Below are 72,089 nucleotides of genomic sequence, written 5' to 3'. Positions count from 1 at the left end.
AGAGAGGTGAACCTGAATTATCACAGTCAATTTTGAAGAAAAAAAAAATGGCTTATCGCGAATTTTACTCCTACTGATGTTATATAAAATGTTATATAAATAATATGACACAGCAAGCACTTCTGATTTATTTCTGTCAAGTTCAGTTTTAAACTATACAAACACACAATACTTCCACAGACTTTAAACTGCAAAAAGCAAATCCTTGTCTGAGGATTGGCCAGTAATGTTTTAAAGGAAAGGTTAAGGAAATATACATTTTATGCATTTTCAACACAATCTCGTGGTTAGGATTGCACAATTAATAAAAAACTAATCTGGATTACAAGTACGGGTGACAAAATAACATAATCGCCAAAAGCCACAATTACTGCTGTCCATTTGTGGTCATTTCTGTGCATTTAGGCAGTATGTTTGGGCACGAATTATAGTGGTGAACCAGAGATTTTTAAATTGACAAGTTGACATTTTTCCTCAGATTTTTTCCTTAACTTCCTAATTATTTGTAATTTACATATACATATACATTATTTAGTTTTTGATGTTTAAAATTTACCATGCAGCTGCTTCGCAGAAAAGTATTAAACATTTCAAAACCTCAATGTAAAATCTTTTCACCGACAATAATACCTGCAATTACAATTTCAGGTGAATAATCAGCAATTATGATTTTCGTCATAATCGTGCATACCTACTCATGGTAATTCCTAACTATGTTACAAGGTGGCTAATTAAGAATTCGTACAATCTCGTTGTACTTTTTAGCACAATCTGCTTTCGCCCCAGTGACGTTAGGTCTAGGTTTGGGGCTTCATTCTTGCTTTTCCAAATAACATACAATTCGTAATATTTAAGGCAGTCTGGTTATGGACTTAATAATCCCTGTTGCTAAAACACCTGGAATAAACAGCTGCTTGAAAAGTTACATGAGTAATATTTAAATAGGGTGATTTCCTTTTGAAAACATCCCATATACATCACTTAAATATTCCATTATCCAACTTCAGTTGTAAATGTTTCACCAACATGATTTCATATTTCAGCACAAATGACTGAAACTCACACTTCTGTTCATCTCTCCCAATCTGTCCTTCCCATCAGCTCTGTGTTTCTACTTTATGATCCATTTTATAATGAGCAGTTCATTTTGTGGTTTCAGACGGAAAAACTGGCCTGACTAATAGGAAATGAATGAAGCTGTCAGTGTCAGATATCACTGCTCACCAACCCACTGAGTCACAGGCAAGAACGCATCTTGCACTTACAACAACCAAACTTCACATATTGATATGGCACCCAATTCCCTTTTCCTGGCAGTTACCAGGGTCCAGTGTGCAGAGCTCTCATTCCCTCATAAAGCAATAGCTGTCCACCATTTTTGAGATAATTCAACACGGTAATAATGTTAAGTAAAACAAAAATGCAATGGTTACCAATATGTGGCACAAATTCATTTGCTAATACTGCCAAGATTGATGTTTTACACTTCAGCTTATAGTTGGGTGTTAATTGATTTTTTCTCATTTATTTGAAAATTAGAAATATTGGGTCTCATTCACTAATAATTGCGTATGTTTTTCATATTTTTACACGCACTTGAACTTCTCAAGAAAACTTTCTGCATACACGTGCGTGCGCACATGAATTTGTTCTTATAGTTGTTCTTACAGTAGTGAATTTGGAGGGTCCTTCATGAGCAGATGTGTGCACAAGGTTGGCAATTTGCATAAAACATGCCCATATCAGCTCCATATAAGGGATTTCCGCAGAACAGCTGGTCCACAGTAAATTTTAAGTCAGTTTGTCACCGAAGCAAGAGAGCTAGAAAAGAAATTCATGAACATATTTATTATATTCTGTTTTGCTTTGGATTTTTGATTTGTGAGGTTTTGCTGTCTCAAGCCAGTGATTTGTGTCCAGTAACAAGAAGTATTGGATGCGATAACAAAGACCTGTATTAATAAGACATTTAATTAATATGACAGAGACGCCCATCTCTATCTAAAATAAAACGGATAGGAGATCAAGTGATTGACGTTTGGGTTTTGCATTACATTTACATAATGTTTACATTAGGCATTAAGCAGACACTTTCATATAGGAGCGGTATCCCTAGTATAAAAGGCTATAATATGTATAATAACTAGTAAAAAATAATAATAAAATGTCTACAAGAATAACTTATACGGCATTTGGTCATTAAGAAGTCCTTATCAATCTAAAATCACTATGAGTCGGAGTCGTTTATAATGTGCGTTTAAAAAAGCAACACTCGTTAAATAAAAATCATTCAAAATATTCTTTATTATCATAAAAATACCTGAAACAATTTGAAGAACAGCGATATTAATATTCCTGTAGACATTTCCTGGAATAGCGTTTGTAATGCTACTTCTTCTGTGGCACAAAGGGAGTTTCTGCATGAGAGCACTAAATTCATTTAAATTCATTCAGTGAGAAAACGCGCATTTGCATGGTTAATCGTTAAACCCCCGCATAAATAATATAGAACATATGATAATATTAAACACAATAATGTACATTTTATATATCAACATTATTATATACATTATATAACTATAGCCCATTATTTTATTATTACGTACATGTGATATTTGTTGTTTTTGAATTTTTTCGTACCTTTTGAAGAAATTTTGATACTAAAGTTTTTTTTAATCATGTTTGTTCGTGAAAACGTTTGTACGCATATCTCACACACAAATTTGTGCATACGCATGCTTACTGAATGAAAGTAGGTATTATAATAATACCGCCCTTTAATCCGCACTATCCAACCACAGCACTGCCATTTAGTGCAGAGAGAAAGAGAAAAAAATTATTGACAGCACACTTGAGTTTCAATTTCAACATACCACCATTATGGTGATCAGTGTTTGCTTTTCATTAGCTCATTTGCATTTAAAAGGACACACCCAAAACACACCTAGATTTTAACATGCTATTATAAATTATCTGTGGGGTATTTTGAGCTAAAACTTCACATACGTACTCTAGGGACACCAAAGATTTATTTGACATCTTAAAAAAATCTTGTGAAATGCCCCCTTTAAATTTTCATGCAAAGCATTAACTATTCAGCTGACATTTCCATAAAATTTGAATGCATGATAAAGCGAATTTTTGTCTTCTTCACCTCATAAGTTACACCAGTGGTTCCCAAACTTTTTCAGCGTGCGGCCCCCCTCCGGTACAGTGCATTTTTTCGTGGCCCCCCGAAAGAAAAATTATTACAAAAACAGTTTTAAAATGTGATATTTTAATTAAGCAAAACATATAAAATTATACCTAGTAGTGCTGTTGGTTAGTTGGCTTATTTTTTTTTTAGTTTTAATTACACAGAATTCATGATAAATGAATATATTTTATAAAATGTCATAAAACTGGGGCCCCCCGGCACCATCTCGCGGCCCCCCTGGGGGCCCCGGCCCCCAGTTTGAAAACCACTGAGTTACACAAACCGCAACACAGTTTGGGTACATGACATCTGATTTGCATTTGTCACACCAAGTTACTATACATCCTTCCTAAAGCAACTTTAGTATCCAGTACAGATTTGACTGCACATCTGCATATTTATTCAATACGCTATGCAATAAAAACCACATCCTTGCAAAGATGCAATTCACACAGTGGTAGTCAACCACTCAAATTGACCCATAAGTGTGACTAACACAAACCTGACAGCTGCAAACACATTTTTACAAATAAACCACCAATTTATGAATGGACTTTATATTATGCAATACCCACGCGTTCGGTGCCATATACACATTTAAACACACAGAGAGAGAGAGAGAGAGAGAGAGAGAGAGAGAGAGAGAGAGAGAGAGAGAGAGAGAGAGAGAGAGAGAGAGAGAGAGAGAGAGAGAGAAAGAGAGAGCTGAGATTTATGTGGTGTTGCAAGCAAGGCCCTGTCCAGTTGTGGCCCTCACAGCTAAGCGCTAACGCCTTAGCACTCTGCTAACGCATATCGCCTGTAGACTATGAGGTAAAATTAACAAAAAAATGCAATAAATATACGCCATTCACATAAAAAATAAAGGAAAGATCACGAATGCACAAAGACAAACCACCGCTACGCTAAAACTGAGCTGGTGTATTTAATACACATCAAAGTCCCCGTTAAAAGCAGACCTGTGGACTAGTTATATGTGAATGAGTGAGTTTAACGGCGGCGGAACTCATACCGAGAAGAAGCAGCTTTAGTTCCCGCCTCGCGTCGCGCTTATCCCGGCGAAGCTGCTTATCGATCTCCGCGTTGATTCGTTTCGACTCCTTGGCCTCTTCGCTCAGACAGCAGGCCATCATTGACTCCAAAGTCATCCCCGCTGCTTTTCTGAGCACAGCCCGGCCTCGTCGGGGGCTTCAAAAATCCCGAGAAAAATAATAGAATATCACTCGGTTCGTTGACAAAAAAGAGGGGTTACACGAAAAGATCCCCCTAATCCTCCTCCTCTGAGTAAAAATATTAAGGAGGACAAAAATGAGAGGAAGGTAAGGAGACGATCTGAGGGGGGCTCGAGTGGGGGAGGGGGCCGGGGGCCTCGCGGCGCGCTACTTTCGGTTGCGTCGCGGTGGGCGCGAGCCTCTACCCCGCGTACGGACCGCGACAAATCACGGAGCTGGGAGAAAAAGAAAAACAGAGGGGGGCGGACGAGGATGAGGAAGGGAGTATAGCGTCGGTGAGGAGGAGGTCCGGCAAATGATTGAAAAATCCAGGGCAAACTATCCTCGGGTGCGTGCGCGACACTCCCACAGCGGCACCGCGGCAGCTCACCACCAACACGGGTCCCGGTGAAAACGGGACAGGTCGCGCAGTCGCGACATCCACTTTTCCTCGTCTATCCGTTTCCAACAGAGACAGAATGATTCCTCCTCAGCGAAGGAGGAATCGCAGTCCGATCGGTGTCTCGCGATGAAACGTCACTGCTTTACGACGAATAACGCGTTGGAAAAATAGTTCATGTTCAAATATTTTCCCGTAGTTGATGACTGCCCCCAGTCACAAAAACGTAAAATAATTCTGAGGGGAGGAAAAGGGCCGTTGCCTTTAAAAATGGATCATAGCACTTTTGATAGCTTCTCCTCATACATCATCAGAGCTGCGTGAACGCACACAAACCTGATGTCAATAATTCCACACGGCTGGGATGATTGACAGGGAGAACGTGCTCGAGCGGGAAAGGAGAGGCGGGAACTGTGCGTGCACGCGCTCTGGAGGAGGATAACAGGAACTGTCAAGTTTGGTGGACTGCACGAGTCAGGCGTTCACAAAACCCTCACTGCCGGGGTGTGTCGCTTGTTTTCTGCAGGAAAACTGTGGACAGAAGTTGCATTTTTAATTTCAATTTTAAAGTGCCTTTTTGACATGGATGTGTGTAACTAAAATTTTTGGTAATGCATTATACATAAAATAAGAAACAATAACAGTATAAGAGGATAAAATGCATATAACATGGGAACATGGGTCTATAACGAGGGTGCTGAGGTCCGTGGTGGTATTGCCTGCATGGGGTCCTCCAAATATATATATTTGGGAAAAAAAAGAAATTAGGCATCCAACAAAAATGCATTATAGGCTAATAACAGAAATGATAAAAACTGAAATTAAGGTTCCCATATAAAAGTATCTATAACTTGATTAAAATTGTTAATCAGGGTTCCCATTTGAAATATATTCAGTAAATTTAAAATGATATGTAGTATGTTGAGTAAGTATGAAAAAATAATAAAAAAATGACATGTTTAAGTGCTATAATTGGGTCCCCAGTGCTTGTATTAACCTAGAAAATGAGATGAAAAACATACTAGTAACTCAGTTTTGGTAAACCATTCTTTACAAGCATGTGCAAATATAGGTAATTGAAATGTGGCTCCTATTGTGATGTCAAAAGGGGATCTTATTATAATAATACTGCCATTTAGTGCAGAGAGAGAGTGAGAGAGAGAGAGAGAGAGAGAGAGAGAGAGAGAAAATTATTATTTTAACATGCAATAATAAATTATCTATATAGTATATTGAGCTAAAACTTCACATATGTACTCTGGGGACGCCAAAGATTTATTTGACATGTTTAAAAAGTCTTGTGAAATGTCCCTTTTAATATTTTTATAACATAACTGTCTTAACAAAGTTTGTAAATTCATAATTTGATTTGATATATGTACTTGGAGACCCTGCTCCTCCTCTCTATCCATTAAGGGGTCCTTGGTCTGAAAATGGTCGAAGACATCTGACCTATAATATATAATAATATAACAAAATATAAAAACTTTTAAGATTTTAAACAAGTGCAGATGGAAAAAAACACTGTGGTGTTTGATGGATGCAGAAGTTTGTTTCTAAGGGTGCGATTCATCCGATCATGAAGAGCTGCAAAACTTTGGCATGAGGTTGGAGGTTTTGTCAGTTTCTCTTTCACCTTCTTATATTTATCACAGTGAAGGAGAAAGTTACATATACATTTATTATAACTAATATAAGTTTCTTATAATATACTGACAGATAAAAGTAAATGCATAACGATTAATCAATTAATCTATATCAGAATAAGATTTTTTTATTACATCATATATATGTGTGAACTGTGTATAAAACTTTGTATAGATAAATGCACACACATGCATGTATATATTTAGGAAATGTTGTGTATATACATTTATATATATATTCTTAAAATTATACATGCATGTGTGCATATTTTTATATACATTATTATTAGTTCACACACACATATATGATGTAAACAAAAACTTTTATTCTGCTACACTGAAAAAAATTATTCATTCAATTTACTCAATTTTTGTAAGGTAAGTGCTTGCAATCAATTTATTTAAGCTACATTTAAACAAAAGTTTTTTTTTTTACTTTACTAATCTTTTTTGATTAAATGTAGCTTTAATAAATTGATTGCAACCACTACCTTAAAAAAATGGAGTAAATTGAATGAATATTTTTTTCAGTGTATTAATCGCGATTTATCGTTATGTATCCCTAGTAGGGGACCAATACCTGATCAAATGAATCTATTATTTATAATATTTATATATATATATATTTAAAAAAATCTTTAAATAGAATTTGAAAATAATTGATATAACAGTTTAAATATAAACATAACTTCAGATTAGTGTGATTTTTATTTAACAAGTTATGGTCTGGTGATAACTGTACTGTAATTCATCAATCACAACTGTGAAACTCTGCCTACATCTAGTGGACAAATCATGCACTACATATTCCTCGTGTCTTGGCCTAATGTAACATACTTTTGTCAGCCGAACTCCCATTGTCCTAAATTATTTCCTACCCTGAGATTTAAAGTAGTATTTTACATAGTTATTGTTATTAGTGTATATATAGGTCCGTTTTTTTACCTCCATCTGGTAATTGACACATTAAAGGGATAGTTCACCCAAAAATGAAAATTCTGTCATCATTTACTCAATCTCATGTTGTTATAAACCTGTATTAATTTCGTTGTTCTGATGAACACAAAGGAAGATATTTTAAGAAATGTTTGTAACAATACGATTCATGGACCCCATTTAGTTCCATAGTATTCTTTTTTCCTACCATGGAAGTGAATGGGGTCCACATATGATTTGGTTACAAACATTTCTCAAAATATCTTCCTTTGTGCTCATCAGAACAAAGAAAATTATATTATATTATGTTATTTTTGGGTGAACTATCCCTTTAAATATATCTGATGTATTGTAGTTTTGTTTAATTGGCATGCATATTAAATAAATATTATTTTTGTTCGTGTTTTTTTTTTTAATGATTTGTTTATTTTATGATCCAATTGTAATAAATTAGTTATTCATCATCTCACGAACCCCCTGCAGTTCCCTGATAAACCACCATATGAAGAGATCACATACAGTGCTGTATTGTAATCCAAATAAAATGCTTATGCTTAATTGATAGTTGTAATATGCCTAATTTATCATACAGATTATAAATAAACAGAGAACCAAATGTAACAACTTTATTAGTTCTTTGTATTCATTTATAAATAAAACACATATGTAGACATTAAAAACCACACAACTATTTTTAAAAGGCCATTATTGCTTTCTTAAGGTAAATGTACTTCTGGTAAACACATTTATACAAATGAAAAATGTAATTGAAAACAACAACAAAAAGTTGTGTAATCATTTTGTGTCTATTCTGACCAATTATATTGACCATGATAAGCATTTTAATATCAGGAAAGCATCTATATATTTAAAAGGTGAAATTTGCTGAGAAATAAACTTTGCAACTGTATGAACTGGAAGACTGAGATTCATTTGAAATGGATATGTTTAACATGATAATGAAGGTAAATGAGTCCGGCATACATGGGAAAAGGTCCTGATGACTTTTCTTAAATAAAATATGCAATATAGTCTGAATAAATAATAGTTGCTGTATGCAGAAAGTGAGGAACAATTAAATATTAAATAGGCAATCTTCATCTTAAATGAAGTTTAATAGTTTGGGTTATGATCAGGGGCGTTGCTAGACATAAAGCTCTACTGGGGCACAGGCCCCCAATTTTTTTTTTACTTTTTCTTGAAAGCCTGCGGTGTGCAAGATACAATTTCCTTTGCTTAACCCACTATTCCAACATTGCAACAAGTACTGGGAAAGACAAACATCTATTTAAAAAAATTTAAGTATCATCTTCATATATACATATATACAACATAATTAACATATCTTAAGGCATAAAATGTTTGGAAATAATGACTGGAGAGAAAAAAATGTTATGCACATTTGCATTTTACATAACAATGATTAATAACTTCTTTTTTTATTTTTAAGAATATTTTCATTTTATGACTACTAAAAAATCTATCTTAGTTACTGCTAACTGATTATGTAATGACCTAGAGCTAGTGAACTAAATATTAATTTCATATCTGAAAATACAGAACAGTATAACACAGTTTTTGTATGTGAACAATGCAATTTTATAGACTATTGACAGAGGTTTTCCTGAAATTTTCCCTCTAATGTTTAAGCCCTGACAGGGTAGGATGTTATGTGTCTTTACGCCCTTAAATTCATCAACTCTCATTTTTCCTTCCCTTTTCCTGCTTTGCACAAAACATTTCTGATGTCCAACACATGCGTCAATGAGATTTTCATTATTATTTAGAAACTTACTTTAGTCTCGCCATGTTTTCATAAACCAACTCAATCGCGTGTACTTTGTATGCGGCTGCGCACGGCAAAACAGTCGCGTGCACGCCTCAATTCATGTCCGCGTCCGCGCACCCATTCAAGGGCCGGGTATACTTTTTTTCCGCGTCCGCGTCCGGCTCGCGCGCGCACGCGTCCGCGCGGCTTTCCGGGTATAGTCCCCGCGGCTACACGCGGATGGCCGCGTTCGACACTATACGCAATACGAATGATTTCTTATTCAAATTATTAGTCTAACAGGCTGTCAGGGCAGCACTGATTTGGTGACATTTAGAGTACATTAAAACATTAGGATAGGTGAAGAAAAGTAACTGATCCACCATTGCAAACACAGTTTAGAACAAACAACAAGACAACAAAGAACAGGAATCAAACAAACATGCTCCACAGCTTTCTGTTCTTGGAAGAAGTAAAAGTTAAAGAAGAAAAACGATAGTGTGTGTGCAAATGCTGTCTATTTCCTTTGTATAATTGTTTATAGTGGAGTGTCCTGTCTAAATATTTTCACGCGCATGCGCTGTCGTACGCGGACTGTACGCGCACTGTCCGCGCGGTCTCAAATTTTGGGCTGCACGCGGACGGTCCGCGCGGCCGTCCGCGCACCCTCCTGATGACGAAAATGACGAAAATGACGTCATGCGGACGGCGCGCATACGCGGACGTCCCGAGTATACTTTCGGCTTCATGTCCGTGCGCGGACGCGGACATGAATTGAGGCGTGCACGCGTCAGTGCGACTGTTGCGTCGCTTTTTCAAACGTGAATTGGGTAACTACATTGCATATAGATCCGTTTTGCCGCGATTGTCTTTGAATAAACTAGTTAACTGCTAAAATGTAAAATTGAGATTTACACAGGGGCACAAAAGATTTACACTGGGGCACGTGCCCCAGTAAAAGGGGTCTAGCGACGCCCCTGGTTATGATTGTGTGTTTACATAATGCATGAGCAGCACTAAAGGAGATCATTGGCTTAGTTAACAACACTAATAATTTTCAATGTTATACAAATCCATAATAGGAATAGTATTTTGGAAACAGTTTACAAGAAGGTTGTGATTGTTAACAATTAGTTACTGCATTAGATAACATGAACTATCAACAAACATCTAGCTTTTGTTTATCTTAGTTTGTTAATTTTGGCATTCACTATAAAATCAAGTGTTAACATTAGTTAATGCACCACAAACTAACATGAAGAACTGAATTGACATTATGTCAGGTTTCATAGTCTGTTCCCCATTCTGTCATCCACATTACGTACTAAATTTCCCATAATCCTCCCTCACCAGAACTGTGTTTGTAGTTATCCTCACCTGTCATCATTACCATTCTCATCTTCATTTGTCTGTTTCATCCTTGGTTGTCTGTTTGCGTCATTATAATTTTAGATTTTGTAATTGTGCCGTCATTCCTGTCATTATATTATCAATTATACGTTAATGTTTCGTGATAGTTTATTCATACTCAGTTCATTCTTCTCTTCCTCCAAACACATATCATGACACATTTACTATCATTATCAATAATTAAAAAACTACAGAATATTGTTTATTGATTGTTCATGTTAGTTAATGCATTTACTAATGTTTACTACTAGATCCTTATTGTAAAGTGTAAGCTGTATTTTAAAGGCAGTCTATTGTAAAGTGGAATAATATTGGATATTATCAGCACAGGCTTTAAACAGTAGAGGGCAGTGAAAGTTTGTTATGTGGTCAATATTGTTGTACTGAAGTTATACGTTTCTTCAAACAAAAGATGGCACTGCTTCACTACAAATGCTGTTTGTTGTCTCACGCTCTTAAAAATAAAGGTGCTTCACAATGACATATACATCTTTGTTTTTTTTTTTTTTTGCTGAAAGAACCTTTAACATCTGAACCTCTCTGTTTATACAGTTAATGAAAGACTCGAAAGTTTTCTCATAGGCCTATTTAAGTCTCAATAATTTAATATGTTACATACACATCTCACATTGTTGGATGCTTCTCCATTGTGCAACAGTAAACAATTTCTTAGTGAACTGAATGTAGCATCATATATGCTTGACACAATGGCTTCCATAATGCTACTCTTAAAAATAAAGTTGCTACAAAAGTCTATGCATACTAGAAACTTCCAGGCATGTGTGCTGAGGCAAGTTAGAGGTAAAATCTAGGTGTGTCCCAAATCACACATTTATGCACTGTCGTATGCCATTTTTTTGTTTAAATAGTGTAACACAAATAAAGTGTACTTTAAGTACCCAGATGATGCACTGATTCAACGAAAATGTGCAATGTTGGACACTTCATGCACTCAATGGTTGTGGCTTTGCTTTTTGTTACTGAAGAAAAGAGGGGCCATCAGATACCATGAGAGAAAAAAGTTTAACTGCGGAAACGATTACACCTGTTTACACTTGGCATTAACATGTGTTTTCGTCGATCGGATCACAAGTGGACGAGAGAGACACATTACGTTTACACCTGGTATTTAAATCCGTCTCTTTTGTCCACTTTCGACCGCATCTGTCCTGAATACTGTGAGGGGGTGGTCTGTGAGACGGTGGGCGAGTCTCTCTGCTGTCATTCAAACGCGAGCGGGAGTAATTATGAGTTTATATGGACGCAAACTATTATGTCGGAGCCCGCTGCTTGTTTAGCAAGTATACATGCTGCACAGTGTTTTTTACGTTTATTTGTTGGAGCTTTCTCTGAATTTTCAGCGCAATTGATGAAATAGGATCGCGCAACTTTCACGCTTTCAAAACGAAACTACGGAGAACACTCGCAGTAGTTTTATCAATGAAAGGCTAAAAATAGCGCTGTTCACCGTATGTTCACGGCAGAAGTAAAAAAAAGACGTAAAATTGGTGTTTAATACCTCAGATTAGATAAATGGGCGGAGAGAAGGCGGTCGCGTGTGGCTGTTCGAACACATTCAACCACATTGCGTTCCGCAGCTCCAAAGCGATCCGATCGAAAGTGGTTTCGACTACCTCTGAATGTGGTTGAAAGTGGTCGAAAGTGGACGCGTTCAAAACGTTTTGAACACCGTTTACACCTGGCATTAACGTCGTCCACTTGTGATCCGATCGACGAAAACGCATGTTAATGCCAAGTGAAAACAGCCTCTCAGTCTGGCGCTTACTAAAGTCACGTTGAACAAAAAAAATAAAAATGTGTTTGACTTCATTTGCCCTTGTCTGGGAGACTGCTTATAAAAACCATTAAAGGTGCTGTATAATGTAAAACTGTATCTATGCATAGATTAATAATAAGAGTTGTGTACATGGTAATAACATATTGTGAGCCTCAAACACGATTGTTTCCAATTTATTCATTTTATAAAGAAATAAATTTTAAAGCATTTATATTCACATCGCATTGGAAGAAAGACTTTGTATGTTACAAACCACATAACAGGTTTAACAATATTAAAATGAAATATATTTTAAAATTTTATATTATACACAATATACTTATACTTTATACATTTTATACAAACATTTATAATTTGAAAAAAAAGGAAAATATATATTTTTGCCGTATGGGTTGTAAAATTAGAAATGTATTTGTTGCCCTAAAAATACATTTTGAAATATGTTAATATATGAAGGTTAAAAATAAATATATTTTCAAATGAAAAAATATCTGTAATTTAGCTTGCTTTCTTCGGAGCCCCTAAGGGGACATGGACATTTTTTTTCATAAAGTTTAATTTTGCATGCGCACGTGAAACTATTGCATTTCGTTTTGCGTGCGTACGTGAAACTTTCCCGGGCACGTGAAACTTTCGCATAAGCACGTAAAACTATCACGTGCGCACGATACTAAAATGTAAAAAAAAATCTGCACATGGGCACGTGAAAGTTTCACTTGAGCACGCAAAAGTTTCACGTGAGCACGCAAAAGTTTCACGTGATTACATGAAACTAAACTTGACATTTTGTTTACTCCAATGTCACCATAGGGGCTTGGTAGCTTTCTACAAAATGAATTTAGCATATAAAAATATTTTGGCCAAAGAAATTAATATTATTAGCATATACCTTCTATGTAGATATGTAGAACAATTCATCATATTATTTCAATGCATTTTTTGGCAGCTTTAAGTTTTTCATTTGGGACGATAGCCTACTACTCTTCTAAAATTCATACACTAGATGGGTGAGTATACATACATGCATATAGTATATCATTTGTAGGACACCAGCCCTCCAAGACATCTATGGCATCACCTTTATTATTAAGACTTTGATTAGTTTATCTGTGCATCTTGCAGCAACACTGTCCTTTTTTGTACTCTCATTGCTTCAGATGTGGGCATGTCAATGACCGCAAACATGGAAAAAAATAAAAAGGCTGTGAATAACAAGTATGGGCTCCGACAGCACGACAAAAGAAACTGTTTCACGGTTGCAACCACCAGCAGCTCATTAGAAGACACATGGCAAAACTGTCCCTATGCAGTACTGTTCTGTGCAATGGCGAGACCTTAGAGACGTCCTTCTGACTCTGGTAGAAGGTTTTTGACTACCCATTCCTTTGATGGTCAGTCTGCAAAGCACTTAATGAGACTTGTAAATGTACTACTACTTATTAACTGGATATATAACAAAAACATCTCATTCTTTGATAAATCCTTAAAAGAATTCTACAGTTATTGACTGTTGCCTATTTCTAGATATCACCAACTACATCCAAACTGAGAAAATCAGGTTGACAACTGGAAATGAAAGCAATACTGATTTTTGTTTTGATGTGGGCTCACCCTGGATTTATGTGCTTTAAACTGGATCTAAGCCGGGAGCGTGGAGATCACTTTATACCCAACAGAGCTTAGGCAAGCCTCTGTTTCCCATAGCAACCATATATGTGGAATTCTGCGCAGCATCCACAGGGAAAGCTGAAGTTTCATGTGGCATCTGACTGGCAAGCGGGTGGTTGGCGATCTTAGCAGTTTGCGACCAGCAGAAGAACGCACCGCATGCCAAGGATTAGCATCTCTCAAATGATACAGTCAATAACCAGAATTTTATCTCCTCTTTACTCCCATGTTGTTCCCAGCACATGATATTATATTTTGTCCTGCAGTATAAAGTCCGTTAAACTCTTAAAAATAAAGGTGCTGGAAAGGTTCTTCACATCAATACGCCTTTTTCAGTCTGCCGCCACTGATTTCAGACCGAGGCTAGAATAGACATGGCTATTGTTTTGTACCGGGATGCTGTAAATACATACTTTTACAAATTTTCACAGGACAAGGAACCCCAGAAATATTTTAACCAAAGCGACTTAACCCAATAAAAAGTGAAAGTTGGATCTACTTTAAAAATTTCAACAAACACATACACTCACCTAAAGGATTATTAGGAACACCTGATCAATTTCTCATTAATGCAATTATCTAATCAACCAATCACATGGCAGTTGCTTCAATGCATTTAGGGGTGTGGTCCTGGTCAAGACAATCTCCTGAACTCCAAACTGAATGTCAGAATGGGAAAGAAAGGTGATTTAAGCAATTTTGAGCGTGGCATGGTTGTTGGTGCCAGACGGGCTGCTCTGAGTATTTCACAATCCGCTCAGTTACTGGGATTTTCACGCACAACCATTTCTAGGGTTTACAAAGAATGATGTGAAAAGGGAAAAACATCCAGTATGTGGCAGTCCTGTAGGTGAAAATGTCTTGTTGATGCTAGAGGTCAGAGGAGAATGGGCCGACTGATTCAAGCTGATAGAAGAGCAACTTTGACTGAAATAACCACTCGTTACAACCGAGGTATGCAGCAAAGCATTTGTGAAGCCACAACACGCACAACCTTGAGGCGGATGGGCTACAACAGCAGAAGACCCCACCGGGTACCACTCATCTCCAATACAAATAGGAAAAAGAGGCTACAATTTGCACAAGCTTAACAAAATTGGACAGTTGTAGACTGGAAAAATGTAGCCTGATCTGATGAGTCTCGATTTCTGTTGAGACATTCAGATGGTAGAGTCAGAATTTGGCGTAAACAGAATGAGATCATGGATCCATCATGCCTTGTTACCACTGTGCAGTCTGGTGGTGGTGGTGTAATGGTGTGGGGGATGTTTTCTTGGCACACTTTAGACCCCTTAGTGCCAATTGTGCATCATTTAAATGCCACAACCTACCTGAGCATTGTTTCTGACCATGTCCATCCCTTTATGACCACCATGTACCAATCCTCTGATGGCTACTTCCAGCAGGATAATGCACCATGTCACAAAGCTTGAATCATTTCAAATTGGTTTCTTGAACATGAGTTCACTGTACTAAAATTGCCCCACAGTCACCAGATCTCAACCCAAATGAGCATCTTTGGGATGATAAAAAACATACAATATGAGGTTGAGTAAATCAAGCTTTTTTCTTTTTTCAGTTGCATAAAGTTAGGTATTTCCAATCTTTTTGATGCTGTCATTACCTGCTGTGCTCATTGTCAATCCCACAATTCCCTGTGCAACCCTGCCACTCAGCTCCGCACTGTCACCTTCAATTAACTTTTTATCCTTTTTGTTTTGCAATGAAACAGTTTTAAGTACGAACCTGACAGCATGTTTTTTGACAAGTTCCCTACTAGCGGAGGGAAGCGGGTAGCCCAGGTCCTGTGGTGAATGTAAACAGTTGGATATCTCATGGTGTCTTGACTTTTTCAATCCCAAGTCATTAATTTAAACCTCATTTCCATTAACATCTCAATCACAGATTGAAACTAACCAAGAGACCCTTTGCAATTAATGTGCACAGATCCAATTATGAGAGCAATTAATTGCCAAGGAGAAAAATTAAATAGAAAAGACACAGCGGTTGGTCTTAAAACAGGCCCACCAGCAGCGAGGATGAAAACACGTAAAAACTGAAATAACAACCACAGGAGCCTGAAAGATTACAGAGTGAATCTAAGCTATGAAGAACAAATGTGCAAAACTATATTGAGACAATAATGATTTTATTCTCCCGGTTGTCTTCTGAAGTCTTTTGAACTTGAAACTGTCTACTGAAACAGAAGTAATTGTAAGTTTATCCAACTTTTCACTTTTTACAGTGTATGGTATTCTGTTTTACAGACTTTTATCCAATGAACTTTTTCACCTAAAGTGACATTTAAAGTTTTTAGGTGCTACCAATTGAAGTAATTGTTTGAGTTGATCCAACTTTTGACTTTTACAGTTTAGTATACACTATTAAAGGGGTCATAAAATCTGGCTTTTTGCATGTTTCAGTGCATTATTGGGTCCCCAGTGCTTCTATCAACCTAGAAAACTTGAAAAAGAACAACCCAGTAACTTAATTTTGGTAAGCCATTTTTAGCAAGCATGTAAAAAATTTGGTCGTTCAGATTTCGCCTGTTTTGTGCGGTAGGCCAATTACAATAATACACTGTAAAAAAAAATCCGTAGAAATTGCAGCTGGGTTGCCGGTAATTTACCGTAGATTTACATTTATGTTATTTACTGGCAAGAGTTTGTTCAAAGTTAAATGAACATTAAACATTTACAAGTCTTTGTCTTTACAGAGTAAAACTAAAAAAACAGCATCAAGCAAAACATTCTGGGAAACAAAATCTGAAGCAAAAACAGAAAAAGGTTGATGATGATTTCTGGTTCCCAGAATGCTTTGCATGAGGCTGATATTGTATAGTTTTATTCTGTAAAGATAAAGACTTGTTAATATTTAAAATGTATTTAACTTTGAACAAACACTTGCCAGTAAATAACAGAAATGTAAATCTACGGTAAATTACCGGCAACCCAGCTGCAATACCATTGTAATTTCTACGGATTTTTTTTACAGTGTACCACCCCCTTAATCTGCACTATCCAACCACGGCACTGCCATTTAGTGCAGAGAGAGAAAAATATTGACATCACAATTGAGTTTCAATTGCAACAAAACACCATTATGGTGATCAGTGTTTGCATTTCATCCGCTCATTTGCATTTTAAAGGACACACCCAAAAATGGCACATTTTTGCTCTGACCTACAAAATGGGAATTGTAACATGCTATAATTAATTATCTATGGGGTAATTTGAGCTAAAACTTTACATATGCACTCTGGAGACACCAAAGATTTATTTTACATCTTAAAAAAAATCTCATAATATGACCCCTTTAAGGGTCCAAATTAAACATAGTGTTATAAAGAGAAACGTTTGAGTCAATCACAAAAGCTGCTTCCTTCCTACAGACTAACAATGGCTGGGAATCTTTTTTCCCATGCTGGGCAAATATTGGACAGAACACATGACCCACCGTTGGGTTGTTAAAATAACCTTTTGAGTTAAAACAACCCAGCACTCGGTCAATTTGAACCCAATGGTGCGTTCAGTCTAATATTTATTCAGCATGGGTTAAAAATAACCAAGCCATTTTTGTGTACCCATATTTACTTTTATGATTTCTCTTTTTATTAATTAATCTCAACAATATTTTAAATGTACTCTTTGTGATTAGTTTTTTTAATTTTATTAAATTAATCTTAGTTCATTCTTTACAGATACATTTTTATAATGAAATGTAATGAAAATCTGCTAACATTAGCTAATGCACAATGAACTAACATAAACAATTGTATTGACATTAACAAAGATTAATAAATGCTGCAGTATTGTTCATAGTTCCTTTCAGCTAATGCATTTACTAATGTTAACAAATACAACCTTGTTGTAAAGTGTTACCACAATCTTAATCTGAACTCAAACATTTGTAATAAAATTATCCCAAAACCTGATCTAGTTTGATTTAGGATCATCATTAGGTCAATTGAATAAAATCTACCTTAGAATTAAATTATACCAACCAAGATGTGTCCTCAGGCATTAGTCTTAAGAACAAAGCTTAAAACACAATACCCAGAAAGACAGCGCAGACATCAGACTGCTTAGAAAACAATTACATAATGCATCAAAACATCTATATAACATAAACAAAATACAGTTTGTTCGGTTTATAACATCCCTACTGATGGACAAACCACCTTTGCTTGTGTAGGTTGATAAATATTTACTGATATCTAATTATTTGGATAATAAAAATAAAAGCTTGTTTAGTTAAGATGAGCTTTTGTTATTGTAGCAAATTAAAACTGTACATGTGAGCATTGGCACATCTACTGAATAACAGTCATGGCTGCACATTTTATTGCTTCTGGCCTTTCTGCTACTGATCATGTAATGTTAGCGTCATCTGTTATTGTTTCAGCTTTCACTGTCAGAATTGTTTATCACCATGGAGTTGATTATCCACACAGATAAGTCATACCTGCAAATAGAAACACCAGAATTACACAGTCGCTATGGCACATATGACAGAAAAAAGACAAGTAAAATATAGCATGAAAAAGTCTACAATAGCATCTATCCATGTAATGAAAGGAAATAACTTAAATGCACATCGGAAAACTCTCCTTTCAAAATAACATCATTATAGTTTTTTTCAAAGTTTTAGTATTTTTGTCTTGTTTTGTTCCAGTAAAAATATCTAAAAATAAATTTTAATTGAGATAGATATACTTGAGAAAGAATACGGCATGGCATGGATTATTATGCTTAAAAGATGCAAAAATATCAGCCAGTGGGGTAAGGAAAACAAACTTAATTCAAGTTTAAACTTAATTCCTCTCCTACTGGCAAAGATTCTTTATAACCATACAGCAATGGTCAAAACCTCTTGAAATATTGCCGAATGAGCGCTGTTTTTGTCCAAATCTTACCCTCAGACATAAACCTAACTTTTCATGGGTTTTAAACCATTGCTGTATCCCATTTAGCCAAAATTGCATACCAGCAAGCAAAAGCCGAGACATTGAACTGTAGACCCAATATAGTCTGGATACAAGTAACCCACTTCTACCCTAAATAACCTTGAATTTGGTTACATGCCATTTTTGCCAAAATAACTTGAAGATGTATGATATTCCAACATATCAAAATCAACAGGTGTTTAAGGTGTTTGCTTTCATTTGTTTTAAAAAACGTATCTTCTATTCTTGGGTACTCACTGAAAGCCCAAATTAAGCCTTGTTTTAGCCAAAATTGTTTGCTGGGATAGCACTTTAAGATAATGCCTTTATTCACAGGAATTTACTGTAAACTTCACCCATTCAAGCTATATGTGCTATGCGCTATTTAGTACAACATTGGCTTGGCTGCAAGCGGGATTGTCATTTTCCCATATTTGCAAGATGCCATTTGACCACATGGGTGTCAATAAAGACACATTACACCAGATGTTAGGGGAGGTGGTGATTAATTTAGTGATCATTTAACCTTACTGAAATATTAATTTAAAGTCACCATTATGGTGATCAGTGTTTTCTTGACTTCACTTGACTTGCATTATTTTAATTATTTTTTATCAATAGCAGCAATGTTTAGAATGCTACTGTGTTGAGAAACTAAAATTTATTCTGGCTTAAGTTGTAAATCAGCTTTATGATTTATTTAGTATGTAGTAAGTATGTTTGGCAATATGATTGACAGAAGCACTCTAAAAATACAGTAAACGACAAGGAACTCAGTTACAACTACCAGTGTTTTATGTAACAAATTATTTTTCTGTAAATTATTCATATATGATTTATATATACAGTAATTTACTGCAAACACTTTGACCAGAGTTGTGTTGTAAATTAACAAGAATACAGTAATAAACTGCACATTTATTTGTAGTACTAGATTGTAATTCTAAATAGGAGTTGCTGACGTTGATGTTTTAAAATGGTGTTACTTTTTAGCTCTTTCCCCGCCATTGACGAGATATCTCGTCAATTAAGAGAAAAAGCTTTCCCGCCAATGACGAGATTTTCCGTCTTTCCGCAATACCGCTATTATCCACCAGGTTGCCTTCCGCAACTTTTTAAACCCGGAAGTATTTCCCTATGGCAAGCTGCTGCATGTCCGTGTCTGTTTTAAAGATCGCTCTGAATCGGATCTCTATGAAAAGTCCGTCACAAAAATGGAATTATCTCTGCTTTTTGCTCAAAATGTGGTGTTTTTGCAGAAACCTACCCATATTCAAAAGCTGATTGCAAAAGAACCAATCAAGGTAGGATGAAACGGTTTTTTTGTTTGAAAGCAGAGGGTCTGTTCTATTTCGTATATTGTATGTTTATATATTTAAAAAAGAACATTTTCTGGAAGGCATTAAACTTTGGTGAAAATCATGAAAAACGCTGGCGCTGGCTGGCAACTTTTTTTTTAAAAACGCTGGCGGTGAAAGAGTTAGGTAGCAAGACAGTGATTCAAATAATATAAGGTTGGATTTGGTACCTTACACACCCAACATAGAATTCGAAAAAAAAAACTTAAAGATAAAGAAATTTACTTCCATGCTTTCAAAACACTCTTTGTTCCATATCTTAACCAAAACACATCAAAACTTTTCACAAATTCACACGATTTCATCTTCTGACAGTAAGAGAAAAAGATCAAAAGCAAAGATTGCTCGGCCCTATAAATATGTAAAGTAGACGTGTTACAATTAACCCCACATTAGTTTGTGCCCCGCTCACCCCTACTATATAATAGGTGAAAAGCAGTAGGCGAGGCAAGTAGTAGTCCGAATTGATAGTATTCGAAAAACAGTAGGTGAAAAGTACCCAGATGACCTACTACTGTACTTCTGGCAATATCGCAAAGTGTTCATTCGATGGACACTTAACGATCCTGTGAGCCCCGGGAGAGGAGTTATCTAATGTAAAAAAAAAAGGAGAGGCAGTGTTTTATTTTAAACTGCCCAAAAGCGGTAACACGGCTTTATTCAAATGCAAATACATATATTTAACAGCTGTCCCTTGTGTTTAAATTGCTTGTTTAACGGCATTCCAGTGACAAACTTTTACCTGTTGTTATGACCACAAGTCACGTGATGTATCAACATGGTGGATGCAGTACGTCCGAATTCATTCATACTATCCACATTCATACCATATAGTACTTACTGTTTTATCGGTTGATGAGTATAGGTACTTCCTCTTATTTATTATACCTTCTGTCGATTTCAGATGCAAATTGTCAACCATTAAAGGGGACAGAGAATGAAAAAACATTTTTACCTTGTCTTTGTTGAATAATGGTAGTATACCCACATTCACAAACATACAAAAAGTGCTAGACATGCTAAACATCTCAGTCTCATAGAAATTCCTCTTTTAGAAATGTCAGCCAGAAAACGGCCCAATCTGAAAAACTGATGCTTATGACATCACAGGCATCTCACTGCCCCTCCACTTTAAAATAATTGGCTACATTTTTTGAGTCACAGCAAAGTCAGCCAATCAGTAATGAGATTGCAAGTTAAGCCAGTAGGGGGAGCCAAATAGGTGCAAAACCACTTGTTTAAAATCCCCCACCCTAATAGAGCTATCTGAGAGAGGTTTTTAGGAAGTTTCTAAGGCATTACAGACCCAAACAACAAAATTTTGTCTACATGTCACATCACAGAACAAGGATAAATACCCTGTTCAATCATTCTATGTCACCTTTAAAGAATGACATCCTCTGGGCGAGGGACTTGTGCGGTATGTGCAGTATCTAAAAAGCTAGCAAGACCTAACGGCATTGCAAACATGGTGAAACAGTGGCGCGACTTCCTCCAAAAGACATCTTAACTTAAGAGTTTATGCTGGAAATCAAGACGAAACAACCAGGACATTCAATTTTTGCAGTACATGTGAGATGTTCTTTCTATTAAGAGGTGCATTTTATTACTGAGAGGTTTATCTTTATCAGGGTAATACTTGGAAAAGGAAAGTTGCATAAGTTAATGCATTAGCTAATATGAATTAACAATTTACAGCATTTATTGATCTTTTAGTTAGTTAATGCACAACAAACTAACATGAACAAAGATTAATAAATGCTGCCCTGCTGGAAAAACCAGCATACCAGCAAGACCAGCATATGTTGTGTTTTGGTGCTGGTTTGCTAGTGAACACCAGCTAAACCAGCACCAAACCAGCATCTAGCACTAGCACCAGCATCCCATGCTGGTCATACCATCAAGACCAGCACATGTTGTGTTTTTTTTTTCATATTTCCCGTGCTGGTCTATGCTGGTTTGATGCTGATTTTTCAACAGGGTGAACAACTATATTGCTCATATATACAGAGGAGATTACTATAGTAGAGATTACATTTTGAAGTATAGCATCAAAAACGAGTAAAATTTGAATAAAAATCCCTTAATTTTCAAACAAGTTTTTACGATCGTTTGAGGTGGTTTTTGACGTATGTGATAAAGAGTAAAGGCGAATATTGTGAGATAGCATTTGCCGAATAAATTCTGAAGTAGCAAACATTAAATCCACGTGACTGATCAACTAGTTGTATCAGCTTACATTGTCTTTATGTATGGGACTCGACGCCGTCTAAATGCCCTTGCTGCTGGTGCCTGCATCAAAAATACGACGAAAGATACTATTGAAAAATGCTGCATTCCTTTTTCTGTGCAAACAGCATTTAGTTCGACAATTACAAGCTGCACTGCTTATAAATGAATAACTTGCCCCATCGTGACTACATTCAGTCCTGTCTCCATTTTCCAAGCGTGCCTTGTTTTATTTACTGTTGGTTACCAATACCACCTTCATTTGCTCGACCAACTAAATGGAAATGCACCTAATCCACATTTGATTGTTTTTCTTTTGTTAAATTTTTAAAAGATTCGCTTCACGTTTGGATGTAAACCCAGCTGAAGCAAGACATAAGTCTCCATTTGGGCTCTAAACAATATATTGAGATATCTGTGTTGACTAAAGTGTTGAAGAGATCTTCAAATTTGTTGAAGACCATGTCAATTAAAAATAAAGACATAAATGCTTGGGCGTTTAAAACCGCACCTCCTAAACATGTTATTGTTTTCTGTCTGCCTCTAGTTATGTTTTACAGGAACAAAATGTGACCACTGTGATTTGTAATAGCCTGTAAACGGTTCACTTTCTGGTGGCTGAGACTCGAAAGAAACGTTATAGTCGTTTCCCCTGGTAAATAACCATTACTGCAAATTACTCTGCTAGCAAATTGTACTCAGTTCCACAGCGGGAGGAGTTGGGATTTTGTAATGTGATATATATTTGGTTATTTTCCCTTCATTTCTGTCATACGAGAGCACACACTGTGAGCAGAGAAATTGAAAGTTGCCCCAGCAACTGATGTAAAGCCGACCCTGCTGGTGTTGACTCGTTTCTCTATCGCACATCTGTAAAAGGGAACGCGACAGCTGTGCTGCGTAGACTCCGTATGAATCATTCCCGACTAAAGTGGCATTTCCAAGCTGCTTTTGTCTTCGTAATTGACTTCGACGCTGGAGAGCACCGGCACCTGCCGACACTTGCTCTGGGTCAGTCTTATATTTTCAATGCAGCATTGACCAACCAGAACTTATCAAAGGAGAGGAAATATTGATCATGTGCTTTTGCTTCATAGAGCTAAGTTCATCGGTTTAACTAGTGCTTCTCCTTTGTGAGGTGGCATTTAGAAAGATTGATCCTTCTGCTGGTCGACCCTGCACATTATTAGGATGGTATTACGAGAAAATCTCAGGAGATTAAGAAATCCATCACAGAGGTTTTAATCACGTGCGACATGTGTGCTGACACCTGCCTAAAGATCCCATACCGATACCACATCCTCCAGCATCACCACTGAAGTAGCTTACAATAGCTTTGACTTTTGGACCAAAATGTATTCATTGCTAACATATAAGTGAATGCTAACAATGCTAATATGAACTAACAATAAACAATGCTAGTTCATGTTAATTTCAGCATTTACTCATGCATTTTTAAAATCAAAAGTTGTAACTGTTTACATTAGTGCAAAGATTATTAAATGCTAATAAATATGATTAGAATCCATATGGCTCACGTTAGCTAATGCATTTTTATGGCAACAACCTTAATAACCTTCACTGTAAAAAATCCAACTTTAAAATGTTCATTCAACAAAGAACATTAAGTAACTTGAACAAAGATTTCTTTGTTGAAGGGCGTCAGTTGATTATTTTGTGTACACTGAATGAAAAGAGCATAATCATTCAGCTAACAAATATTATTTTGTTGACTGGACTTAGATATAAAAGTTTTTGTCCAATTCGTTCACCCAACTTGCCAAACTGAGTAATCTGAACAAGCAATAAAAAAAAAAAAAACAATGGTCAGAATGGTTCCCAGCATGCATGGTTCCCACTGAGCTATATAGAAACACAAGAGATTGTGTGTTAACCAACTTGTGTCTGGTGTTTAGGGATAGATGCTGGAATGGTGTTTATACAGTTGTAATAGTTGAGAGGACTTAAGTCACTAGTTGAGTAAGCTTAGAAATTTGCTAATAGCCTAATCAGTTTAAGTTGGTTCAACTTTTTGGTGTACGTTGACATTACTCAGTAAATTGAGTTAGGTGAACTACATCATCCAAGAGTTGAGTAAACTCAAAAAGCTGTGCAGCAAGTTGCCTCGAAAATTTAAGTTAAGTCAACTTTTTATTTTTTACAGTGTTTATATAAGACAATATAAATAAAATATATATTTATTAGGCCCCAAATATGTCTTAAAGGTGCAGTGTGTAATTTTTAAAAGGGTCTCTTGACAGAAATGCAAAATAATATACAAAACTATATTGTCAGGGTTGTATAAAGACCTTTCATTTTGAACCGTTATGTTTTTATTACCTTAGAATGAGACGTTTTCATCTACATACACTGAGGGTCCCCTTACATGGAAGTCATCATTTTGTGCCGGCATGTTTCTACTGAAGCCCTTAACGGGCAAACTTTTTTACTAAGTTGTCTCCGACAATGACATGTTTGTCCGGTGGCGGCAACTGTAGCTTCTCTATGCGTTTCAAAAGCGCAGTGAACTGAGCCATTGGTTGCAATTTGCATCCTTACCACTAGATGCCGCTGAAATTTACACACTGCACCTTTAAATATATGCTAAATACAAGCTTAATTAAATATATTTTTGAATTGTTAAAATATATTTATTTTTAACCTATTTATATATTAACACACATTTTAAAATGTATTTCAGGGGCAGCAAATACATTTTTAATTTTACAACCCATACAGCAAAAATATATATTTTTAAATGGTAAAGTTTGTATAAAATGTATAAAGTATGAGTTAAAAATGTATATGTATGTATTAATTATAAGTCTCTTTTTGCAGTTGAAAATGTATTTAATATGAATATTTTCAAACCTGTTATGTCACTCTAAAAATGCTGGGTTATTTTTAAACCAAGCCAGGGCTGGACTGGGCTAAAATATTAAAAAATATTATAATGCAAGCACTGTAAAATGCTTTGAAGGTTTTAAAAAATTAAAAAATTGTTTTAGCCGGAGTGCACAATGTGTAAACTAACCATTCTGACCACCTTATGATAACACTGAGACCTGAATGTTACAATGTAGTTGCAGTCTTGCGGCAGAGCCACGGATCCCATTACAAAGTGTGCAGAATTATTAGGTGCGTTGAACAACTTTTACCAATTACAAACCATAGTATTCTTAATAAATACCATTAACTTTTGTATATAACTTTTCGTCTTATTTTTGTAACCCTGCTGCCCCAATCAGGTTTTTTTGTCTGATGGTCACACCTCAATTCTGCAATTTCTATACCATGACGTCTTTCTCATGGAAATTTAATAATACATTTTCCAGTGTGTTCAACCTTGTTAGCCTATTTTACCTGTAAAAGAAAATGTGCCTAATAATTCTGCACACCTGAAGGTGTTTTTCCAGCCATCATTAACAATAATATATTACTTATAAATGCTTATTTACCAAATGAATGGTAGTTATTAGGATTAGTTTGGTTTGAAATTGGTAAAAGGTGTTTGAAAAAAAAAACTGTGGTTCTAAAGTTCGATGTAGCAACTGTAAGGAGCCACCCAATGACCATTGGCGTGGGTGAAGGGATCTTGTGTTATTTTGTGTCTTAGCGCCATTATAAGAATAATTCCACTGATTACGTTTCAAATTATTTCTTTGACCTCTGTGTTTAAATTATAATTATAATTTAAATTATTGCCGGGTAAAATAATACTTTATGTCTGGACGCCCCATGCTTCCTCCAATCATAAAAATAATTAATTTAGTCCCGATCATGCAAATTGCTAAGTCAGGTGATAAACAGAAATCTGAGAGTCCTGGTGAATGTGTCCCATGCTCCATTCAACATCAAAACACTAGTATGATCATATCCTGACACAATAATTTTGCGCTAATACCAGACTCCTTCAAATTTATAATTATTTCTGAATAATTAAAATAAATCAATACAATTTCTGAAAAATTTAAATGAATCAAATGTAACAATTTATTATACCAGGCAGGATCCAGCTTCAAACATCAATTAAAGAATATCATACAGAATATGAGTCAAGTCCAATTAATTAAAATGATCAACTAGGGGTGTGACGAGATCTCGCAAGATGTGTTTCGCGAGATTACATGTGGAGGTGCTGGCCGTTTCTCAAATAAAAGACTTTATCCTTCGGAGGTCGCATTTTTAAACTGCATTTACTTCATTACTGTCTTTTTAGAGACTATTTACAATTATAAAGTTTACTAATTATTTAGTTACTCAAAATTTAGTTAATAAAAATAAGCGTTTCTCTCCGTCTAAAGTGAAAATGAAGACAGCGTCCGCGAGACGAGTCCACTATCGCCCCCTGCAGGCATTTGTTATAATACATACATAATGCTTTTTATGCCACAAATGTAATGTGTTTTTTAATGTTGTTTAATGTAACTTGGTTTTAATACTTTATTTGAACCAATTATTATTGCATCTTCGTTATTATGTAATTTTAAATGCTACTGCTCACTTGGGTCTATTTTTATTACCGCAAAATAACAAATTACTTCATTATCAGTTAGCAAAATAATTGTTAGGGCCAGTCCTTGATTAGTTAAAACATTTAAAAAATAATGTGATTTCAGTTTCTTATTCATTTATTTTATCATTGAGGGTTTCTTAAAAAGTGTAAAAATATTGTCTCGTCTTGTTCTCGTGAACCCAATCTCGTGTTTCGTCTCGTCTCGTGGATTTAGTGTCTCGTCACACCCCTATGATCAACAGTTGCAAAAGTTAATAGTCATACCTGGCAATAGACACTCTGGCTACACAGTACTTCTATCATGGATATAATACACACAAAGTGGTGTAGGAAGATTCTTGTTAAAGATTTCTTCCATTATGTTTGAATACACACACAAAGTGTGGGAGCTTCTAGTAACAGAATGCCTCCAAAAGTATTCTGAATGAAAACATGTTGTGGAAACACATTTGTAGGCTAGTGCTTTTTGTCCCTCTCTGCTATTGACATGGAAGCCTCCTTGTTTAATGTAAGTAAAGAGAAGAAATTCTAAGCTTACAAAGAAAATTCAGATCACTGGCAGAGGTCATTTGACACCAACAATGACATATTTATGAATAAAGACATTGATTTTGATTAATAAAACACTTAAAATCCTACTTACAGTCCATTTAAAAAGAAACCACACATGAATATAAAATTGCAATCTCAGAACAACATACATAATATCATATATATTCAGCAGATACCCAATGATATGAGCCTGAAGGCTAAGTTGAAGGTCTGTAACAGCTCCATCTGTGGGGCAAATTTTGGTTGCCAGCATCACCTGAGGTTTTATTGTTTTACAGTGTCTCTCTCTTCATAGATAAACTTAAAGTTTATTATACCAGCTGTTCTACACTACCTAATAATTCTGCCCACACTATATTTTATTGCAGTGTTATCACCATCATTTTGCAAACAGCCATTGATCTATCACATGTGTTGTTGACTAAGTTTTATCAGGAGGATATCTAACGACAGTGTTTTAAAAGCAGTTTTTCTTACCGCGGGTCCACTTGCTTCTCCCTCGTCTCTTTTTGACACTTACGCTGCATGCTCCCTAAAAAAAAAAGCCTGAAAAGTTTTTTTAAGATGTGTTTGGGCTAGTCCAATGTCAAATAAAAATGAACCAATGGGCTGCTGATAAGATGTTTCATGGGCTGGTCAGTTACGCTTACTTTTTGAAAAAATGCATTATACTGCCAATGTTCCTTGCAGAGCATTCAATGAATTAAGCAAAACAGAAAGAAAGAAATGGCCAGCGATGCACGATGTACGAGTGTTATGGGCTGGTCAGACAAAAATAGTATGAGATTTATCGGCCCAAAAAGACCGTCGGGCCACTGGTCTCCCAGATGGCCATTCTGCCCCTGAACCCAGCACTGGGTCAAAAAGGGACAAGCCAAGCAGCTGGAAAAGAAATTTTTTTTATTCGACCCAACAAAGGGTTAAAACACCCCAGCATGGGTTAAATTACAACCCAGCATGCAGATCTCATCCCTTTTTGACCCAATGCTGTGTTGAAAATGACCCAGAGTGGTAACATACAAAGTTTTTCTTTCAGTGCGACATGAATATAAATGGCCAATAAATATATTGGTGAATGTACATTTTTGTAAACATATTTCAAAATAGATTTCATTTTTTTTTTTGCTGTATGGGGTGTTATCTACCAAATTCTGATATATTGAACATGAAAGTAGAAAATTACATGGATTGAAATGTCATGAGGGTATAAATGAGAACAAAATGTATATTTTTGTGTGAACTATGCCGAATAAATCCTTTGATCATGAAAAGCACATTGCTGGGAGAGAGCAGTGGGAGGAAAGGTAATGAGAGACTGTGACTCAACTGGACTTTGAATTAAATTGCTTTAAAGACCTTTCACACATCCCCCAAATGTTCTCTTGTTAAACATTCTTGTTAGAGCCAAAAAATTGAGATTTCTTGGCTGTATAGGGCCATTGAAAGCAAAGTCGAGATGCACAAAAAGTCTCGCAGATGAATCATTTGGTTGCTTCACTGTGCAAAACAGGCAGAAGAAAAAAAATTATTACAAAATATACTGTAAATATAGATTTGCTTTAAAAAAAGGTTTATTTTCAACCCAGCGTTGGGTCAAAAAGGGACAAACCCAACCTGATGGATAATATTTTAAGCTATGCTGGGTTGTTTCAACTACAATTGTTGGGTCAAAAAACATTTTCTGGGTTAATTTAGGTCAACAGGTTGAGTTTGGGCCTTTTGACCCAACGCTGGGTTAAAAAACCCCCAGCATTTTTAGACTTTATCTATAGTATGCCTATCTAGATGAATATATTGTCATCATAACCTATGGTTGTGTAAAACCCTGACAAACCTTAGGGGCCCTATTTAAACAATCTAAGCGCATTGTCTAAACAGGCGTGTCCAATTCCACTTTTGCTAATTTAACGACGGGAAAAATAGTTTATGCGCCAAGGGCATGGCCTAAATGGGTTGTTTCTATTCTCGTAATGAGTGATGGGTGTGTTTTGGGCGTAACGTGTAATAAACCAATGAGAGTCTCAGCTCTCATCCCCTTTAAAAGCAAGTTGCACTTGGCGCCATGCCTAATCCCTATTTAGGTAGCGGAATTTGTAAACTGAAAAACTAAGCGGACGAAGAAGACCAACAGTTTAAGATTGATTTAAAAAATTGCGTTGCTTTCATTTGTATTGTTCTTTTTTGGTATTAAAACATTTTAAAGTCGTTTTCGTTCAGTCATGGAAGTAAAATTAGCAGGCTTTTAATTGCTGTAAATGAATGGTTAGCCTACATGATCTGGTTATCTCAAAAATAATTTACAAATATGCAAAAAAATGTTTGTACTCTAAAAATACTTTATTTGTAACAAACAGGAGATAAAGAATTTACAAACATGTGGAGACCCGAAACGTTTCAGCACTCGGACAGCGGCCTGAATGCTTTGAAAAGCATTACTTAAAAACGGTTCTCATCTCATCATATCCACAGGTACAAAGTCATCATATACAATAAATCTGTGGGTGGCATTAAAAAAAACATAAAAAAATAAATGCAATATTTGCATTTGTTTAAAGCAAAACATTTATGTACTTACCAGGCTACAGGTGAAGCAGCTCTTTACACCTTCTAAAGTCTCATAATCAAACCTCATTTATGTCCAAGACACTCGATAATAATTTTTTAAATTTTAATCCTTTGATTTTTCATATTTAAAAATTTTTATGTGCTGCTGTGCATCCATGTGTGTGATAAGCAAACGTGCGTTTTTGTCCCGTTTATAGGCGCATATTACTAACGCGCTCAATAAGTAACAAAAACAATATTGCGCAATATAGTCTATTTTAGTTGCCTCAAAAAAGCAACGCACCAACAATGCACTCTCATTTTCAGACCAGATCGCCCATGGGTGCAAAATTGGGGGCAAATGCATTTGCGATTTAAACAACGTGGTGCTAAACGGGAAAATTATAATTGGGCCAGGTTGAAAAAAACATTTGCTTCTCGCATTGCGCTGCATTGCACCGGGAGTATGATAGAGCCCTAGGTGTAAATTATCCTACAAAATGCCCATATTTACCCTAACCATATCACTTTAAAAAATGCTGGGTTATTTTCCCCCCAGCGTTGGGTCAAAAAATTGACAAATACATTTGTTGGGTTAAATTAAAGGGGTCATATGATGAAAATGTTAGCATTGCCACTTTGTAGGTTTGAGCAAAAATGTGTCGTTTTGGGTGTGTTTTTTAAAATGCAAATGAGTGGATGAAGTGCAAACACTGATCACAATGATGGTGGTTTGTTGTAATTGAAACTCTATTGTGCTGTCAAGTCCAAAAATGTGTCGTTTTGGGTGTGTTTTTAAAAAACCAAATGAGCGGATAAAGTGCAAACACTGATCACAATGATGGTGGTTTGTTGTAATTCAAACTCAATTGTGCTGTCAAGTCCTTCTTTTCTCTCTCTTTCTCTCTGCACTAAACGGCAGTGCAGTGGTTGGAGAGTTCAGATTAAGGAGGCGGTATTATTCTAATGAGATATCCTTATGACATCATAATGAAAGCCAAATTTCAATGACCTATTTTTGCTCACACCTACAAAGTGGCAATGCTAACATTTTCATCATATGACCCCTTTAACCCAGAACATTTTTAGATTTGATCCAACAATGGGTTAAAAAAACCCAGCATTTTGGATTGAAACAACCCAGCATAGGTTAAAATACAACCCAACGGGCTGGGCTCATCTCTTTTTGACCCAATGCTGCAACCCAGCGTAGGTTAATTTAAACCCAAAGCCTGCATTTGTATGTAACTCAAGCATGAGTTGAGAACAACCCTGCAGTTTTAGAGTAAGAGCATTTTGTCAAATAAAACAAACTCCTACAACTATTGCCTGCTGAGTGTGTAGGATGCAGTAAACACTGCGTGGAGACTGTGTGAATCAGATTACAGCTATTACTTATTGCAGTTGAATTTGGTTGTGCCCGTGGCCCAAGAATTACACACATCACCTTTAGATCGACACAGACGAGGGTGCAATACTGATTTCTAAAGGGAAATTAATGTGTTTCAACACTTACTAATCATGGAAAATAATGTGTCAAATATCTACTCACCTATATGTTGTCTAGGGTTTTCTTCCTGAAATAAAGAGTATGTGATCAAGTGAGTGTACGTGTCTGATGACATCATACAGTATGCTTCAGAAGTGTTTGCTACTACTGTATATCTGTTCATCCAGGTAAGATAAACACAGCTGCTGATGCAGTTAAATGGCATCATCCGATCGATCAGCGTCAAATAAAACCAATCGGTTACAGTTGATCCCAAGACAGGAAAACCACTCCAGCTCCCTGCTTCCTTATACTCATTTAACATTTTAGTTGCATGATCATGGATCAATCGGGGGGTGGGGGGGATAAGACACTCGCCTTTGGTGTGAGAGACCCGGGTTCGATTCCACTGTGACACACCATTGTGTCCCTGAGCAAGACACTTAACCCCTAGTTGCTCCAGAGGCGTGCAAACTCTGACAAATATGGCAATTGTAAGTCGCTTTGGATAAAAGATTTAAGTTATTTAAACTGTAGTCAAACTGACCTCATGTTAAAGTTCAAACTTACCTCATGAAATCAGCCTCATGTTGCTCTGACAGCTACTGTACAAGTCTTAGCTTGTTTTTAAGTCCCACTGAGGAGAAAATCAGGTTTTTATTGTTGTTTTTATGTCTATTGGTGTTTTTAAAATGTTTTAAGACAAGCCATTGGCAAATTCATAATTTAACGTCATTGCTGAGTATTTTCTTCATAAATTTGGAGACAGTCTCATTCCGTCAGTCTCATACAGGGAGACTTTAAAATTACCATACCATTTTAAACGTGTCCAGTTTTTTAACCTTTTAAGAACGTTTCTTGATTATCTGAATGTTAGAGGAATGTTAGATTCTACCATTTTCAAACATTATGACAATGTCATGTTTTAATGCTCATACAATGTTTATAGATAGAACTGTTTTCTATATTTACTTTTTTTGCCGGTTATGTAATAATAATAGAGAAACATTGCATTTTATTATTTTAAAACTGTTATTAAACATTATTCCTAAATGTTTGGTAAAATATTTCTGTAGAAAACCCAATTCACTTATTAAGTGTAGATGTTGATGTTTTGTTTAATTTAAAGTAACCATTATTGTGATCAGTGTTTGTTTTAGTTGGACTCTTGACCCAAGAGATTTTGTTTGCTAGTTTTTCCCTGGTTGCATTAACTTTGTGTGAATAAAGCACATTTGTTATGGTAATGTAAAGTCAATAGTTCCATTCTCTGGTGGTTGGTACATTATATTAAAGATAATTACCTAATTAATTGATTTACTCACTTATCTTTTTTTTGTCAAAATGAGATCCAGCACAACAGTTTGTCATTAAGGATTTTTAGGAACTATGAACAAAAATTAACTGGTTTGCTTTTGGGACGCACAAACATCAAGATTGACTCAACAATGGTTACAATTAAATGAAGATCTTCATGTTGAAATGAATGCTGTTTTTTTTTCCGCGAATTGATTTTGATGACAAAACACAAGATTAATATTAATTGAGCAATTCCATTTAAATTTATGAATGTATTTGAGCACAAATAATGGTAAGTCATTAAAATAAACGTGACAGTTTGAAGTAGAAAGACAAAATAGTATTTGTTTGTAAAACACACTTAGATAATGCTAACTTTACAAATTCAAAAAAATATTTTTTACAGTGTATTATTAAACACAATGGGCAAAAGTAAATTCTTTTCAGCATACAAATTTCCTGGTTGTATGGTTATAAACAGACTCAGTTATATTGCTCAAATAATTATATACTATTGCAAAAACAACAAATCACCAGCGATGGGGAGGAAAGAGGAAAAATAGAATCGGAAATGGACAACGAGCTCGGAATTGAACTTGGGTCACTCGAAATGCTGAAGCATTGTTAACAACCACAGTACTGTTTAATCAGTTAAGAATTTACATTAAAATGATAAAGATAATAATGATGGAGAGGGAACATAAACATTTACAGTCATGTCCAGTTCTATTTGAGTCTTTACAATGAATGCATTGTACATCCCAACTCAGAAGTCTTTATGTATTTAAATTGTTTTGGAAGACAGCAGTATAGAAATAAATGAAAGTCTTAGGTCTCCTGCTTCTCAGATATCCCAGTAATTTCATCTCTCCTGTTGGAGTTATAGGGGTTGTCAGTTTAATATCCCTGTAAAGTCATTTCAGAAATTTGTTTTTAAACACATTATAAATGTTTGAAATGTATTGCTGAAACTCGTTACAAAGACTGTGAACTATGTAGTACTGAATTTTGGAGTTACACCGTTAAAAAGTTTTTCTGGGTTCAGGATTATTTGGGCAGAGCTAAAACAGTGGCCCGATGACGGACTGGAGCCACCGAGCATGGCCCCGCCCCTAACATAATCGCAAGCAACCCTTCAGGTTTTAGCGGTATTTGAAAGTTGAGATCGGTTTTACGAAATTGTTGGTTTCTGAGATATTGGGTTTCATGGGCGGAGTTTACTTGAATATTCATAAACTTCCACAATCTATTGGATGTGCTGAGACTAAAGGGTATTCGTTTTAATGCGCATGCTTGGGAAGTTTATAAATGCTCACGTAAGCTCCGCCCAGTGAAATTGAATATCTCAGAAACTAAAAATCTCGTAACACTGTCAGCTGTCCCGTGAGTGGGCGTGGTTTCAGCACAGACAACGGACACGCCCCAGCGTTTGAGAACAGAGAATTCTCAGTTTGCAAATAAACATCAATGATCTCACTATATTTTTATAGCATACATCATGTGTCCCAATAACCCAATTATATTGAGTCTATATTTACTGTATTTCTCCTCAGTATACTTAGCAGAAAATGAGCCGAAGCCGATACCTAATAATACACAACCAACAATGAAAAACAATAACAATAATAACTAAATTAAACAAGAGCAACCTCTGATCAGTGACATTTCATCATACAAACAAGAATGTTCCCTCTAATAAAGTGTACCAGTTCACTGATGTTTATTTCTGTTTATTTCTAAGTGATCTAAAGATTGTAGCACAGAAATGCTGAGAATATTACATGCAAACTGTGGCCAATTAGAGAGAAATGGATTAGAGGGATGAGCATCCTACTGAGGTCAGTCTAGCATGCATATAAAGTAGCACACAGCGCTAAAGGAACATGAGCAATGGATCTGAAGCTCAGAGATGCATTAAAGGGATTAGCTTCTTTTATAGCTTCAGAGGTTTTGTTTTATGATGCCTCTGAATATGTTGGACTAAAAAGCTGCCCATATTGCACTGTGACTGTGACTCGTGTTCACAAGTCAAGCCATATACACTTGAATAAAGGTGATAAAATGATGGTATATAGATACGTTTCATCGCAGTAACGTGCCTAAACTGAAGTGAACTTCGGTCTGGTTAGTTGCTAAATTAATCTCTGAAACAAATATCTTATCGGAAATTAAATGTTTTGGTTTGCTGAAGACGAGGATCAAAACTGTGTGGAGAGGTTCGCCAACAAGGCAAGAATTTAAGGACCTGTAGCAAACAGAGATGGCAATGACTTCTTTTTTGGGGGCGCATTATTCGCAGCTCGTCAAAACATGTATTTAGCCCATCATGTGTGTGGCTCATGTCAAAATATGTGTTCGGCGTGAACATATGTGCATCACGTGTCATGTCAAAATACGTGCCTGTACAGTTAGTGTCTTGCGAGTATTTTGTAAATGTAAACGTGGTGTGAAAGATTCGGTCACAATCAATGTTCCCTCTAATTTTTTTCAGCACTGAGCAAATTATTTTTTTTCTGAGCACACATTTCAGTACTGTGAGGAATTCGCAACCACACGACCTGCCGAAAATGAACACGAGCCTGCGTTAACCATAGGAGATTCAAAGAGATGACAATGTAGCGTGTAACGGGGTTATAGTGTATACACACATAATGTTCAATGTGGGCCTGTGTACCCAGCTAGAAATTTTTTGTTCTAAAAATGTTCTGAGAACATTAGCATGCATTGTTCTATAAATGTTTTTAGCGATTAGTTTTATTTTAGTTCCCAGAATGTTCTTTTAAAAGTTTGTAGAACATTCTTTACAAACATTTTTAAAATGTTTAGCAATAACGTTCTTATAACATTACTGTCTAACGTTCTAAGAAAGTTTTCAGCGGCTAGTTTTATTTTTGTTGCCAGAATGTTCTTTTAAAAGTTTTTAGAACATTCTTAACAAACATTTTAAAAATGTTTAGAGATAACGTTCTTATAACAGTATTGTCTAACATTTTTAGAAAGTTATCAGCGGCTAGTTTTATTTTAGTTCCCAGAATGTTATTTTAAAAGTTTGTAGAACATTCTTTATAAACATTTTTAAAACGTTTAGCAATAACGTTCTTATAACATTACTGTTTAACGTTCTAAGAAAGTTTTCAGCGGCTAGTTTTATTTTTGTTGCCAGAATGTTCTTTTAAAAGTTTTTAGAACATTCTTTACAAACATTTTAAAAATGTTTAGAGATAACGTTCTTATAACATTATTGTCTAACGTTCTTAGAAAGTTATCAGCGGCTAGTTTTATTTTAGTTCCCAGAATGTTATTTTAAAAGTTTGTAGAACATTCTTTATAAACATTTTTAAAATGTTTAGCAATAACGTTCTTATAACATTACTGTGTAACGTTCTAAGAAAGTTTTCAGCGGCTAGTTTTATTTTAGTTCCCAGAATGTTATTTTAAAAGTTTGTAGAACATTCTTTACAAACAGTTTTAAAATGTTTAGCGATAACGTTCTTACAACATTATTGTCTAACTTTATAAGAATGTTTTCAGCGGCTAGTTTTATTTTTGTTCCTAGAATGTTCTTTTAAAAGTTTGTTGAACATTCTTTCCAAACATTTTTAAAATGTTTAGCGATAACGTTCTTATAACATTATTGTCTAACGTTCTTAGAAAGTTTTCAGGGGGTGTTTTTATTTTTGTTCCCAAAATGTTATTATAAAAGTTGAGATAACACTTTTAAACAACATTATAATGTTTAATAATAATATTTTTAGAACATTATTTCCTAACGTTCTTACAAAGTTCTCTGTTGTACATTTAATTTTTGTTCTTAGAATGTATTTTTGAAAGTTAGGATAACATTCTATAAAAACATTACACATGTTTTGTGGTGATATTCCTTAAATGTTTACACACAACATTTTTAGAACATTATCCTCTAACAATATTTTTCAAACATGGTCTACCATAAGTCTTAAAACGTTTCCAAAATGTTCTCCTAAAAGATATAATCATGTACTTTTAAAACACATTTAAAACATACGTTTTTAGTGATAACATTGTTGGAACATTATGCCCTTACATTTTTGTAAAGTTTCTTTTTCCAGTTTGATATATGTTCCCAGACAGTTGTATTTAGAGTCAAACTTCTTTAATAACAGACATGTTGTGTAGTAACATTATAAGCTTTAACAGAAAACAAAATTACACATGAAACATAGGATAAATTAACATCCGGACATTTTTACACATTGGTGGTCTTCAACATGATAAAAAAAAAAGATTTGTCCAGTTAGCAGATTCAAGCAAGCCGCTCCCTTCAAGCAAGCCGCTCCCCTCTGGAGCTGCTGCTGCATGTTCATAGGATAAATTAACTAAATAAAAAATCTAATAGAACTGCTTAAATCTGAACATTTTTAAACATTTCTGGTCTTCAACATGATAAAAAAAAAGGATTTGGCTAGTCAGCAGATTCAAGCATGCCGCTCCCCTCTGGAGCTGCTGCTGCATGTTCTTCACTATCCATGGATGGTCCTCCAACCTGCAAAGACAATTAATATAAAATAAAATCTGAATAATTTTTGATTTCTTAAAAAAGTAGATGCTGTTGTCTTTTGAATGCATGTAAAAACAAAGGTAAATAAAAACAAATTATTGCATTACAATTAAGTAAAAGTTCAAATAAAAACAAAGTAAAACAAAATAAAGTTATTAATACTACATACAGAAAAAATATATATTTTTAATTTATATTCATATTTTCATATTTTTAAATGTAATTATTTATATATCTAATTGCAAGTATAATCTTTCATAAACAGCATACACAAATAGCTTATTTATATTTACAACAGAAAAAATGGATAAATGAACCAAACTACTAAAAACGTTTCTGTTTTTTTTACAAAGGCATATTTTCTTTTGGTTTTGTCAAATGAGAAAACATTATTTGAAAATGTACATTACCATCAAAATAATCGTTTGTTGCAGCCCTAGATTCAATAAACACTTATGTCTCAAAAATCTAAACAGACTTTTTCACAAAAGTGACAGCCCTAGCAGCTACATGTCAGCTATACTGTAAACTGTAAAGCAGTGTAGGTCAGTTACTTTTTTGCGAGATCAGGCTTTCTTGCTTAGCCAGATAGTTGTGTTATGTCTACCCTCTTAAAGCCAATACATTTTCATCTTTGATCTAATCAAGTTTGTGTTGTCACAATAGTGGAATTTCTATATAATTCTTATAAAAAATAAATTAACACAAGTCACAAATGTATGTGAAAAAAGCATAATTTGCTGAAAAGCGAATACTTTACATCCTTGTCTTTTAAACAAACAATTAACACTGACCTGAGTGATTCTGTGTGGAGCATATCGTAATGTATCCGCTACACAGTTCTCAATCGTTTTTTGAAGAGTCGTGGGGTGGATCTTCTGGCAGGCCTCTAAATATAAAGGCAAAGAAGGAAAAAAAATCAGAAAAGTATTACAGTACATTAATGTAGCTGAAGCAGTAATTGAAAAAATAGTTGTAGCCTTGTAGTTTCAACATTTCAAGATGAACCCTTTTATGTCTCAGGGGAGATCACGTGATCGTGACGTAGCCTGTGGGAACTATGTATAGGAATGGTAAGACAGACAAACAAACTAACAGGCATGAAAACGGGTCATGGGTGAAAAAGGTGAGAAGGGTGCTCGAGGGCCGATGTGGCCTCTGATGGGGCTGGGAGGTGGGGGGACTCCCCCAGTATAAATATTAAGGCCTCATTAGGGGACATGCTGTAACTTAACTTGTTTATTCTTCAGGCGTATGATTGGCCAAGGACAAAAAAGAAGGAAGGAACCCAACATCCCCACCACACCCCCACACGTGCGTAGAAACAAAACGCACACCATAACATATGCAAAAAATACATTATGACCATTAATTCAATTATTTGATTCTGACGGACAATTTAGATTGTAAATTTAAAATGTAAACATTTGACTAGTATCTGAAACCATGTTTAATTAAATGGGTTGATAAATGTGGAAAGCTGTAACAAGTAGCATTCCCTTACTATTTTACATCTGCAATAATTTTATTTAGCCAAAATCTGACCATCAGTCGCAAGGCCATACAATTTAAAGTTGACCTTGGAATAGGGTGGACCTGAAGGCCTACCTGACATTTAAATTGACTTAATTTTACAATATAGTACTGGTTAAATCAATTACATTATGGTTTTTGAGTCATGGGTTGAATAATTTTCAGATCAGCAAAAAAGTGATGTGGGAAAATAAAATAAGAACAAATCAAGAAATTACAAGCATATAAAATATTAATATATATGAATCTCTCTAAAGGGTTTTTTTCCTCCTAGGAGTTTGTGCACGTATGCGCCCACAGAAAACAACTCACTTTAGCATCTTTGTCGCTCAAATAGTTAATGTAAATGATAAACTTTCTTATTAACAGTATTAATAACAGTATGTTCTTATTAACAGCATTTCATGCATTATTTTGCAGTTTTACTAAGTTAAGTAACTTACAAGCGAGGAGTAGCCTATGTCCATTATTCGTTCCAATCCATTCCAATAAAAAATCTTTCAGGTCACATACATATACATACATACATACATACATACATACATACTAGAGCCCGACCGATATGCATTTTTTGGGGCCGATGCCGATACAGATATTAGGGAGTAAAAAAAGACCGATAACGATATATCGTCCGATATTCTTTATGTGTATATTATAGTACAGTACACATATACTACAGTATATTATACTACAGCAGGCTACTGTATATATAATACACTATACATTAACAGAATATAGTATATATAAATACTTTTTTTGCAATGATCACTCACAAATGTGGTGATCAAACACTTAAAATGACGTGACAAAGATATGTAATATAGGCGGGTGTGTTTTACAAGTTAACAATAAACTTTATTATCCAAAATGATTCTAATATGGTTAACCAGCACAAAACAGTAAACTTGACTAATTGTAAATAACTTTAAAACACAAATAAAACAAAATACATATAACTTAAATGATTGTCAGTTTTGACGAGAATAATGTTATATTTGGCTTATTTTGAAAATGGAAACTTATAAAGTCATTGTTTATTAGCTTTACAGTAAGTTATGTACTTCACAAATTAATTAGAAAGTTACCGTTAAGACGACAATGCTTGACTTGCTGTAAAACATAATGATGTAGGCTTATGTTTAATGTACTGCACAACGTTTTTATAACACAAACCCACAGTCTTCTGCCGGGACTTTAAACTTTTATAAAACTAAAGCGTCTGCTCTCCGCCTCTTTTATTTAGCGAGGGTGTAAAGTTGCGCGAGCTTATTTAATCAATTGCTTTGAAATGAGCATGTTCAGTAACAGCACAAGCAGCTGTACTCCCACAGACTGCGCGTCAGTTAAAGCGCGTCCTTTCTCCCACTTGCGTTTTAAACAACTCGCAAGTGGACAAAAGAGACGGGTTAAAAACACCAAATGTAAACCGGAATGTGTCTTTCTCGCCCACTTATAATCCAATCGACCAAAGCGCGTCTTAATACCAGGTGTAAAATGTTGTGAAGAAACCGCGTGGCTGCCTCCACCTAAACTGAGAGACTGACTGAAGTGAAGGGGGGTTGGCTGGTGTCACTACAGTGAGTGACCTGGGTCACCATTAGCAACCAGTAGGGCGCACTCTGCTGGACAAACAAGTACTTATATCTTTCAAAAGCATTTAATGTCTTCTGTAAGGAACGTTCATATCGGCTTCATATCTGCGGCTTATACGCCGATACAGATATATCTGCGACAGGCTCATATCGGCCGATAAAATCGGCAAAACGATAAATCGGTCGGGCTCTAATACATACATACATACATACATATATATATATATATATATATATGTTGTTTTAATTTATATGTTGCCTCAGACTTCTACAGTGATAGTTTTACAGCGTTTTGTGTCTTCCACTTGACTTTACGTCAAGAATGCAGTTGCTCTACACATCTTCAACAAGCGTGCATGACTAAGAACACAGAAAGGCAGATGACATCACAGTAGCGCGAGAGCGGTTTGAAAGCAAATGTCCTTATGACTTCTCGATTCACTCTCGTGGTACTTTGATGTCACCTGCCTGTCTGTTTTTGCAGCGCAGCATGAACTCAAACAAACCTAATGTCTGGGATACATTTTGGATGACTGTGATGGGCGCGCGCAATACCCCCCCACCCCCTCAAAAAAGTTTCTTATCGAATCTACACGATTCACGTGGGTCACCTATTCTGGCTTCAAAATGGCAAATTTCGCCGAAAGCTGAGGGATTTTCATGCCTGAACTAATCCCTCTCCAATTATATAGTAGAAATGAGAGTGAAAAGGTCTTGGGTCACAAAATAACTTCAAAAATAAAAACAACTTACGGATTATGATGGGATATATAGCCAGGTCCTGAAAATTTCTTTTCCCCTTTCGACCCTTCAAACTGTAATTGGCCCAAAGAGCATTTGTTCCAATTTTTCGCATTATCCGTCGTACAGAGTCACCAGGAGATTTACCACCCAGCAGTGACAGATAATCAACCTGTAAAGAGAATTAATGCAGAAAAATAGTTATCTGATAGGACAATTTCCTTTTATAAAATTATAATAAAATTTCCTATTATAAAATTATAACATTATTAAATATTAGTAACTACAATTTGCCTTGCCTAAATTCATAAGAACATTACCACATAGCCTAACACTTGCAACATCACCGACACGCATGGTCCATTTCTGCTTCAACTTCACATGCACATTCTTAACCCGATTATGCTGAATAAACTGACGATGCATTTGGTCATGTTAACGCAATAACTTTGAACAATTTACCTTACACTAAAACAGCAAGAAAAAAATCACACAAAACTTAAGGTAACGGGCGGATCTGATACAGCTGCTGAGGTAATTACAGCTAGCTATACTTTCATTAAGCAACTGCTATATAAACAAAATAAGCAATCAATCTGTACATATATAGACAAAAAAAATTTTTTTAAGTCCATAAGACACAGGTTCAACAACATGTTGTGAGATATATACCAGGTGTTTATACCACTTTGGGCAACATACTAGTGTTGTGCCGATAGACGATAGTATCGTGTATCGACGATCGTCCGACATATCGCCAATGGCAGGCTTTCATGGCGATAGTCATGACGATAGTTGGCGAATGGTTGTTATTATCATCATCATCATAGTTTTGCATGCTTTTCCTCGCATGAGGGTTTGTGCTTCACTTTACGCGGAGAGCTTGTAGAGAGAGAGTTCCTTCTTGCACGCAGATGCACTTAATGCGCGCGTCTCGGACTCGTTCTAGCACCTAAATCCAGCGCGTGGATGAGCAGCTACGCTTCCCTCTGTCTCACATGCACGCGCTCTCGCATCTGTCCGAAGTCTAAACATAAACTGAAGTAGTAATCCTTATGTATTTGTGCGGTTTAATGCGTTTCATGCGAGCTGAGGCAAACTATTCTTTTTGTTTAAAATATAACCCGCTGCACAGAGCTGCGCTCTGTCTGAACTTGAAGTCAGATAGTAATCCTGTTTATGATATGCTTTTCAAGGAGTTTTAGCAATACATCCCTCGTGTTTAAAATATGATTGTGTTCCGCTGGACCAGTGTGTTTAAAAAGGCACCTCTGAGAGCACCACTGCTTGACACGTGTAACCTTCTGCAACAGCACTAAACAAATGCATTTAATTATTTTGATGTGCGCTGCGTGTGTCTGCGCAGGTGCATGTTTTTACAGTCATTAAGTAATCGTGTTAAAAATCAGGATTCTGATTTTTCCCATAATTGAGCAGCCCTATCTCTGACATTTCCTTGCACTAGAGAGGTTGTTAGCGCGCAGAGGGTTAAAACCAGCGCGTGTCCTGTTCTCCCTCTCTGGCACGCAAAGAGCGTCTGGGCTTTAATGACGCACTCAGATTAATGGCATTAGTTTTAAGAAAGATGCATTCATGACGGTGTTGCTCTTGTTCTTTTTTCCACCAATCAAGTCTTGTCATAAATGAACAAATAAATAAATGAGTAAACTACTGCCCCGCCCCCCGATACTATCGTGTATCGCCGATCTCACAGGCTGACGATAGGACGATCTCAAAATGGGGCATATCGCCCAACACTACAACATACAGATATTTAGCGTTGAAAGTGCGGGACGCGGCCGCACTCCGGTCAAACAAACATTGCAAACTTTAACACAATTTCCCACACACACTTCAACCTCAGAATCCCAATGTCCTAGCGTGACAAGAAAAAAAATAAAACACAAATACCAGGCAAAACAAGAAGCCGCAGTCAGTAGGCAAATATCTTGATTGAGCCTATTAATAAAATCCTTTTCTAGCAAAAAAGAAAAAAGATTCTCATATCTAATATTAAGCTATTAAACATGCAAATTAATAAGTAGATTAGCAAGTTAATGATCAAATAAGTAAGCCCCGCCGTCCTTACGATAATATTGTGTATCGCCAATCTCACAGGCTGATGATAGGCCAATATGAAAATGGAGCATATCGCCCAAAACTATTATACAGCAATGTCCTATTTTCACATACCACTTTCTTTCTGTGAGCTGTGTCCTTTAGCTTGTCAGAAGCTTCTTCAAGTTGGGCTGGAGTCTGTAGTGACCTGGTCAGCTCTTCAATTTCAGGGTCATCAGAACCCATGTTTTTGGTTAAAATGGACTGAATGGTCTCTAGAGAGAGTTCGATCTTGTCCAGTTTAATAAAGATGGCCCTCACATATGCTGGTATACAAGAATCATCTGAAATACAAAAATACATCTGAGCAATTGTCCTATGGTTATTTTGACCACAAGAACTTACAAATAGGTTCAGGTATGAGTGTGTGCAAGGCAGGGTCTTAGGGGCCCCTGGGCTTGAGTTTATGTTTGGGCCCTACCTACTCTACAAATTACCTCAACTATAACATGATTATGGAGCACAAAATACATCAAATTTTAAATATAATAAATATGCTGCTGAGCCAGAAATAACACTGAGCAATAAAGCAAGAGATGAACCGAATTTTAAAATTTGTTGTCATATAAGCATCCACTTTAGGTTTGAGACTATAGACGATGCACTTGTCCATTGCCGATGCCTGACAGACTTAGGCACTGATTACACAGAACAAGAGCTGAGCCCAGTGGTTACCAGTGATTGACATAACATTCCATTAAGCATTTTGCTGACATCTCACATGTACCCATGAGAAATGACATGGGTTGTGTAGTTCAACACTACCTACTTCATCATTGTTGATTCTTCGTTAAATGGAAACAAAAATCTGTTCTAAACCTTACCAGGCTTTGACAAGTCCCAGAATACTGAACCATTGGTAGGTGACAATGGCAACTAGTTTTTGTATTGTTCTGATGGCAATGGCAATGATCAAGAATCCAACTTACTCTGAGTGTTTGAAGTTGTATTCGGAGTGCTGGTCAAAGAAGGACCTACATTTGTGCAAAATAAGACATTAAAATTGTGTAGAATTATGATGTCACCAAAAGCAAGTTGTCTTGTGATGATAGGCATACCTTGGTCACTGCTCTGTAACATAGTCCTGGTTGAGGTCACATCTAAATTTGTGAGCAAAGCTGCCAAAAATAGAAAAAAATAAAAGCTGGTTACATCAAGGTTTCATCATGTCTAATTTAAGACTTTTTAAGGACTTAAAGGCACACTGTGGAGTTTGTGACCTAAAGAGTTGAAGCATTTGAGGGTACCCCCAGGATTGTCAAACCTAAATTCAAGGCTTTTAAAGACCTTTTTAATACCACTTCAAATGAAATTTAATACCTACATCGCACCCATTCGGGTAGAATAAATCATTTTAAATAACGTAATATACCTCAAATAATTACTATTTACAAGTGTTTGAACATTCATGACAACATGCCTCTGAAAGGCTGAATCCAAGGCCCAAACGGCCTAACCCTTATCTTTACCCAACAATCAAAACCAAAAATCAAATAGATTTAATAAATTTAAATGTATAATTATTGTAAATTTGAAAATCCCTAAATCAGGGATGGGCAACTGGAGGGCCAGGGGCCAAATGTGGCCCTCCTCTTTATCTTGTGCAGCCCACCACGTTTTAATATGACCATTATGTCGGAGAAGGTAATTTATGTTAAAACAATTGCCTTGTTTGATCCATGAAATAATCTGCAAACCAAACAATAACACCAACTTTAAGGTATTTATTTTGCTGTTTAATATAGTTAAGATAATAACAACATCTAATAACACTCATCAGTAATGCTGTGAACCAGAACAATACTGACAAACAAAATTAACCATATTATGGCAAACACAACAACAACAAGAGATCTGTTCACTGCACCAAACAAAAAACTGGACACAAGCTCATATATATATATATTTCTGTTAATCTTTTCTGTTAATCTTTATACAGGACCATACTAAAGTTTTCTAATGCTAACTTAGTGTGACAATGTAAATATGTAGCCTATAGTATATATTGCAAGTTGATATTATACAAATAAAATATATAATAGCTTTCAAATTTGCGTTATTGTTGCAGCTTATTATTGCATGGATCACACAAGACTATTGTTTAACATATAAATGAACTTCTCCGACATAATGATCATATTAAAACGTGTCTTCTCTACCTAGATTTACTAGAGACGGATTGTGGAACAGAAGATTGTGTGTGTCATTGATTAAATCAAACAACCGATCACAGGTGCGAGGACACCCGTCATTGTCCCGCCCCCACAGTCCCAAAGTCAACTTAATCGAGCAAGGGCATGTTGTGCAGCTGCGAGCGCATAGAGAAAGTCGAGCGAGCGCTCATCCCAGCCTTTACTTTCTCATCCCAGCCTTTTTTACTTAACTTTTAACTTTGCTCGCGTGACTGCATTTGTGCGCTTTGAACAGAGGTGTGCTCTCGAGAGGACGTTTTTCAGCGCGCGAATAGTGTTTTGTGAACACGCGAGAATGCTTTCCCGCGCGCGAATAGTGTTCTGCGTGTTCGCTAAGATGCTTTTCCGAACATGGATAGTGTTCTGCTCGTATCTGTCGCTCGCGCGTAGTTTTTGTGCACAAGAGTTTTGTGTCTGAATTAACAGCATATAAATCTATTGATCATTTGAAATTAAGACCTCCATGAAAAATTCAAGGCTTTGAGGTGAAATTCAATACCTTTTAAGGCCTTAATATGGGAAAATGAAATCCAATGCTTTTTCAAGACTTTTAAGACTCCGCGGGTACCCTGGTAATTTTAAATGATTCCTTAGGCCAATTTAGAGCGCTTGACATCATCAATGCTCCGAGTGGGACTGCCCTCCTGAAATACCTCCTATGTAAGTTTTAAGGAGACTGACCGTCTCTGGCCAGGTCATGTGACCTGGAGAATGCCACAAGATTTTTGTCAACACTGGAAACATTTCATCACTGGATAGTTTTTTTTCTCATTTATTTAAAGTGTGGTTTATGTCAGCTGAATGTGCAGAACGGTTCAGAGAAGACAACATATTTTATCACATTTCAACTCAGTGGTAATTCATAAAACATATCTGAATACTCCACATGAAACTTAAGTCTTCTGACCTTTTACCATTGTGTCGATTTATTTTGATTAATACGTGCGAGGGAGAGAGAGCAAAAGAGCGGTTAGTTTGGAGATCGTGAAGTCTTGTTTACTTTTACCAGAGTGGGACTCTCTATCTCTTCTGTTTTTTCAAGTAAACAAGCGCCCTGTTAAGCGCTGCAGTTCATCTACATTACTCACCGATCAAATAAGACTTTGGCTTTGATGGCCGGATATCAACAGTCCATATATAGCCTACTATGGCCTGGGACTCGGAGCAGGAGCATATAAGAGGACTTGTTAACGTCAAGGGCATACAATTTCGGTAGATCATTAATCTTAGAACCGTTGGCAACTAGTTTGTGTAATGTTTTGATGGCAATGATCAAGAATCCAACTTACTCTGAGTGTTTGAAGTTGTATTCGGAGTGCTGGTCATAGAAGGACCTACATTTGTGCAAAATAATACATTAAAATTGTGTAGAATTATGATGTCACCAAAAGCAAGTTGTCTAGTGATGATAGGCATACCTTTGTCACTGCTCTGTAACATAGTCCTTGTTGAGGTCACAGCCACATTTTTTAGCAAAGCTGCCAAAAATTGGGGGAAAAAAGAAAAGCTGGTTACATCAGGGTTTCATCAGGTCTAATTTAAGACTTTTAAAGACCATTATGAATAAATCTGAAGACCTATAACACGACCTAAAAAAAGTAAAGGCTTAATGCTTTTTTTAACCCAGTGCTTTGAAGCTGAAAAACTTAGTTTATGCATTTATAAACTTGTTTATAAAATGTATAAACAAAACAAAAAAAAGTGTTAAAACTTACTGGGGCTGTCCTCGTTGTGTCTGGCTGAAAAGAAATCCATTGATGGGGTGACTAAAAACACAAGGTAATAGCAAGTTAGTAAATCAATGAAGTTCACTGAAAGTATATACTAGCAATGTTCCCTCTAATTTTTATCAGCACTGAGCAAATTTTTTTTTTTTCTGAGCGCACATTTCAATAATGTGAGCAATTCGCAACCACACGACCTGTCGAAAATGACCACGAGCCTGCGTTAGCCATAGGGGATTCAAAGAGATGACAGCAAATGCATCAATATGTCATTGATATATGTGGTTGATTTTTATTCAATATTCTTTATAATGGTTGTACTTTGGGAAAGTTTAATGATGGTGTTTTCCCAGTCAGTTTAGTTGAACTTAAAGGGGTCATATAATGCCATTTGTGTACAAGTTGATATGATTCTTTAGGGTCTAAATGAAAAGTTTGTAATATACTTTCTTAAAAATTTCTAATTAGTAGGCTATTGTAAGAAAACAGTAATTGTAACTGGTCAAAAACAGCTTTGTTTTCAGCACTCCTGAGTGTATATTCTTTAAATCAAAATGAGCGTTGCTTATCACGCACCCTTAGTTCTGTGGGAAATTTAACACAACGCACATGGAGCGTTGCCATGACAACAGTTGAGTGACACGTTATTGTAGAAAAAGATGACGGTCCAAAGAAGTTAGAAAATTACGTTTCTGAACTTTGATCTATCTCTGTATTTTCTGGCAGGGTAGGAGTGAGATACGAACGCTATGGGCTCTATCTTGCACCCAGCGCAATTGACTTTGTCAGTGACGCATGTATCATTCGTATTTTGCGCCGGCGCACAGCGGGGTTTTTCCCTCCACAGATGCACGTCAGCAAACTAGGGAATGAACTTGCGTTCCCTGGGCGGTTCAGCGCAAAAAGGAGGCGTGTTGCGGCGCAAACCATCTCTTATGCTATTTTGCAGTTTCAAAAAACAATTGCGCTACTAACCAAAAAAAACTAGTCTAAAGTCAGTGGCGCGTTGCGCGTGGTTCATTATGCTATTTTAAGGGCGCATGCTTGACCATAATGTATAGCGTGCACAACGCGCATACACTTTGCATCTAATCTACACAGATGCAACAGTTATTTTTGCAAATCATAAATTGCTACACTTAAAAATATTAATACACGAGATAAGGGGAATCATAGTGGTGAGCATTGTGGTGATAGTTTTTATTTATTCTCATGCAAATAACGAGAAAAATATTTTCATAACTTTGTTGTGTGGCTGTATTACGTTTATTTTATGTAAATAATAGTTAAAATGTTTTCATAAGAAACCTTAATGTATATGAACTTGATTTGTAAGAGTACTTTGGGGTTGGACCTTGCTTGCGTTTCTTGGGTCCGATTTCAAAGCCCCCAAACCCTTTCAGGGGTGAGGGTGGATGCAGCGATGTCCTCTGCTGGCGTCAGGTCATGTGTAGGCAGATCCACCTCCCGTTACACGGCGTGCCCGATTTATGCTGGCAAACTTGGGATTTACAAGAACGTCTGTCTCCTCGGCTGTGAACCGCTCCTGGCGTGTGCCTGGTAAATCCGTTATAATAATAGCAACCCGCCATGGAACTTGCGCCCTTGCGTTTAAAGGGAATGTTGGATAGCGTTCTGATTGGTTTATTTGACGTTACGCCCAAACCACACCTATGAATAATGAACCTACTTCAGACCAACCCCTTATTGATTTGCGCCCGGCGCATGAGTTATTTCTCATGCCGGGAAAATAGCAACAGCGCCCAAGATCCGCCCACAAACTCACTTGCGCGTTGCGCTTCGCACTTGCGTTTCAGATCGTTAAAATAGGGCCCTATGTGTTTATGTACGATAGTTCATAGACATATTGATGTTACAGCTAATAACCATAATGCGTTGTTCTTTATAAACGTAGGATTATGAATTATATATTTAGAACGTCATACATAGAAAAGATGCCGTAATGTACCCTGTGTGTATACAATGGCCGTATTCATCGTGAAGCTTGCAAGCGATCTATAACTGCTGGGGATTCCCCGAGAGTAACATTAATCTAAGCATACTTTGAATAAACATTCTAACGTACATGCAGCTTGGTTGTCACATGTCAGTATTTTAAATGTTTATTACCTAACCTGCATCACTTTTGATGCTCAGATGTTTAACCCCTGGAAAAAAAGTCGTTTGTGCGGTCTGAAAAATCTATTGCGCAGCAACTTTGACTGGGCTGCGCGGCCGTACGCGCGCGCAGCTTAGAGGGAACATTGTATACTAGTATGCCAATTTCTGAGGAAAACAAGACACAAAGATTATACACAAACATCAAATATGTTGTGGTTACTCGGCAACATTTACTTACAGGAAGGCATGTTTGGCATCTGTGGAGTCTGGGGAGTAATTGTGGCAGATGTGGCAGTCTTTTTCTTCAATCTCTTGGCAAAAGGCTCATCTATATCTGTATCTAATGGATATATATATATATATATAGTATATGTATTATATATATTTTTGTTGGTGTTTGTTTTTAGGGATGTAACGATTCACTCAACTCACAATGCAATACGATTTACAATAATGGTTTCACGATACGACTTTCTCACTATTTTTTTAACGAAAGAGATTTAAGACAAATTATAAATGAGAAAGTGTTTATTATTTTTCAGACAAAATTCTGCACATTTTAATTTCATCTTGAAATATATTTTGTCAAATTATAACACAAAAAAAAAATTAAAATCCCTTTAAATTTTTCAAATCAATCTTTCTGTTTGTCTGGTCAAGAAATGGACACTGGTACCTTCACACACTATGTAAAACGACTGTAAGATTAGTACCACATTGACAGGGATTTTACATTGAAATAAAGGCAAGATTTTAATTTTGTTATAATTTGTAGAATTACACTTAGAAAAAATGGAACACATTTAGAAAAATATGCCACAACCATCAAGAAGTTATTCATTTTTTTTATTTTTGTTTAAATCCATATCCGTACATTAGAGAAATGGTGATTTTCCACTGCACAGAACCAGCTTGCCTCGACTCGCCTTTGTTTGGTTTTCCACTGCGTAAAAGTTGTACCTGTACCAGCTTCCAGGTACTTTTTCGTACCACCTCCAGCGAGGTTCTAAGCAAGCTGAGGCGAGACTAAAACGTGACGTGAAAACCAGGCAGACTGCTGATTGGTCAGAGTGAATTGTCACTATTCACTGCGTCATCATTGCATGCGCCAGGCGGAGTAACGGAGTGGATAACCCATGGAATAACCCTGTCATTTTCAAATAGTTTACTTGTTGTGAGAAACAGCCACATCCCGAGGATCAAAAACAGCATACTCAATTTCCTCCATTGTTCTGTGTGTGTGGGTAGCGGGTGTGTGTTGCGTCTCTATGACAACCAGGTACTATAATTGTGGAGGTACTTTCTGCAATGGAAAACGGAGCAAAAAGCGAGCCAAACCGCGCCGTGTCGAGCCGAGTACTGTGTACTGGAAAAGTGCCAAAAGAGATAGTAAAATAAATAAAACACTTGGTTGCCATGAAAACAATGATACACCTTGTTATCTCAATGGCTCTGGCACTCAACGTATTAATGCCTTTTGCATGAAAATGTGACTGTTGCTTCTCACGGTGCTGATTATTACTAGTCTATGGAAAGTCAAAATGCCAACACATCGGATTTGAATGAGTCAATGTCAACATATTATGTAGGGATGCACCAAATCTAGATTTTTGGGGTTCGACCAAATACCAAATCCATTGGTTAAGATTCTGCTGAATCAGAATACTGAATCCTACTAAAATAAGGTGTGGCCCCTTTAAGAGCTGTGTGCAAGCTGTTAAACTCTCTGCAGTCTGTTGTATGTGTCGTGCATCTCAAACAATCCATGTATGCACATTTGATGCTCATTTTAATCTTATTTTGTTTATTAAGTAACATTTTGGATGGTATAACGTTTGACATACAGTTATACAAGTTTTAATAGGGAATAAAGTGTCCTTGATTCTGTCTGGTGTCTGCAATAACTTTAGCTGTGAGGAAGTGTGAGCTATCCTATTTTTCTTTTTGACACAATGCGTTACACTAAGTAAACTAAACACCTTCGTAGTGCAAAAATGCGTAGTGCAAGTGCGGGTTCGGTGGAATTTTTTTATGTTCGGCAGAAACCAAACCCTTTAAAAAGCCCAATATATGCTGTTGCCATTTCTACTTTGACGGTGCATGCACACTGTCAAATATGCACACTATTAAACTGTATGGTGCACACTGTGCAGCGTGAGCGGAGCAAACCAAGTGTTTTCAGTGAATTTGCATGGAAGTTGAGCGTTTTTTGCTTGCTTGAATCGTCACCAATTGTTATTGATTTTCAATCGGTTGCGAGTGAATCGTTACATCCCTAAAATATATATGTATGTATGTATGTATGTATGTATGGAGAAATGGAAAGTAATAAAATTACAAAAAACAAACAGCCACCAAACTGTCTTTTACCTGAGTCGAGGTACCGAGCAGGTGTGACAATCTTCCTGCCTGCTTCTTCTTCCAGGTCACTTTCCAAATTTGAGGTCACTGTTGCTTGGTTGACCTTGTCTCTAGCCTTGCTGTAGCTGTCTACAAAATATCAGTCGAGATCAGAGCAGAGATTTTCCGTATGTGTGTGTATTTACAGTATATAAGCTTTGGACAAAATAAAGAGACCACTTTTGAGTTCACAATCTCTTATTTTTTTTCCATAGCTGTAAATTATCTCTTTAACTCATACAGTATGTGTGTGTGACAATAATGTAATAATTTGAAATGTCTTTTATTAGTAGATATCTGTGGGCTTAGTTCTCAAGATAAAACAATACAATACCTGTGTATGTTAAAACTGTGACTTTGCATTTGGCCCAACGTGTTTTGTCAGGTATCTCTCTCCTTTTGATTTTGGCAGTCACGTTCTTCTGCGGCCAGTAGCAAAACACAGTCTACAAAAAATATAACATAAAAATGCATATCTTAATAAAAGGAACACAAATAGCCTCAGACACCACTCACACATTGTACAGCCACTATAGTCGTCTACCTTCAGGTCAGAGATATAGATCATTAATATTAAGGACTAAGAGAGCCATGGCAAGTTTTGTGCCTACATCAATTAGAAATATGAATAGCAGATGAATTTAGTCACATATGTATGCCCGTAGCTGTGGATTTTCTGATTACTTTATTTTTATTATAATTTTTTTTTAATGCAATCCCTTTTTAATGTTCCATGCCTACTACTCGTTTATTGTGTATTTATTGTAATTTGCAAGCTTTGGTTATTACTTAATATGTTTTTACATGTAATAATGTGTGTGTGTGTGTGTGTGTGTGTGTGTGTGTGTGTGTGTGTGTGTGTGTGTGTGTGTGTGTGTGTGTGCGGGTTGGTCTATGTGGTTTACGAGGACATGAATAGTGTATAATGACATGTTTATTATGCTATAAAGGTGGTTTACAGGGACACAGACAGTGTCCCCATAAACGGAAAAGCTAAAAAAACATACTAAATGGTAGTTTTTCATAGATTAAAGACTGGCAACAGGTTTTTGTGACATTGGGGTTAGGGACTGGGGTAGGTAAGGGGAATAGAATATAACAGTTTGGACAGTATAAAATGCATTGCGTCTATGGAGATGTCCCCGTAAACCACATACACCAACATGTGTGTGTGTGTGTGTGTGTGTGTGTGTGTGTATGTGTGTGTATATGAGTGGTATATTGTGCAGTGTTTGTGGAACTGTTCATGCATTGATGCTTAACACAAATGAAGTTCCTAACGGATAAATAAAGTTCTTTGAATGAATTGATAATAAACAATCAGAGGTGTGACCAATTCCATTTTACCAGAGTCCAAATGGGGATTTGCACAAGTGTCAAGTCAAATACAAAATCAAAATGTCAAATGCCAACTTAAATCACAGTTTTGAGCAATCAGTAGGCTTGGGTACCGAGTATCGATTGGAACGGGGACTAGCTTTGCAATTTTCCCGGAATTGTTGAAAAGTTTAATTTTGATTCCTAGTTTTGATTCTTTTCTAAACAGACCGAAATCTCGGCAAAATGCAACACTCGACACTCTATTCTCTAGATTTGTGACTTGATTTAGACTCGCGGATATATAAAATTGATCTTGTGCATAAAATAACGTTTGATGACGTTTCTGACAAAATAGAAGAGAGGACGAGTCGAAAGAAAGCCCCGCCCGCACGCACTCACTCTCACCGTCCTCAAACATGTCAGAGCGCCCTCTCTCTCCTTTGTGCATATGAATCAACAACAATTCCGCACATTCAGTTGTCATAACCACCTCAATAAAAGAAAAAACCTACCCAGTGATGAAATGTTTTCTGTGTTGACAAATCTTGTGAGATAACCTTAACTGCACTCTTGAGATAATCACAAAGTGCATGCCGTAGGCTACACACATAGACACATCCAATTCGGGAACTATTGACTCTTTTAAACTGATTCACTTTAATGCACTGAACCCACAAGGTGTCTGAATCGGTGTATAACAATTGACAATATAACAAATCGGTAACACTTTACAATAATGTTCTACTTATTAAACTCTAGTTAACTACATTAGTTAACATTTACTATTAATAAACATTTAATATTAAGAAACTTCATTTCTACAGCGTTATTGTTAATTTCAAAATGTAGGCTACTAAAAATCTACTTTATTGAAATCAAAAGTTTTAGGCCTATTTGTTAACACAGTGGTGTAATTTTTGTTTAATGTAGACCATCTTTTATAATTATATCAGCTCTTAAAAGGTGCCAGAGTGGAGAAATGTAGGCAGTCTTGAAAAATAACACAGACTCAACCTTGATGACTCGACTTAGTCTAGACTTGTGTTCGAGTACATTTCCTTCAGAAAGACAGCTGGTTGCAGTTTTCAACCAGTCCTGCAGGGACTCCCTGACAGGCCATATTTTTGCTTAAACCCTGAAATTGCACACCTGATTCAAATAATCAAAGGTTTAAAGGCTTAATTTGTAGCTGACTAATTGAATCAGGTGTGCCATATCAGGGGTAAAACAAACATATGGCCTGTCGGGGGTCCCTGCAGGACTCAGGGACGTGCACAGACATTTTGAGGGGCAGGGGCTCAAGTGAAATAAAGGGCACTTCTCATAATTATGTATAAAAAAAGTATATATATTAATGCAATTCTGACTTCCTTTTTAAAAAAATATTAAAAAGTTAATTAATTTTATCTTCCTCAAACTCACGCAATTGTTTACTTTTCAAAAGATGTCTACAAAATAATCAGTTGTTCACACAGACACCATGGTCTCCTTAGTAGTCTAGGTTTATAGAGCAGGAAAGGAAGCCATTACACAATGTGCATGTTTTGAAAACATTAAATTACACATTAATTACAAATTTGTTAGAATGCTAAAAACAAAGTTGTGACTGCTGAGTTAGCGCTACATGCCAATAAATGCTATATCATATGCTAGCGTTTAGCTGATTAGTTGTTACTCAAAATGTATTTTTGTCTGATAAGGGCTCAAAATATAAGGTCTGTTTACTAATGTGAGCTTCTGGCATGAGCCTCAGAGCAGAGCTCAACATTATTATTCATGACCCTTTCAAATAGGGCAAAAATAGACCATTTCATTCAAATGACAAATTCTAGGGTTGTAAATGGACATGTAAAAACATTTCTGGATAATTTTTGCACTTAATAAATTATCAAATAACAATTTAACATATAATGACAACACATCCTATGGCACCTTTAATCTTAGGTTTCATATTTATTAGGGTTACACATGTCAGAAACAACAAATATAGATTAGGCCTATCTTATTTGTATTTTATATTTTACTTTTTTGTGATGTCAGTGAAAATTCAGACTGGGCAAGTAAAATACTGAACCATCAGATTTCTTCCCAATCTACTCCAGCACTCCAGTAAAACACATTATACTTATTTAACAGCCATTACAAAAAACGCAAACAAAAAAGCTTACTACTGTAGTTAGCAATTGTATTATTGTTTGTGCTTTATTATTTTATGAGCAGTCTGTTTAAACTACATACACTACACTGTTACAAGTTTGCAACTCTTCAGGTTAATATGGGATTGCCATGGAAAACAATGTCCCTGAATCGTTATGTGTAACAACGTGTCCCATATTTTGTGCATAAAACTGTTAATATAAGAATGCTTTCTTCCTCACACACTTACCGGTAGCTGCCTGCATAATCATGCACATGATCGCGTCTCGTTCGGGCTGAGCTTTGGCGCTTGAAGCGCGAATGATGCAGCACGAGTGTAGACAAACCAATCATAAAGCGTAGTAAGTTAGAGAGGCGGGACTAAGGAAAGGTAAAGCCAATCATATTAGCGATGTGAATTTTGGAGGCGGGACTCATCTGTTAACCGTTTGTGTGCCACAAATAGCGCTATTTTTCTTTATATAAGAGTTTAAATCTCATTTAAATGATTTCTGAATAAATTCATGTTAAATTAAATAAGCAACAAGTAAAAAACACAAGAAACAGACAGACATCAGTTGTTATATGAATAAAGATCATATTATTTTTTTTTTTTAAAAGCACCCCAGAAAAAAAGGGCACTTTCTCTCCAGGAATAAAAAGGGCAGGTGCTCAAGCCCCCTTTGATGTCTATGTGTGCACGTGCCTGGCAGGACTGATTGAAAACGCTAGCTCATTTAAAATAACCTAAACTTTTTTGACCCTGCCTCTTAAAAGAATCGGAATCGTTTGGAACCGGAATTGAAACAAGGAATCGGAAATGGAATCATTCAAATTCAAACGATAGCAAACCCAACCCTAGCAATCAGCAGGTGCGGCAGGATTATTCTTCAGTATAATGTTGCTGCAAACGAGGCTAACTGACCATCTACCAGCATTATTTGCAGAATGTTTAGTTATACTTACCATTTCCCAGAATGACTGACAACAGCAATTGATAGTTCATTTGTGCCAGTTAAAAAATTTCCCTAGCTTTGAATCTCTTAGTTGAAGAAAGTACAAGCTTACAATGTTATTTATTACATGAACTTATCTATTATTAGGAAATAGCCTACCTTTTCAGTTGTCTCTAGCCAGTTCGTTGGCACAGCATCCACTGTGTTGGATTTGACAAATTTTACAACAGCAAACTGGTTGACCGTGTTCTTTGGGAAACAATGAAAATGTTGTCACATTGTGATCTTTCCCCTGAGCAAATGTATATTCATATTATTATTTTATATATAAATGTATACATTTTTTATTATATACACTTACAAGTGTGTTCCACTTGGATGTATTGTTTTGATGTTGGATGAACTAAATGTGTTATATTTCCACTCAATGGAAATATATTAAAATAAAATCTGGGGTGGTTTACAACACAAAAAAAATGCAACTGGCAATTGTAAGACATACAGCCAAATGTGTCATCTGTGGGCAATATTAATTAGAAAAGTATTGCTCAATTTTTTTTGTTACATAATACATGAACAACTATGTTACTGCCTGTGCCTAATAAATGATTACTTCACTTCAGAATTAAAATTTCCTGACAATTTACTCACCAACATGTCTTTATTGGAAAAGAAATAAAGGATTTTGAGGAACACATTACAGGATTTTTCTATATGTAATGGAATTGCAACCAGCGGGTTGAAGGTTACATTACACCATCGCAGCTGAAGAAAAAGGGTCTCATCTAGTGTAACGATCTGGCATTTTGTAATTTCTTTTTCTTTTTTTTACCACAAATGCTCGTCTTGCTCGAGGTCACGGGTGACGTGAAGTTTGTCTGTGTACTCCAGGTCAAAAAGGTAGGGTTAAAAACAACATCTCATCTTCTCCTCCAACTTAAAATCATCTGGCATCGCCTTTTTAAAAAAAAAAAAAAAAGAAGGTAAAAACGTGTTTGGTTTGTAAACACTGGGTTGTATTTACGTCTTCGTCATGCGTGACCTTTCCAACGTAATGTGTGGTGCATCGCAGAGTGTTTAAAATGTATAAAAATTCTGATTTGTTTTTTTTTTTGTTAAAAATAACACTGGATGAGACTCTTATTCCTCAGCTGAAATCATGTAGAGCACTTTGAAGCTGTGATTTGGACCTTCAACTAGTTTGACCGCAGTAAAATCCACTAGGCCTTTATGGAGAAAAATTCTGGAATGTTTCCTTAAAAATATTATTTGTTTTATAACTGAAGAAAAGCCATACATAAATTTATCTTGGGTAAGTAAAATATCAGGACAATTTTTTTTCTAAAGTGAGTTAATCCTTTAAGTCTGTGAACTCCTCAGAATGAATGGAGCAAGGTTAGCACAATCCTCAAACCACTGTCTGCCTCAGTCATAAATGCCTGCCTGCCCAATTGCCTCTCAGATAATGTTTTCATACGAGTGTGACTGTCTCTGGCTGTGTAGACTCCAATCAACCTTGAGTCACAGGGCTGCATGAAGAATGGCTCAAGTCGATCATAGATACGACAGAGCAACATCTTTTCCCCATGCTCTGTCTCACCAGACACTGCAACAACTTCACAGCACTCTAGATCACTAAGAGTGAAGACATTGTTGGGTTTTTTTATTTCTACAGTCTTGTTTGGTTCACGAAGTATCTTGCTCAGTTTGTCTGCTTCCCTAAGCCGCCTCACAATCTGTGAAAGAGGATTTCGCCCAGAACGAACCAATCTCTTTAGCTGATGCAAGTAATTCTCAAAAGAGAAAGCACTGCACTCATCTAGACTTCCATAAAGGTTTGCATCCGATGCCAGGTGTACCAAACTGTGGACATTGTAGACAAGAAACTCATCCCCATACAAATGTCTTCCCTGTGCAATGAAGTACATCAACAACTCCTCTGCATTGTGATTGTAATGTTTTGACAATCTTGGGCAGACAAGGATGGATAATGCCACACTAAAAACCAGGAAGTGCTCATAGAGCTGTTCTGCAATTATGCCTTTAAGCACAATTTTTCCTGTATAGAGGGCAAACTGTCTCAACTCTGTGGCCTTCCATCTATCAATCTCTTCCAACCCTCTTGGCTTCCTTGCAAACACATTGGGAATGCATGCTTTAAGCTTCAGAAGCTGTAAACTGACCTGCTTAACATGGCCAGATGACAGTCTGATTCCCAGTGGTCCCCTCAGCCACATGAGTAACATTTTGCGCATAACCCCAAGGCAACACTGGTGCATATAATCTGCAGGGAACTGATCAATCATGTTAATTGGGAGCAGGCAAAATGGTGACGGAACTGAAGAGAGGTGGTGCTCCTCCTGAGACTGGTCTCGAAATGTTTGATCAGTTCTCAATGTAAGATTGTTTATTTCAGGATATATCACCCGATGGCCATCCCACACTCCCTTTTGTGTGCATTTGTCACAACCATAATATCCTGAACACAGTTTTACGGACTTAACAAGAGCCTTGGCTGGGGCATCACATGTAACACAACGCAGCCTCATCCTAATCAAACCATTGTCTGTCTCTAGTCCATTTTCTATAATGCTGCAAAGGTCACGAACCACATCATCAAGAAAATCAAGATTTTTGGGCTTTGACAACCCAAAACACAAAGCCAACGGAAATACTGAGGGAGGAGATAAATTTAGTTTGCACAACACTGGCCACAGTGTCTTCTTGCTACTTTTAAAAAGTGGCAAGCCATCAATATTGAGCGAAAAGTCGATGAAATCTAATTCAGAAATATCCTGTAAAGGATACATTTTCAAATGATTCAGGAGCTGGTCTTTGCAGTCAAGGTAGATATACTGCATTCCTGATTTAATCTCAAACTCAACACTTTCACTAGTGGCAAGTAGTGTTTTTGCTGTCCTTGGCAGGTCTGGGTGTCCATTTTCTATCAAAATTTTTAACAAAGAATCTACTGCATTGTGTTTTACATGAAATTCATTAGTCCACTGTGCAATGCAATGTCTAAGTGGTAGGTTAGTTTCTCTATAGCTGCTCTGGGACAGGAAATCATCCACATCTCCCTCATCTGCAATATTCTGTTTGACAGAACTCTCTTCTTGTGTAACTTGTTGGGGCAGCAGTGAAGAGCAATGAGGAGAGACATTTGTCGGCAAAAACTCTGCAATATTCTGTTTGACAGAACTCTGTTCTTGTGTAACTTGTTGGGGCAGCAGTGAAGAGCAATGAGGAGAGACATTTGTTGGCAAAAACTCTGATGCTACTGTTTGAGCGCAGTTTGCATATTTTCGTTCTAATCTTTTTGCCCTTTGCCAAATCGATGTGTACTTTCTATCTGACATTGCAACAAAATGAAAGTTAAAAAGAAAAACAAAAAAAATGTTGATTAAAAAAAACATACCGAGCACAATGTTGCATCCATGATGCTTTCACTGTAAAGAAATAGGAACACAGAGAAATTGCAGCATGAGTAAACATTTGTGAAGTGAATCATATTAAGTTGATCATAATAATAATAGGCAGAACTATAACACTCCTAGAAAAGTGTCACAAGAAGAAGACCAAAGTCAACATAATTTCCCCAGCCTGGTCTCATCATTAATAAGTAACATTAACAGGTACAAAATGCACAACGCTGAAACGTACATTATGGATGTATTGACAATATTTAAATGTTTACAACCATATAAATGTATAATATTTAATATTTTAGATTATGTAACCCTGCCCCAAACATAAACATTTTATAGAAAATATAAAAAGAATATATAAAACAAAATAGACAAAAACTGAGTGGTTCAAAAAGACAATTGTTGTGACAATATTGCAATAATAAGGCATTTTGCCAACCTAATCCCACTTTTACATCTAACCTACCCATAAACATTTCTAAATATAGCCTATGTAGTTTTATAGAGCGAAACATAACAGGCAGATAGTGTAATCATGATAATGTATTATTGGAAAAATGTCAAAATCAAAATAAAGATGGTTTGCCATTGCAGTCCTCCGTGTCATTATATTATTGAGCTAAAGAGCAGAATTTACTTTTTTGGTTATGCAATGTGTTGTAGTGATCTATATAGACCACTTGCGTGTTTGCAAACAGAGATGATGTTTTTTGTGGGTGGAGCCCAACTGGTGGCAGAAGACACAGCTCTGCAATAGCGGTGAAGTGTTTTAGCATTAAACTGTCATTTTTATGGATCTGGTGTTCTGTCGAAGTCTGTTTCCCTTAGTGCATTGTTTCTTATAGCGTTTTCATCACGTTATGTTTATTTTTTTAGATAAATTAAAAGTTTAAATGGCTTGGCTACTGATATATGTGCATGAATGTTATGCATATGTATTGTGTTTTTAATTGGTAAATCAATTATTTTATTGTATGAATCGATAAAGTACATATAAAAGCAATACTATCATGTATTTTATATAATACCATTTATTAAATATGTCATAATTTTCCTGTTTTCTATTATTTCTTCCTTATATTTATAGCCTACGTGTTTGTTCTAAAACTATTCTAAAACTGTTATGTTTATATACAAATTCAAATGTATAGTGGGCGCGCTAGATTTATATATTTATTAATGAAAGCATAATAATTTCAGAACAAACAGTAGGTGTCAAAAGAAGGAAGAAATAGGCTATAAGATGTATGGTTAAAAGAAATAATAGAAAACTGAAAAATTATGAAATATTTAATAAATGGTATTATACAATAGGCTACATATTGCTTTTCAGTATAACCCATTCAAATCTTTCTAAATAAATCATAAATGTAACGTGATGAAAACGCTATAAGAAGAGGGGACAGACTTCGACAGAACACTGGACACCTTCTCTAATTATTTTCTATTCTAATTATTAATATAATTTCGTATGATTTCGTCTGTCCTTTTAAGGGCTTGCAACCATAAAAGCCTACGTTTATCTTTAAATGGTGTCTTCAACGATGGTATTCTATAAAAATGAAGGCCATCTTTTTTTGGCGTCCTATTCTGACACCCAACAGCACATAAAGACATTTTCTAGCGAGTTATCTTGCTTATTTCACTCCTGTGTAATTCATTTCCCTGTTTTTCTGCCACCACAGCTTGCAGTGACATAACTGTGACATCTACTTGCAAAAGGTCTATAGAGATCAGAGGTAAAGGGTTATTTTAGGCGCCAATTTTTCTATGTCAAAATTATGTTTGAATTTAAGCGGTTTCGTTAACGGTCGCTGCCTAAATTTGAATCTGTTCCTCACAACAGATTGAAGTTAGCTACAGATTCTATTTGGATTAACGTTACAGTGCATAGATAAAATAGGTGAATTATGTTGCGTTTACAGAAAACGCATGGCTAATCGAAATGGTTGAGCAATGATGTTTATTTAAAAGTTTTAAAGTGTAACTTAGTCTTGTTTAACAGTGTTTAATAATCATCCGAAACGAGCACGACAATTCCCAAATCTATTTATCACAAATGACTAAGCTAGCATTAACAAAACACAACCACCAAAACAATACCTATAAGCCTAAAATACATTACTTTGAATAAACCTTACCTTTTTCACAACACACGAATCCAGGCAGATAACGGCTTTCAGGCTTGGCTTGCTCTTCGAATGATGACGAGTGAAACTATTAATCTTGTTTGACTTCAAGCGGCGCCGTAAGAACCTTCAGCCGGATGACGTCAAAGTACCGCGAGAGCGATTTAAAGGAGATTCCTCCGTATGAATTCGCAAATCGCTCTCGCGGTACTTTGACGTCATCCGGCTGAAGGTTCTTACGGCGCCGCATGAAGTCGAACAAGCCTAATGACTGACAGATTCTGATTGGTTGGAGTGTGTGTGTGGGCGAAATGGTTGGTTTCAGTCAGTCACGGTTCATGCACGTGCGAACCATGGTGCGAACACGTGAACAAACACGAATGCATCTTTGCTAGGGTGGCTATCTCCACGTTCTGTTTTCAAAATATAGGCCTACAACTACAACAACAATGATAATAATAATTGTAACGATAAAAATATTTAAAATTAAACAAATAAATTAGTTTAGTTTGTTTAGTTTATTTCAGGCAGCTTAGGTTCCACACAGTTGATCTAACAAAACAACATATTTACATCAGTGTGAAACAGGAGTAGGCTGAAGCTCTTGCTTATAATGCCTACCCTTTTTAAATTATCTCATATTGTAATAATAAAAATATATATATATTGTCTTACATCAATATAATGTTGACACAAACATAAACAAAATACAAAACATTAGTTTTGCATATAGCAACACAGTTGCACAATCCAAAATACAACAAAACCACTTGCTCGTTTTTCACTCATTGGTTGGTTGCATATGGTTTGAGTGCATTAAATAACTTATTTAACTTAACAAGTGTTCCACATGTTAGTTCCTCATGACAGCTGTTCCATTTACACCTTTAAATGAAATACAATGATATGATATTTTGCATTAGTCCTCACTTGTTTCTTTTTGAATATACAAGTTCCTCTTAAGTCATGCTCTTGCTGTAAACAACCCTTGGATACTTTCAGGTAATTGATGTTTTTTTGCTTTGTGCATAATTTGTTTTAGTTCTAGTAATTCTTTAAACTTTAGAGCCTTTAGTTCAATAAATAGGGAGTTTGTTGGCTCCCTAGTTTGTTTTCTTTACTATTCTTATGGCTCTCTTTTGAAGCATAAATCTTGGATTGCTCGGTGTTTGTTTTAGGCTATATGTATTTCCCACTTCCACAAAATACGTAATGTATGGAAGAAATAGGGAACAATACAAAGTATAATGATTTTTCATTTAAATAATCTTTAACTTTATATAAGGTTAAATTAATTAATAGTATTATTGAAAAATGTATTGTTCATAAACTAAAGTATAGTTGTCTAAATATTTTTTTATTAGGCTATTTAACTTTATTTTACTAATGATGTTGTTGTTGTTAATAAAAAAAAAGATAGGCTATGTGTCCATGGTTTATGTGTCCATGGTTTTAATGCAAGTTGAAAGTCTGACCATACAGTAGGCCTATATTTTCCTAAAATTCCAAATCAGCATACTATTGAGACTGTAAAATAATTAAGGTGATGTAATTGTTGAGTAAAAGTAAAGTAAAAACAAGTTAAAAATGGAACAAAATATTTAACGTGGCATAATTAATAGGCTACACTAAAAGAAAACTTATATGCTCGATAAGTCAGGGCAATATATTTCCAATACTTTAACTCTTTTAAATATTTCAAACAGTTTCAACTAATAGTTTAAATATTTTTATTTTTAAGTCAGTTTAATAAAATTTAAATCAGAATTACTTGGACAGCCATGCAATTTGATTATATTTTGAAATTTTTTAAAGGAGCAGCTAAAGTAAAACAATCAGGGTCACAAAAGGGTCACAAAAACATACTGAGAAGGATGCACATTCTGCAAAATACTTTGAGAATTAAGGAGAATAATTAAGTGTAAAATGTCCTTCAGACTCAAGTGCTACCAAATTCCAGAACTGCAACCTGTGAATCTTCCAAACTAGCCTAAAACTATCAGGTTCTCAGAGGCTGCTATAAGGTGAGGAAGTCTGAAACATCAGTCCGTCCTTTGGATGAGACGTTGAATCACGTTCCTGACACTCATTAAAAATCAATGTCTTTTGAAAAAGAATAGGGGTGTAACCGCGGCATCCTGGCCAGATTTGCCCTTTGGCCTCTCTGTCCATGGCCTCCTATCCACATATACTGATTGGCTTCATCATTGTCTCCTGTCCACCAGTAAGAAAATCACAAGCTGTCACAAGGTTTTGAATAAAGAGTGATTCATTAAAGGTTTTATGGAGTGAATCTTGAGGGACCTGCACTAGTTCAAGTCAGACAACAGAAGGGTGGAGTGGGAGTCATGGTGTGAGCTGATACTAACAATGAGCTAAATGGACCTTTCAGGAAACAGTCGTACAAGAGGAGTTTCGAGTCAACCTGCAACAGGCTCTTCTGATTCCACTCATCAGTTATTGAACCTGTCTTAAGGGCCTTCCCGGTGACATCACATTGAAAGTTGGTTATATAGTGGTCCCCGTTTTTTTGGGACCCATCATAATGTAGCATACATGCTTTGTCATAACATTTCTCAATGATGTCTTTATAACATTTTTCTAACATGACAGAGAGAACGTTCTTCTTTTGTTTTGTAAAACTTTAACTTTAACAACATTCCCAAAATGTTCTAAAAATGTTGCAAATAAAATGTTATAATTATATTAACTTGTCACATTAAAATAACGTTTTATAAAGAACATGAAACATCTCATCTCTCAATGATATCCTCAAAACATTTTCCTAACATGACTGCAATAACGTTCTTCTTTTGTTATAAAGAAACATTAAGACAACATTATTTTGAGATCATTGTAAAAACTTTAACTTTAACACCATTCCTAAAATATTCTCAAAATGTTGCAAAACAAATGTTGTAATTTAGTTAACTGGTAACATTAGAAGAACGTTTTATAAAGAACATTCAACATCTCATCTCTCAATGATATCCTCAAAACATTTTCCTAACGTGACTGCGAGAACGTTCTTCTATGAATCATTGGGACAATGTTATTCTGAGATCATTGTACAAACTTTAACTTTAACAACATTCCCAAAATATGTTCAAAATGTTTCAAATAAAATGTTTTAATTTAGTTAACTGGTAACATTAGAAGAACGTATTATAAAGAACGTGAAACATCTCATCTCTCATTGATATCCTCAAACATTTTCCTAACGTGACTGCGAGAACGTTCTTCTATGAATCATTGGGACAATGTTATTCTGAGATCATTGTACAAACTTTAACTTTAACAACATTCCCAAAATATGTTCAAAATGTTTCAAATAAAATGTTTTAATTTAGTTAACTGGTAACATTAGAAGAACGTTTTATAAAGAACATGAAACATCTCATCTCTCATTGATATCCTCAAAACATTTTCCTAACGTGACTGCGAGAACGTTCTTCTATGAATCATTGGGACAATGTTATTCTGAGATCATTGTACAAACTTTAACTTTAACAACATTCCCAAAATATGTTCAAAATGTTTCAAATAAAATGTTTTAATTTAGTTAACTGGTAACATTAGAAGAACGTTTTATAAAGAACTTGAAACATCTCATCTCTCATTGATATCCTCAAAACATTTTCCTAACGTGACTGTGAGAACGTTCTTCTTTGGTTATTATGAAACATTGGGACAATGTTACTTTGAGATCATTGTACAAACTTAAACTTTAACAACATTCCCAAAATATGTTCAAAATGTTGCAAATAAAATGTTTTAATTTAGTTAACTGGTAACATTAGAAGAACGTTTTATAAAGAACTTGAAACATCTCATCTCTCATTGATATCCTCAAAACATTTTCCTAACGTGACTGCGAGAACGTTCTTCTTTGGTTATTATGAAACATTGGGACAATGTTATTTTGAGATCATTGTACAAACTTTAACTTTAACCACATTCCCAAAATATGTTCAAAATGTTGCAAATAAAATGTTTTAATTTAGTTAACTGGTAACATTAGAAGGACGTTTTATAAAGAACATGAAACATCTCATCTCTCATTGATATCCTCAAAACATTTTCCTAACGTGACTGCAAGAACGTTCTTCTATGAATCATTGGGACAATGTTATTCTGAGATCATTGTACAAACTTTAACTTTAACAACATTCCCAAAATATGTTCAAAATGTTTCAAATAAAATTTTTTAATTTAGTTAACTGGTAACATTAGAAGAACGTTTTATAAAGAACATGAAACATCTCATCTCTCATTGATATCCTCAAAACATTTTCCTAACGTGACTGCGAGAACGTTCTTCTATGAATCATTGGGACAATGTTATTCTGAGATCATTGTACAAACTTTAACTTTAACAACATTCCCAAAATATGTTCAAAATGTTTCAAATAAAATTTTTTAATTTAGTTAACTGGTAACATTAGAAGAACGTTTTATAAAGAACATGAAACATCTCATCTCTCATTGATATCCTCAAAACATTTTCCTAACGTGACTGCGAGAACGTTCTTCTATGAATCATTGGGACAATGTTATTCTGAGATCATTGTACAAACTTTAACTTTAACAACATTCCCAAAATATGTTCAAAATGTTTCAAATAAAATTTTTTAATTTAGTTAACTGGTAACATTAGAAGAACGTTTTATAAAGAACATGAAACATCTCATCTCTCATTGATATCCTCAAAACATTTTCCTAACGTGACTGCGAGAACGTTCTTCTATGAATCATTGGGACAATGTTATTCTGAGATCATTGTACAAACTTTAACTTTAACAACATTCCCAAAATATGTTCAAAATGTTTCAAATAAAATGTTTTAATTTAGTTAACTGGTAACATTAGAAGAACGTTTTATAAAGAACATGAAACATCTCATCTCTCATTGATATCCTCAAAACATTTTCCTAACGTGACTGTGAGAACGTTCTTCTTTGGTTATTATGAAACATTGGGACAATGTTACTTTGAGATCATTGTACAAACTTAAACTTTAACAACATTCCCAAAATATGTTCAAAATGTTGCAAATAAAATGTTTTAATTTAGTTAACTGGTAACATTAGAAGGACGTTTTATAAAGAACATGAAACATCTCATCTCTCATTGATATCCTCAAAACATTTTCATAACGTGACTGCAAGAACGTTCTTCTATGAATCATTGGGACAATGTTATTCTGAGATCATTGTACAAACTTTAACTTTAACAACATTCCCAAAATATGTTCAAAATGTTTCAAATAAAATGTTTTTATGTAGTTAACTGGTAACATTAGAAGAACGTTTTATAAAGAACATGAAACATCTCATCTCTCATTGATATCCTCAAAACATTTTCCTAACGTGACTGCGAGAACGTTCTTCTATGAATCATTGGGACAATGTTATTCTGAGATCATTGTACAAACTTTAACTTTAACAACATTCCCAAAATATGTTCAAAATGTTGCAAATAAAATGTTTTAATTTAGTTAACTGGTAACATTAGAAGGACGTTTTATAAAGAACATGAAACATCTCATCTCTCATTGATATCCTCAAAACATTTTCATAACGTGACTGCAAGAACGTTCTTCTATGAATCATTGGGACAATGTTATTCTGAGATCATTGTACAAACTTTAACTTTAAAAACATTCCCAAAATATGTTCAAAATGTTTCAAATAAAATGTTTTAATTTAGTTAACTGGTAACATTAGAAGAACGTTTTATAAAGAACATGAAACATCTCATCTCTCATTGATATCCTCAAAACATTTTCCTAACGTGACTGCAAGAACGTTCTTCTTTTGTTATTATGAATCATTGGGACAATGTTATTCTGAGATCATTGTACAACTTGTTAACTCAGAAACATTACCAAAACATCTTTTGAATGTTGCAGTTAAAATGTTATATCTTAGTTCTCATATAACGTTATGGGAACATTTTTTTAAATGAGAAAACATCCTTAAAATGTTAGTTTAACATTATATTCAAATGTTTTCTTTAGAACATAAACCAAACAAGTAAGGAATGTTAGCGAAAGTTCTAAGAACGTTCCCTGCTAGCTGGGTATAAATCCCAATACATGTAATTAACACTCTCTTTGAATTTACCAGGTACCTGGGTTTAGCAGATTGAACCGTTCACCTCAAGCTGAAAATCAGTTCTCATATACTACAGTGCAAATAAATAAATAAATAAAATACTTGTAAAAGTGTAACACTGTTTCATTTTGTTTGTAATCCAAATTCATGATTCACTTAAATGACTCAGTTGGGTTGAATTCATGAATCAATTGATTCGGTTCAAAGGACCGTTTGTTCCTTTATATAGTTCAAATAGTTCAGTTCAAAGTCAGTGTCCTTTAAAGAAAATCCAAGAAAATACGGAAAATGAATTTTCAGCGAATTCACGTCCTAGTAGTTGTCCGAAACAAAAAGGAAAAATATCCTCCTACCAGTTCCCTTTCAGTCGGTCACTACGACGTCACGTCGTGACCGACGAATTGGGAACTCGCTTAGAGAGACCAATCTGCTTCGAATACTACTAAAACGCCAATGAACTTGGCATTGAGATATTTGCATAATGCTGGCGCCGCCCCGCCAGGTGCGTATATAAGCAGCAGGTGCAAATAGGGAAATTAGCTTTTTATCGCTTCGAAAGCCGGCAGTATCTGCTACTGAGAAGCTACTTTACTCTGGTGGGATTCGATTGCTGAAGTTGGTTGGACTAGCAGTACCACAGCGGACGCTTCGCTTAATTCCACGACTCTACACCTGTTTGTTGTTTTGAGTTTAGTGTGTGCGTTGCCTTTCCCTGTGCGCATCATCAACTGAGCATCTGAGTGAATTTCCCTAAAAGAGTGATACGAGAGAGCTTTGTGCCTTGTTAAAGGCAGCCACTCTCTCGTATATCCGGACATCAGCGTCCTTTTCAGGATGGCTTTTCGTCCGTGCGATCTTGGGTGCGGCAAATACATGGGTCCGAAGGACGGTCACGAGCGTTGTCTTTCGTGTTTGGGCATCGAGCACGCAGAGGCAGCGTTCGCTGGGGGTAAGTGTTCTCACTGCGAGAACATGTCCCTTGTGGATTTGCGCAGACGGTTGTCTTTCCTCCGGGAAAAACGCAACCCTCGTCATGCGAGTGCTGAACGCCGCCACGGTGCGGCTGTGAAGCTCTCTAAGGACGACCTGCGCATCACTGTGCTGAGCCGAGCGGGGGATTCGTCCTCAGGCTCTCAGCCTCCTCATCCACAGCCGGTTGATGTGCCGATGGAGACTTCAGCGTCGTGTTCTACGATGTCTCTAGAATCCATCGCGCCGCCCTCCGGGTCCACCGACGCCGCAGCATCCGAGGGTGGGCCTCCTCCCCCTGACGTGGACCCCGACGCCCTTCCTCCCTCTGGTCGGGTTGGGACGCCGGAGTTCGATCCAGAGATGGTGGCCGTGCTCGCTCGAGCGGCGGAGACCGTAGGGTTAGAGTGGGTTCCCCCCCCTCAGCCCGAACCGTCCCGCCTGGATGATTGGTTCTTTGGAGCTGCCCGGGTTTCACAACCCGCTCCACCGGTGCCTTTCTTCCCCGAGGTGCACGAGGAGCTGACTAGAACCTGGAAGTCGCCGTTTTCCACGAGATTACGGCCGTTTCAGCCCTCCCCCCTCACCTCCCTCACCAGCGGAGCCGCTAAGGGTTATACGGGGATCCCTCCCGTGGAGCGTGCTGTCGCGATGCAGCTGTGTCCGGCACACGCTCCCTCTTGGAAGGACCGCCCAACCCTCCCCTCTCGTGCCTGCAGACAGTCCTCCGGTTTAACGGGCGCTGCCCACCAGGCATGTGGAGAGGCGGCCTCAGCCCTGCACGCAATGGCGTTGCTGCAGGTTCACCAAGCCAAAGCCTTGAGGGATCTGCACGAGGGAGGACACGACTCGCCTGTCCTTTCGGAGCTCCGGGCTGCCACTGATCTGGCTCTTCGCGCTACGAAGGTGACAGCGCAGGCGATTGGTCGTGCCATGTCCACGATGGTGGTCCAGGAACGCCACTTATGGCTATGTCTGGCCGACATGTCGGATGCGGAGAAGAACAAGTTCTTGGACGCTCCAGTGTCGCAGGCTGGCCTTTTCGGTGAGTCGGTGGAGTCCTTCGCCCAGCAGTTCTCCGCCGCCCAGAAGCAGACAGAGGCGATCGCTCAGATCATGCCCCGGCGCAAGCGACCTGCATCTCGCCCTCCAGCGCCGGCGGCCCCGTCTGCTCCTCGCCGAGGGCGCCCTGCGGCGGCTGCCTCCACCCCCCCCACTAGAACATCTTCCAGGCCACGGAGGGGGAACAGCCGTCGGCAGCCCGCCCCGCCCGCCCCACCCGCTTCCCGTGGTAAACGGAAATCGAAGCGGCCCTGAGACGGGCGACCTGGAATTGGATGGGATCACTCTTCGGGAGACGGTGACGGCATCGCTCCCTCCACCGGTAGAGGGCCGGATGGAGAATCCTTGGTTTCGTTTTGTTTCTGTTCCGCCGGCTTCTCAGCCGGCACCCACAAAACCACAAAAAGAGTGCATTCCTATTCCTTCTCCAGGTCTTCAGAGGATCGAGAGAGATGTGAGCGGGCATTCACATGCTCTTCCTCCCTCTCCTCTATCGCCAGCGGGTGTTCTGAGGAGTTCCAGCTCTCCGCTGAGGAGACGGGACCACCAGCACCCTCTTCGTAGTCTGTGCTCTCCGCTGAGGAGACCAGACGACCGTCACCCTCAGCGGGCTCAGGTCAGTGTCACACACACACATACTGTAGATACTTATGCTGTCCCAGCAGACGTACCGGCAGTACCACCTGTCCCGCTCCGCCGCCCCCCCGCGGGTACCCCGGTAGTGCCGTTAATTCCCCTCGTACGGTCCCTGGGGGCTTGGCTTCAGCTTCCCAGCCCGTCTCGTTGGGTTTTACGCACTGTCCGCCTCGGTTACGAAATACAATTCAACCGGCACACACCCAAATTCTCGGGCATTCGTTTCACCACGGTGAAAGCGTCCGATGCACATGTACTGCGTGCAGAGGTCGAAGTCCTACTGGCGAAGGACGCGATCGAGCCGGTCCCTCCAACCGAGATGAGATCGGGCTTCTACAGCCCGTATTTTATAGTACCCAAAAAGGGCGGGGGGTTACGACCGATCTTGGATTTGCGCGTTCTGAACAAATCTCTGCAGAGGAGGTCTTTCAGGATGATAACACCGAAGCAAATATTCAATTCAATTCGCCCCCTAGATTGGTTTGCGGCTATAGACCTGAAAGACGCGTACTTTCATGTGTCCATTCTCACTCGTCACAGACCGTTTCTCCGGTTTGCATTCGAGGGACGGGCATACCAGTACAAAGTTTTACCGTTCGGCTATCCCTCTCTCCCCGTGTGTTCACGAAAGTAGTGGAGGCGGCGTTAAAACCCCTCAGAGAGAGCGGCGTTCGCATATTGGCTTACCTCGACGATTGGCTTATAATAGCGCATTCTCGACGGACGCTTTGCGAACACAGAGATTTAACGCTTCGGCATCTCGCCCGTTTGGGTCTTCGGGTCAACTGGGAAAAGAGCAAACTCTGCCCCACGCAGAGGATCTCTTTTCTCGGGATGGAACTGGACTCGATCGATTTATCGGCGCGTTTGACAGAAGAGCGCGTCCAGTCAATTCTGACTTGCCTCGGTTCATTCCGAGGGAAGAATGCGGTCCCGCTGAAACAATTTCAAAAGCTCCTGGGGCATATGGCAGCAGCAGCGGCCGTGACACCGCTCGGGCTGCTCCATATGAGACCGCTTCAGCGTTGGCTTCACGATCGAGTCCCGAGGAGAGCGTGGCGCGCCAGCATCCATCGTGTAACCATTACACCTGCGTGTCGCCTAACATTCCCCCCGTGGTCGGACCCCGCGTTTCTCAGGTCCGGTGTGTCCATGAGACAAATCGCTCGGCATGCTGTTGTACATACAGATGCGTCCGACACGGGCTGGGGTGCCACGTACGACGAGCTTACGGCTTCGGGGGTGTGGACAGCACCCCAGTTGCACTGGCATATCAATTGCCGAGAGTTGTGGGCAGTATATCTGGGACTTGTACGCTTCGCTACGGAGCTGCGAGGGAAGGATGTACTAGTACGCACCGACAACACTGCGACCGTTGCGTATATCAACCGTCAAGGCGGTTTGCGCTCCCGTC

General features: G+C 36.9%; 2 protein-coding genes across 3 annotated transcripts in view; both read right to left on the bottom strand.

Moving 5' to 3' along the window:
* The window catches only part of gna11b (guanine nucleotide binding protein (G protein), alpha 11b (Gq class)), a 46,107-nt gene extending 40,945 nt beyond the window's left edge, over positions 1–5,162 (bottom strand). Inside the window, exon 1 of the mRNA XM_065262354.2 lies at positions 4,209–5,162. Within this exon, the coding sequence (XP_065118426.1) occupies positions 4,209–4,344 (136 nt within the window). The 5' untranslated portion in view covers positions 4,345–5,162. The remainder of the gene's footprint in view (positions 1–4,208) is intronic.
* Positions 5,163–37,191: 32,029 nt separating this feature from the next.
* Positions 37,192–59,777, bottom strand: LOC135744225 (uncharacterized). 2 transcript variants are annotated; one of them, XM_065262219.2, is made up of 14 exons: positions 59,754–59,777; positions 56,495–56,584; positions 52,258–52,369; positions 51,894–52,013; positions 49,762–49,863; positions 47,394–47,444; positions 47,097–47,156; positions 46,968–47,012; positions 44,545–44,604; positions 44,416–44,460; positions 43,562–43,770; positions 41,381–41,540; positions 38,297–38,391; positions 37,192–37,487 (listed from the first exon to the last, which is right to left on the bottom strand). In XM_065262219.2, the coding sequence occupies exons 1-14, from the start codon at positions 59,772–59,774 to the stop codon at positions 37,407–37,409; spliced, it is 1,251 nt and encodes a 416-aa protein (XP_065118291.1). In that variant the 5' UTR covers positions 59,775–59,777; the 3' UTR covers positions 37,192–37,406. The 2 variants fall into 2 exon arrangements, with proteins under 2 accessions (XP_065118291.1, XP_073671169.1); XM_073815068.1 differs by lacking the exon at positions 59,754–59,777 and having other exon boundaries at positions 51,894–52,009; positions 56,495–57,422.
* Between the last annotated feature and the right edge of the window lie 12,312 nt (positions 59,778–72,089).

This window comes from Paramisgurnus dabryanus, chromosome 6 (genome assembly GCF_030506205.2).
Source record: "Paramisgurnus dabryanus chromosome 6, PD_genome_1.1, whole genome shotgun sequence".
NCBI lineage: Eukaryota > Metazoa > Chordata > Actinopteri > Cypriniformes > Cobitidae > Paramisgurnus > Paramisgurnus dabryanus.
This window is presented reverse-complemented; position numbering and strand designations above follow the sequence as displayed.

Coding starts and splice junctions, on each gene's coding strand:
- LOC135744225 (XM_065262219.2), bottom strand. CDS start 59,774: ATGGATGCAACATTGTGCTCG. Junction 49,864..51,893: donor TGCTCGGTACCTCGACTCAG/GTAAAAGACAGT, acceptor TATATCCATTAG/ATACAGATATAGATGAGCCT. Junction 43,771..44,415: donor TACAACTTCAAACACTCAGA/GTAAGTTGGATT, acceptor TTTGTATTTCAG/ATGATTCTTGTATACCAGCA.